We start from the raw sequence: 71630 nt of genomic DNA, 5'->3' as shown, positions 1-71630 counted from the left end.
ACAGTAATACCTTCCTTGAACTGGCTTATTCAAAGCGAGCCTCCAGCATTTTTTTGATTGTAATTTTGGGCGACCTGTGGGTTTCCGTTTTTTCTACGTTATTAGCTACGTGATCTCTATGATAGTTATATGGTATGATACGATGATAAGGAACAACCACTGGCTAAATATCATCGCTCCTGTTCCGTCTTTTGTTCACGTGACCATAAATTTGCATATTTGTATTCATACACCTGATTGTTCTATTTTTTTATTTTTTGTGGCCGAATTTTGATTGAAATGGTTTTATGGTATATCTGGCAGCACTGCATATAATAATTGTTTTTCTGGAAAGACTTGAACTATTTTAAGAGTTGTTGTTAGGATGATCTTAAGAACTAGCAGATTCCTCACACTTAGTGTACATTATGACACTGGTGGCAGCAGCCACCAAAACTAAGACGTGCATTTGAACTTGTCAGATGAAAGTCACCGTTAACACAAAGTAGTAATCAAGCCTTCTGTATTGTTAGGCAGTCCGAAAATAAATTGAATAGCATTTTTTAAAACAATTTTGACAGGAATATTTTCCGTTGTTTGTTCTATCTGTTTCATATGACCTATTGCAATATTCAGAATGTTCTAATGATTAGACTAATATAAACAGTAAAGAATTAAGAAAACACACTTTTGGACAGTTTTTTCAGTTTTGTTAAAATTCAAAAGTATCGATATCATAGTGCCTTTTTGGGGAGACTGCTTAATTATGTCTGAACCTTTACATCAAATGACATGCCATGAATATACTACCACTTTAGATTTCATACTGTTTGCCGGGTTGTAGTGATGAATATAGCCAGTCTATCCCTCTGATCCGTGACATACCGTGCAAAGCATGGTTGCAAATTATCTAGATACATGTACACTGCTGACTAGTGTACAAAATAAACACACTACAACTAATGCGGTCTCAATCAAATCGAGTCTGCAATATTCACTATTAACCTTGTCATCAGTGCTTCCGAAGGATCTACTTTTCAGATTTTGTTAACATATTATGTTATTAAGTATATATCTATTTCAAGAATTTTACAAAAGCAGTTTATAATTTTAAGTTTTATTTATCAATAACATCCTTATATCTTTTAACGATGTTTCAGCAAATAACTTCTTATTTACACTACAGTATGTTCTTTGACTTTTTATGCCTCGAAGGTGGGCATATTAAAATCGCCTTGTCCGTCCGACCGAAATTTTGTAAATTCTTGTCCGGGCTGTAACTCTGCCATCCATTAAGGAATTTTGAAATAGTTTGGCATAAACATTAACCTTAATGAGACGACGTTTCGTATGTAATACTCAGACCCCTAGCTACAAGGTCAATTCACACGTCAAAAAGTCAAACTTTAATAGGGTCTGTTTCGTGTCCGGTTCGTAACTTTGCAATTCATCAAGAGGTTTTGAAATTACTTAGCATAAATGTTAACCTTAATGAGACGGCGTGTCATGGGCAAGACCCAGACCCTCTAGCTCCAAGATCAAGGTCAGACTTAGAGTTCAAATGTTAACAGGATCTGTTTTTGTGTCTGGTCCATATTTCTGCCATCGATGAAGGGATTTTGGAATACCTTAGCATAAATTGTAACCATAATCAGACAATGTGTCATGCGCAAGACCCAGATTCCTTGCTCCAAGGTCAAGGTCATACTTAGAAGTCATAGGTTAAAAGAACATTTTTCGTGTCCGGTATATAGCTCTGTTATCCATGAAGGGATTTTAAAACAACTTGGCATAAATGTTTATCATAATGAGGCAATGTGTTACGCTCAAGACCAAGACCACTAGCTTCATGATCAAATTTACACTTAGAAGTCAAGTCAAAGTTTAATAGGGTTTGTTTCATGTCCGGGTCGTAACTCTGTCATTCATCAAGGAATTTCGAAATTACTTGGCATTAATATTACCTATAACGAAGAAACGTGTCATGCATAACAAAAATACCACTATCTCTAAGGTCAAGATCACATTTAGAGGTTGACAGTTATATGGTGTGTTTCTTGTCCGTTCCATAACTCTTCAATCGATTAAAATTACATGGCATAAACGTTCCCTATATTGAAATGACGTGTCAGACACAAGCCCAAGACCCCTGGCTTCAAGGTAAAAGTCACACTTAGGCTTAACATTGTATCTTTCTTGTGCGGTCAATAACTCTGCCATTCATCAGAAATTACTTGTCACAGTTCTTCCCTATGATGAGCTGGTGTGTCATGCTTAAAACCCAGACCCTAGCTCCAAGGTCAAGTTTACCTTCGGAGAACTTGTTTTATCTGGTCGCAAAATGAGTCATACCTAAACTATTCTGGCATATTTTACGCAGACAACTGTAGCTTTGTGGGCACACTTCGGGGGCGTTTGTCACTAATAGTGCCAGCTCTTATATGAGCTTCAATTCTAAATGCTTAGTATAGTTTTAGAGTTATGTATACTTGTACTTTTTCCTATAAAATGTCAAGGTCAGTAGTGGCTATTGTTAAGTTACCTTAAAGACACACCACAAAATAACTGTAATTTTTTGTATTTCCATGATGGTAATTATACATTTTTTATATGGTGAAATGAGAAATATCAAGTATCTATTTACAATTTGACAGTAACAGATATAGGGCTAAGACAATGTATTTAATGTCTAAATATATTATTTAATTAATGTAGTAATAATGTCTTGAATGCCGATGGATAAAAATAAATGTTATAGCCTATAATTAACGGTTAATGCGAACACGATAATGTAACATACCGATAGCCACACGAGAACTACATGCAGATATAGACATGCCACAGTTCGCTACTGCGAAAATATAAAGTGGTAATGTTTGACTGGGAATTCTTGGCATGACAATCACTTTATTATAATTTTAGCGGTCGACATCACACCATCGGATCCACGATGGATTGGTGCCTGGTGGTTGGGATTTTTAGTGTTTGGCGCATGCGCAATATTCTTTAGTATACCAATCATGTGCTTTCCGCGGAAACTGAAATCTAAAAGTAGAATGAAAGACCTGGAACTGACAGAGAAAAAAGTCAAGTCAACTGAAAAGAAAACAGTGACGCAGACATTGAAGCATGAGTTAAGAGGTATACGTGCATATTATATAGAATATATGCGATCTTAGATTTACTTTATGGCTTCATACATGTGTAGTTTATAAAGGCATTCAAGCGTATCGCAAGCCGTTTTGCTATTTGTTCGATGACTACAGGAAATACTTAAAGCTATCAGTTAAGGGCAAAGAGAAGTCTTTTTAATGCCAAGACATAGTATTATATGAGACAACACTACAATTTTAAGATCTGTTCAAGGCTGTTTAGCAGATGTCTCTTTGTGTAAAAGGGATTTGTCTTTATGTTTGAAAGCTAGGATTTACACATAAAGGGAACACACTCTTTTGTTGTGACGAACAAGACCCAGCAGTGTTGCTCTGTACTTAAAAGTTTTATCAGATAGCTTTAAAACGTAAAATGCAAGCAGTAAAAAGCAGAAAAAGTAGCATAACAAAACGAAAAAAAAAATTTTGGTCCCATTACACTCAACTTCTGGACCGATCAGAAACGCTGAAGGTAATTTGCAACTTGCGGTTGTTACTTTTTGGCCAGTTGAATTAAAAATCGAAATCTGACAGCATTCGAGGACTATGTGATTTCCCATTCCATTAAGATGGTAGCTCAATACAAATAGTTTTGAGCAGATATCTCTTTTGGTTTAATAAGAGCTATAGCACTTTCGCCAAACAACATATCTGACAAATGTTTTAAAGATATTCAAAGTCTGGCTGATCTCTCATTATCATTTACAGTAACTGCTAACTCTATTACAAAGAGCGATCAGTCACAGAACAGATATATCTTTCAGACTATAACTAAGAGATATCGCTATAAATAAACAGTTCTTGTAGTCGCTGAATCAATAGTAATACGCATACGTCAAATGCATTAATGTTTCTTCAAACTCCATGAAAACGTTTTATTCTATTTTTTGCATTTTTATTTTGTCTTTCTTAAAATTTCCACTAATTGAAGGGATAGTATTATTCTGAAATATTCTTTTAAATAACTGGATCGTCCTTGAAAATGCAATCGTTCAAAATGTCAAAATATAGACTCAGGTAGAAACGAATTTTAATTTAAATTCGAGCTAATTTTTTACACTTTTTCCTTCAGATTTCGGGCAGACCATTGAACGTTTATTGCGTAATCCTGTTTACGTAACTCTAGTTTTATCATCGGTTATCAATCTAGTGGGCGTGGCAGGGGTGTTATCGTTTATGCCGAAGTATCTAGCTGCCCAGTACACAGTACCGTTGTGGCAGGCAAATATCATCCTTGGTAAGGTACTTCTGAAATTTTCCGCTTTTTTAAGAACAACGACAACGATCAAAGAGGACTAGCGAAGTTCCAAAAAGGCAACCTCCAGACAAAAAAAAAACACTTAACAATGAACGGATGTGCAAATGATAAATATTTACACAAAAATATGTAAACAAAGTAAAACAATGATAAAACAAACAAATAAGGAACACAGTGCGGCACCGCCTTGGAACGGTCAGTGGCAAAACGAGAATGGGGAGTTTGATCGCACCAAACTTCACTCTTAACCCATGTCATTTTCTAAAGTTTAACGACAGTGTGAATAAATGCACCCTTCCTTTTGAATCTTAAAACGAAAGCAAAATCCTAAATTGAATATTGAGTAAACCGTTATACCTCTGTACCATGTTAAATTCATATTTATGCTGAAGTACCTGTCAGTGCCTTGATTTAAAATATTGCTGTCAGCTTGCAAATATGATTTTATTGTCGTATTTCTATGTTCTACATTTGTTGCAGCGATGACGAAACGATTTCATTTGACGACTTCGATTAGGCACGATTTTGGCATTTATTTTTAGACTTTCGTAGTGAAAAAGATTGGTTTCGTCATACTGTCTGCAGTATTAGAGAATCTCTCTCGTTTTAATATGCCTATTCTTTCCTTCCATTTTTCAGCTTTTAGTTATATTGCTGCTGTGGCGTTGGGTTCTTTTCTTGGTGGCGTAATGTCTCGTAGAATTGAAATGACTCCCCAGAAAACAGTAAAGTTGCTGCTCATATTCTACGCCATTAATTTCATTTGCGTGTGTAGTGGATTTGTACTCGGATGTGATCAACCAGCGTTAGTAGGAGACAATGGGAAAAGGTATGATAAAAGTTTGCAAATGAAAACTATTGAATGAAATACATAATACACGTATTAGCAAAGAAAGTCGGCTCTAGAATGACTCAAGTGGCCTCAATCCATACAATATACATATTCAGTCACATCATAGTTTTTGTACAAGATTTGCAATGAGAATATTATAGAAAAATTAGGCTCTTCTTTTTATGTGTGAAATTATTTTTCTAAACTTCCAACTTGTTTTACAACATTTCTTTTCACTGACTTAAACATGTCACGTGAAATACTGTAGTGCAAAGAAAGAGATATTTACTTAACTAGCATAAAAATTGCAGAAAAAGATATAAATTGTTCATACTTTAAATACATATTTGTTTAGCTAAACAAAAAAGACATTTAATCTTAGAAAACAGAGTCTCTAAATTAAATTAAATAATGTTTTAATACCATAGCATATGCCACCAACATAAAAATTTCTGCCATCCGGTTATATAATTACTAACACTTTAAGAGCGACTGTTTGGTTTTTTTTTCTAATCCAATTTACTGAATTACATAAAACGACGCAAAACAGTTTTGAAATCAAAGTATTGTATAGTTTTAAGTAATGCTAAAAATAGATATTCTTTATTTCTCGTAGTGAGACGTCCTCATTGTACAAATCCGTGGAACAGTCCTGTATACAAGGATGTACCTGTGATGACGAGAAATATTTTCCGGTGTGTGGTGATGACGGACGTTCTTACTTTAGTCCCTGCCATGCTGGTTGTACAGAGAAAAGCGCAAAGGTTAAACATTTTACTAATATACATTGTAATATAATTCAGTGCAATAACATGAAATATTACCGTTATTAACACCGTGCTGTTTGAAAGAATAACATCAACTTACTCTTCGAATTTTGTACAGAATTCCGATAAGCATCCTTAAGCCATATACATGTATGTGGCCTCGTGCCATAAGTTTCTCCCAAATCGAATGTACACATGCATTGAATGTACACTATTAAACCTTGATCAAATCAAATCCTAACCTTTGGTCAGTATATTTAAGAAATAATAAGTTCCCAAGAGTGGTTTATTGTAGAATAACCCGTATTTTGAGTTCTTATGTGTACAATATATCACGAAGGCCTTCGTGATATATTGTTTCGCATAAGAACGAAAAACTAGGGTTTTCTACGATAAATCACACTTGGGAACATGTTATTTCGATTCTAACACGACATACTGGTATCAACAGTGATAGAAAAAATGGTAACTATTTTTTACGACCGTGCTACGCACCTGGATCGGATGACGTCATTGCACGCGACTGGTTTATTGCAGAATAACCGGAGATAGATTTTGATCTACATGTATGTAGGTTACTCGCTGGTCGTGTTAGAATATGCACTCAATACGTGCGTACATCTAATAGGTGCGTATTAATGTTTGCGGCCTTCATATATGAAGCTATTGATGGAAGAGGTGAATGATAAAGAACCTACAGCTTTAAAAACTTCCTTTAGTTAAAACCTATATATTTAATATCGATTGTAGAAAAACTTGTTATCAGTTACAGCGGGCATAGTATTCAAGTCGTAACACTCCTGACTACGAAACCAGGGATTGTAAGTTCGGGACACCGCTCGTCCATTACAAACAAATTGAAATAAGAGTCCCGTGCTGTTTCCTGTATTTCTACATGCGCCTTGGTTTAATAGACTGTAGTGAAGGCGATTCTGTCTGAATTCGAACCCGCGGCACTCCGGATCTGGAGCCTGACGTTATACTCTTGCATCACGGTTTATCTCCTTTACTAATCATTGCATCAGTTTAAAATAATAACTTTTCACAAGTTACATATGGCAGCTCCGGGGTAATCTGAGTATAAATATTTAAACATTTATTTTAAGCAATTAAGTCCACGTATATTATAATGCATTTTTCTGTGATCTCTTTACAGTCATTCACGAACTGCACGTGCATTCCTTCTGGCCACGCTGTGCCAGGGCTATGTGATCAAGGGTGCTCTGCTAAACTGTACCTGTACGCTGGTTTCACATTCATAGGAAAGCTTTTCGATGCCTTCAAAATTATACCGACGTTTCTTGCAAAAATAAGGTAATGGTTTAAAGATGAAGGTATATTTGCATTCTCAGATTTCATAAGATTAACTTCTTCTTTCCATTGAAAGGGGCTGCCAGAAAGCAACAAGTAAAACCCAAAAGCATTTTGGCAGTGTTTGGCCAAAAGCCTAATGCATACTATGGATTTAGTCTAGTAAACAGCAACGAGTCTGTAAAAACTGTTGACTGGCCAACCATTTTATATGTGTTTCATGACTTGACATCAGACAGAAATTTCAACATTTTTTCCCATTTATTTACTTAAGCCCAGCATACCTTTTCTGAACTATTGCCCAAGCTATGGAACGGCATAACAACAGGTGATATATAGAAATTTTTAACCACTAACACCATTTCTTTGACAAACAGTTTTACGATTTTCATATCTTAATACGTTCAGATTCAGCAAATATATTGACGTTGAAAAAAGAAAACTGTTGCTTTTGCACAAAGTATTAACTCTCCAACTTGATTATGACCTCAATAAGCCAGGGCAGACTGAATCTCAAAAACACGTGGCCGAATTTCAATGAAATTTTACAGTTGCGCATACTCTACGTGTTTTTCGATTGAATGGCTTTTCACTGAGTCATGCATCTGATTTTTTGTGCCCCCCCCCCCACCCCCCACCCCCCCCCCGCCCCCAAATTAATTTAAAGTTGCCTTTGCCCGTCCGTCTGTCCGTCCGAACTTGTATCATTCATATCTCAAAAGATATTTGACCTAGACTCATCAAACCTCACAGGATTGTTGTTCAGCACGAGAAGCAAGCACCAGGGGTCTTAATTTGGATCTCACACAGTCAGACCAGAGTTATGGCCCTTGTCTTAGTCTAAAATAGGCATAAAAAGGGCCTAATGTTGTGTTGCATGTATCTCAAAAAGTATTTGACCCAGTATTAATAAACATTACAGGAATATCATTTAGCATGTGAAGTTGTGCATCTGGGGTTTTATTAGAGATATCACTCAGTCAGACCAGAGTTATTGCCTTTGACTTACTAACAAAATATGCTTTAAAAGGCATAAAAGTTGTGTCGCACATAAAAAGTATATTATATAGGGTCATGAAACATCATAGGAATATTATTCCGCATGTGAAGTGTGCACATGGATTTTTATCAGTCAGACAAGAGGTATGGCCCTTGATTGACAAAAATATGCATAAATGGGATACAAGTTTGTGTCATTTGTATTTCAAAAAGTATTTGACTTAGAGTCATAAAACATTGGGTATTGTTATATAGCAAGTGAAACTGCGCACGTGGTGTTCTGTTTGGGATTTCACTCAGCCAGATTGGAGTTATGGACTTTGACTTAGTGAAAATTACATCTTTCACATGTGAAACCCGTTCTGTATTGCAGGTGTGTTGAAGAAAGAGATCGAGCTGCAGCATCGGCATTTTCCGGATTCTTAACTTCCGCACTAGGTACTGTTATCTTTTCCTTTAGTCTGTATTTAACATGCGGTCTTAAGATCTAATCTAAGGTTATATGTTACATGGAGTTTAAAAAGCATTGCTATGAAAATAAAATTTTGTCCCGACAAAAAAACCCACAAAAAAACAACATTTTAATCAACAGCAACACCTGGACCATTTGCACAAATAAGCTTGGACAGAGCACCCTTTACAGTTGATCTGTAATAAGAAAATGTACTGCGAATATTGAACATGGATTTTTATCGTAATTAAATAATGTTACATTGATTTCAATTTCTGTGCCATAGTCTAACTGCTTGTTTATTTCTTTTTATTCTTCTACTTTTCTTCACTTTATTTACTCTACTTAACTTTCTAACTTACTAAACAAATAACTAACTCAGTTTATTTCACTTAGTACTCACTGACTCAAAACCTCGTTTACTCGCTCACTACATCTCACATTAACTCACTCACTTGCTCATTAAAAATCAGTCATTCACTCACATAATTTGTAATTGTAAATTAGCTCAGATTTATTCATGTTATCAGATGTATACAGGTCCATATCATTACAGGTTGGATGCCTGGTCCAGTTATCTTTGGTGCTGTAATTGACGGAACGTGCACTTTATGGAAGTACACGTGCGGAGAACGACAATCATGTTTTCTGTACGACATCGTATTTTTCCGTAACGCTATTCATGGTTACGCAACGGTAGCGACGGCAATTGCGACGCTAATTGTTGCTATGTTGTACATCTACTTCCGGCTCAAAGGAATTACAGAATGGCGGGAGGGAGAAAAGATACACGAGTTGGACAAAACTGTGACCGTGGAAAACGGAAAGGATGGACATGTAAGGAAATAGATTACGTTTTAGCGACACCGATTATTGGCTACAAAACATACACATTTCATGAGTATATTAATCTTACATTTATTTCTTAAATTTATTTATTTTATTAGACTTAAAGAGATAAATATATCCAAATAATCATGAATGTCATCATTAATATCAATTTCATTTACCGGGTATTGATTGGTAAGGTGCTTTAATAAGGCGTTTTTGTTTCCAGATTTACAAACCAATGGAGACCACTAATGACTGAGGAGAAAAAAAGAGAGGGACACTTTTCAAACGTGTGGTTCTTTATATGGATGCCACATTAATATTTTAACCTTTAGCCTGCTAAATTTCTAAAATGGACTGGTCTATCTTTCGATTTTGGCAGTAACACTTATCATTCAAAGGGGTGTTCACGGAAAATTTACCGATTGAATGGCTAAATGTTAATCAAGCAAAGAATAAGCACAGGGTACTAAATGTTGGGCAGTTCTGTTAGTGCTGATTATAGACTTAGTACAGTGTAAACATTTAATTGCACCGACCGAAAATTGTGTGGTTTTGGCAAAAATGCATACTTCCGTGCGGACATGGAATCGTCGATTTATGAATATTATTTCTATGGATTTTTATGTCTGCAGGTATTTACTATTGTGGATTGACGCAACTATTAATTCTACGAAAATTAGTACCAAAGAATTACAATGAGTTCTCAGTATATGAAAAATTTTAATTCAACATACACAGACCGTCAAAAGCAGGTAGTTCAGTAGTTATTAGATATCAAAATATGTTGTTTAATGTAATTTGACAATGCCGTAAGTTTGAATAACGATATTTCTTGATGCTACTCGATTTCTTACAAAGAGTTGTGGAATTTTTTTTATATATATCTTGGATGCGTTTATATTCGGTCTTTATAAGTAATGTTTATGATTTTCACATACCATGTTAAATCGGTCAAAGCATATATTGATAGATTGCATGTTCTTCGAACATTTTCCAAAGAAATAAACATGAGGGCCAAGATGGCCCTAGGTCGCTCACCTGAGAAGCACACTGTTACACACCATAACAGTGTAAACATGTTTGACCTAATGATTTCATGGAAAAAATATTCTGACCAATTATCATTAAAATTAGAGCAAAAAATCTTGAGTATAAACAAGTATTTTCTTTGATCTGACCTAGTGACCTAGTTTTTGACCCCAGATGACCCATATTCAAACTTAACCTAGAGTTCATCAAGGCTATCATTCTGACCAAATATCATGAAGATCAATTGAAAAATACAGCCTCTATCGCATACAGAAAGTTTTTCTTTGATTTGACCTAGTGACCTAGTTTTTGACCCCAGACTACCCATATTCGAACTTGACCTAGATTTCATCAAGGCAACCATTCTGAACAAATATTATGAAATCCAGTGTAAAATGCAGTCCCTATTGCATACACAAGTTTTTTCCATTATTTAACTTAGTGACCTAGTTTTTAAACCCAGCTTATCCATATTCAAACTTGACCCAAATTTCATCAAGGCTATCATTCTGACAAAATTTCATGAAGATCAGTTGAAAAATACAGCCTCTATCACATACACAAGGTGTTTCTTTGATTTGACCTGGTGACCTACTTTCTGAACCCATATGACCCATAATCGAACTCAATGTAGATTTTATCAAGGCAATCATTTTGACTAAATTTCTTGAAGATCAGTTGAAAAATACAGCCTCTATAGCGTATACAAGTTTTTTCTTTGATTTGACCTGGTGACCTCCTTTTTTATCCAAGATGACCCATATTCAAACTTGACCTAGATTTCATCAAGGCTATTATTCAGACTTAATTTCATGAAGATTTATTGAAAAATACAGCTTCTATTGCATACACAAAGTTTTTCTTTGATTTGACCTAGTGACCTAATTTTTGACCCCAGATGACCTTTATTCAAACTTGACTAAAATTTTATCAATGCAATCATTCTGACCAAATTTCATGAAGATCAATTGAAAAATACAGCATCTATCGCATACACAAGGTTTTTCTTTGATTTGACCTAGTGACTTAGTTTTTAACCTCAGATGACCCATTTTCGAACTCGACTTAGATTTTATCAAGGTTATCATTCTGACTAAAATTCATGAAGATTAATTGAAAAATACAGCCTCTATCGCATACACAATGTTTTTCTTTCATTTGACCTAGTGACCTAGATTTTGACCCCAGATGACCCATTTTCAAACTCGACCTAGATTTTATCAAGATTATTATTCTGACCAAAATTCATGAAGATTAATTGAAAAATGCAGTCTCTATCGCATACACAAGGTTTTTCTTTGATTTGACCTAGTGACCTAGTTTTTGAGCCCAGATGACCCATTTTCAAACTCGGCCTAGATTTAATCAAGGTTATCATTCTGACCAAATATCATGAAGATCAGTTGAAAAATTCAGCCTCTATCGCATACACAAGCCAAATGTTGACAGACGACAGACGACAGACAGACAGACAGACAGACGACAGACGCAGGACATCGAGCGATCAGGAAAACTCACCTGAGCATTGCTCAGGTGAGCTAAAAATCGAAAATTTGACCGTCAGTATACTAACAAGTAAAGCTACTCGCCCACAATTTGGATGAAAATTTCCAACATGTTCTTTTCCACCAGAATGTGTATATGACACTGAAAAATGATAAAGTGGGTAAAAATAAAAGTAAAATATTGGTAAAATGCAAGAAGAATGTAAAGTTTCTACATTATTTCAAAAGCGTTGCAACGGTATACTACTTTCTACATAAATATTGGTTATTTATAAGAATATCTTGCAAAAAAGCATTTGTCATTAAGATTTTACCACTAGTCACTATGAGAGTACTCAATTTTTATGTATTTTGATAGGAATTGTTTTCACCTAAAATGTTTGGGTTAGTCTCTTTAATATTCTTGTACTGTAATCGTTGTCATATTTGTATACTTGGAATGTAAGACAAGTGAAATGAGAATAATTATGTTCTGTCTCCGCCTCTTATTTTTCCATTAAAACAGCCTGCTTCAGAAAAAAAAATGTGAGAAAAAAAATCAGAAAATGAAATCTACTACAGTATCAATGTTTAATTTATTTAAAATACTTGTTTTAGACACTAAAGTATTTTAATTCTCGACGATCGTGGAATAATTTAACACTATAGGAGGTACATAGTCTTATGATCCGTTGTTAGTGGGTAATACGTTGATCTAGATAGGTTATAGGAGTTAAATAATAAATAAAGGTTACAAAATACTTTCTTTTGATATATATCAATGTTATCAGGCTCGGCAGATATAGCCTTAAAGGGTTCGGTAAACCTCACCCCTTCTAGCCTACGTATCGGCAGCGGCTTAGCCTTTAGGAAAGCAATAGCAAACCACTGAAGAACTAATACATATCTAATTCTTTTATTTCATATGCATCTAATACACTGAACAAGTGACATAAATTTGTTTTTAAGCCAGAATCCTCGTTATTGAACTTTTAAACGCGATGAACCACATAAGCTGATTTTTCTGTTAAAAAGAGTTAATATTTTGGTATCCTGAAAGGATGCCCTATTAAGAAAGTACAGTTTCTTTTTGTATTTGACCTTTAGTATTGGGTTTATGTTGATAAGACATTGTCCCAGATTTCTTATCAGCAGTAAGGTAAGTAAGAGCTGTGAAGCTATTTAATTTTATTAGTTATTAGACAAAGAAAACAATGAAGAGTACAGTAGGGCTGCTAATTTTGTTTGTTTCTGTAACGAGCGGGATTCTGTTAGAAAGCGGCAACAGAAATGTGACAAAAGTTTTAAAAGTGACAAACGGGGGACAGTATGGGTATTGGTCAGCTGCGGAATATTGTCCACCGGGAACGTTTGCATCAGGTTTCAGTATGAAGGTAAGATCTGGGTTATTTTTACTGTCACCGTTACTGAGCTACTGTTGCTTTTTTTTTTTTTTTTTTTTTTTTTTTTTTTTTTTTTTTCGGTTTTTGAATGTGTTTACAAGTACAAGACTGGTTTTACTTTTATAATTTATGTTAGAATATACATAATTAAAACGAGAATGTAACAGGGTCTTCAGATTTTATATATTTTATAATAGAGGGTATAAAACCCATTCCATGTAATAAAACAACTTCTGTTATTGTAAATTTATGTACCTTTTCTGCTGAAAGTGTAAATCTGATTACTTTTTTAACAGATTTTCAATGTTTTCCGCAATAAATTAATAATTATTATTTTATTAATTAATTATTTTAAAGGCAAAATAATTTTTTATCACAAAATATTTTCCTATTTTAAGAACGAGGCTGACCAGTTTAACGGAGACGACACGGCTCTTAATGCTATCAAGCTAACGTGTACCGATACTTCAGGACATGCGCAGTTAGGTTACCAAGTAACTTCCGGTGAAGGACCGTTTGGTTCCTGGTCGAAGGAAGAAAAGTGCCAGCAGCAATCTGGCATGCATAATTTCCTTGTAGGATTCTCTCTACAAGTTGAGGGACCGGTGAGTGACGGACCTTTACAAAATTAGTTTAATGTAAATTCGCCGTGCCTTCTCTATCTCCTGAAATTATTTACATGAGAATATTCTCCAGAAATAATCAGGGGTAAATTCAGACTGAAGCATACATTAAAATATGTACAGTCAGGTGGTCTTATTTAACGCTTACAGTCGCATACATGCGGCATATATAACAATAGAAGTATATAGAGCCAGCTCTGTCAGGGATAGGCATCAACAAAATGTGATAAGATTTGATCTGTCACTGAACTTAAACAGACACTGAGTTTTTGAAATCACAAAACCTATCTAAACAGTATAAACATAGTACTGAAAAGTACTTTTCCTTAAAACGCCGGCTATTCATTATTGTATAGGTGAGCTCCATGTACATTCATTATAGTCATTATATATCGTACCAATGGTTATTGAGTCCGAATTCTAGATACTTGAAAGGATGTCAAAATAGAAGATAAATGGGTTCATGAGTGCAGATTTTATTATTTTGACGCATATATGTATAAGGCAGCTTACGTTTGAGTGAAAGTGAACTATATCCGTGTTGAATTTCTCATTTTGTCCATTTTTTATTTGTTACAGCAAGGCAACGGTGACGATACGTCAGCAAACTACATTAAATTTCGGTGCCGTAACTATGACGATAACAGTTCCGGGTCGGAACTTAATCACCCTCCTGGAAACGGTATCTGGGGAAGTTATGGGGCCTGGAGCGATACGTGTGGTAGAAATTCAGCTATATGTGGGTTGGCCACGAAAGTTGAGTCACAACAAGGAGGCGGTGACGACACTGGATTAAATGACGTCATCTTCTATTGCTGTAGCGACAGTGCCTCTGGTTCCCCTCTCGGATAAAGAGCCGTACGAAAATCAGGAAGTTTCTCATCTTTTTTTTTTGTAATCAAAGTGAATAAAACCTGCATAAACAATTCTCTGTTTTTCATTCATTTCCAACCTCAGACGTAATATTTAACATCCTATAAGCGGTCTTCACTTACGTGAGACGTGTGATTTGTTTTCTCAAATTTATCGTTTAAAATTTAGTTTCAGTGCCATTTAGACTCTATTAAATGATGAATAAAAAAACCTGATATCATTCAAACAGGCTTGTTCATTCGCTTTGAAGTTTTATTGACATTTTTTTTACAAAACTCGTTATTTATCAAGACTTTTACCATACACAAATGAAATGGTCCAGTTTTAGTGGCCCATGATCTTTTTTTGAAATACGGTATGTTCTATTAATAAATGTATAAATAATACTTAATGCTAAAATCTTCTTGACAATTCATTTCAAATTGTGATTCTTTTGGCATGACACTGCGCACCAAATCAGTCATTATTAATAACAAATGTGTTACTTTTACTGTCTTGGTCTGTGTCTTCAAAAGAAGGGCTTGCAATTACTAATGATCACTTTTATCTAAACTGAAGTCTTAAAATATATTGCAAAACTTCCACCAAAATGTCTGTATTAAAAGGAGCATTGTAACAAAATCAAAGCTAGTGTCATGTAACTTGTTCTGTAAGGTCATCTTATGATACTGAAGACATGTTTGAAGTTTGAAAGCTTTTGGCCAGATAGATTCTGAGTAACCAGCTTAAACACAAAACCTTTGTTATAAAGGGGTAAAGTTTTAACAAATAAAGGCTATATTGTCTTATGAGATCAACTTATGACGCCAAAGAAATATGTGAAGTTTAAAAATATTTGACACAGTAGTTGTTTAGAAACATGTTTACATGCATTTCTTTTGTAATGAAGACGCCGACGTCGATGAAAGCAGGATAACAAAAGCTAATCGAAGTAAAGAGGTTATAACTTCCATATATGAACTTAACCTCCTCCCCTCACCCTTTTTAAATAGGTTATGTATTCACGGGTAAATTTATATAATTACCTAAAATCTAAAATCGGGCCAGTAGATCCATAGTTATATGCACTTTTATATGATATTGTCACCACGCTAAATGTGTATGCTTGCGCTCGATACATTAATTTCTTTCTCGATCCAAACAATATACAGAAAAATCCTATCAGGTCCAGAGTAAAGTACCCTTGACTTATCTAATAGTGTCATACTTCACCTTCATTTCATCGATAAAAATCTTAATAATATCTAGCAAATTCTATTCATGCATATTTCCTAAACTTTGTCTGAACATGTTGTGCATAGGCCTTTCTTCAGCTACTAGCGTCAGAATGTTTTTTCAAAGGCATATACCTATAAACCGCTTGAAATGTGTTCACTATAGAAACAAGATGACAAATTGAATGTAAAATGATTCACTAATATGTAAAAGGACCTCGCAAGAGCGTAATACAATGAAATTTTCTACATATGTAAATACAAATCGTTTTGATAGATTCTATCTCATAACTTTAGGCTCATCACTGCTGTTAATTTTTGGCGATTTGATAGTTCTCTTTCGTACACTTTGTTTTTTGTACATGAAATCATATAATGAGATTTATACAACAATCGAAATGGTTTTCCATAATGAATGAACTGAAGCTGACAGTTTTGAAAGTGTATCATAATAAGCAATGATTACAATGAATCTTACAATATGATTTGATTCTTGTAGAGCGCCATAGTTTTAATTCATAACCAATTCCATGTGTACTGACGTATTTGACGAACAAGTAGATCCAATCCTAAGAAAATACCACAAACCGAAAAACTATACATTTTAATTAGAGAACTTTCGCGTAAAGCTATGTGGTCTTAAAATTTAATATGACAGATCCAGTGTTATATGGAATTTGCAAATTCTTTTGCAGTATAGACTGGATCGCAGCCTGGCTAGCATAAGCCAATTGTCTAATGGTCTTAACATTTACAAATGCAAGATCCCACCGCAGGTGCGGCAATTATCGTCACAATAACTGAAATATGTGAAAACGCGTTATTAAACCATGAACAAAAATGTTCTCTCTATTATTTTGAAACAATACATTTTAATCATTGATGCTGTGTCGTCGCCTCGCTTGTGGATTCTTCTACAAAAGCGCAAATGGCTAATTAGGTCGACTTATCTGGTCCAGTCCTACCTTGACAATCAGCGTACTGTTTTCAAAAGAGATTTAATAAAATCACCTTAGTCTACGACCTAGAGAAGTAAAAGATTGAATGCAATTTCCTAATACCAATATATATTTAATACCTTATAAGCAAGTTGTGTACATTATGCTATACGGTACCTTGCGATTCAAGTGGTGTACATATACGCTCTTCACTTTCTCTTTCCTATTTTCTCATTCAGTAGATTTGTATGTATGCAAATTGTACAGTATTTTAAATATTTAATTCATATTTGGAGGTCCTATATTTATTAAATGTATTTAAAAGCAACTAAATACCCTACATGATCCATGTAGAACATATGTGCGTCAAGTTAAAACAAAACTCATCATGTATAAAATTGTGTTAAAACTTTCCGCATAAGCGTACATGACTTTTGAAATTTCGACTTCTTTAGCATGCGAATGTAGATAGAAATTACAGTATAATTTGGAAAATCTCAATTCCTATATCGTTTTAGCACGCTCGACTGGCTATTTTAAATTATACAATAGGCCGAATTGTAATCAAATGCACCGGAATCCAGTTCTTTTACAGTTCCAACCGTTCCATGAAATTAGATTTTTTAACTTGAACAGTCATATTCATGAGCAGTTTATACTAAGCCACATCCGAAATGGCAGTTAACCATGCAATGAAAAAGAACCGAAGCTTGGTTAACAGTTTTGAAAGAGAAAAATATATGTATATAGAGCATGATGATTCGACGAATGAATGTTTACAATCACGTGATTTTGTTATTCGTTCGTGTAGTAGCGTTCAGTTTTTATTAATTTCAATAAGTCCAAGTTCCCTGTGATGTAACTCGCTCAACAAGTGATATTTGACGGAAAAGTTAGAATCCAATTCCGTATAGTAGAAAAATACCACCAAACACGAGAAACTATTACAATTTTAATATACCGACGTTTCGCCGAAAAGGCTTCATCGGAGTCTTAATAATTTTATATTATTGACAGAATCCCATTGTTTATTATCCTGTTTGAATTATTTCATGCAGAGATTTCCTTTTATTGCCACGTAAATCAGAATACTTCCCTTGCTAATTACGGCAGCCCTATGAGCTCAGCAGGTAGAGCAGAAAACTACGAATCTATAGGGCACGAGTTCAGTTCCCAGGCCGGACGCATGCTTTTCTTAACAATTTACAAATGATAGGAATCACCCCATCCGTCAGATGCGGCAAATTATTCTGGTTCAGCTAACTAACTGGAATACTGTCGGAAAACTGCGTTTATCTAATCATATACCATGTAAACAAAGAAGTAGTATGTGTTCATCTAGTACATATTTACTTTCGTAAGACTGTCTTTTTATGTACAACAATACATTTTAATATCATTGAGTGCTGTGTCGTCGCCTCCGCCTTGTGGATCCTCTATTCTGGACATAAAGCCGCAAATGGCTGAATTAGGGTCACAGCTTTGACTGGCTGGTCCCCAGCTGCCCCACACACCATGACCAGGCGATAAAGTCAGATCGTATTCAGGTGTTTTGGCAGCAAAGTCACGGCATTTGAAATTGACAAAATCCACCTCTGAGTCGTCACCCGCACCCTAGAAGATGTACAAAAATAGTGAATGACAAGTAAGAAATTTATACCGCTGGACAGTAGGACTCAGAACTGATATATTTAATACCTTATGAAGCAGCAAGTTGTGTACACACATACTATGCTATACGGTATCACTTTCGATTCATAGTTGGCTTACATTTTATACGGCTCTCTTCAACTTTCTCTTTCCTGATTTGTCTCTATAAGCCAGCCTAGATTTATGTATAATGTAACTGGTAAAATATGTACATGTATATTTAGGTTTAACTTATTTTAATTTCATAATTTATAGGGAGGTCCAGTCATCATACTTGTATTGTAACATATCAAATATTTTAGAAAAGCAACTGTGAAGTATACCCTACCATCACCGAGTCCTGTAGTCGCACATTATCGTGCTGGTCAAGGTATTTTTCCCAGACCAAACAACTACACTGTACATGTTTATGAAACAATTGTTGTTAAAACTTTCACGCTAACTAAAGTCTTGTAATGAGCCTTTTGTAAATGTTTCGAACAATTCTTTAGCAGGCGCTAATGATTATGTATAGAGATTTGTACACGTACGCGTACATCTTACACGGAACTCAATACAATTACCATTATTCCTAGATATCTATTCTCACCTGATCTCCTTCCACATACAAAGAGAACCCAGTCATAAAGTGATGGACGCCCTCACGACTGTCGCAGTATTTTGGATCCTGTGCAACCCAATTACCCCAGGCCCCTTCACCAGAGTGTACTGTTCCAGCATACAGTCCTTCTATAGTCGCACATCTAAGTACCAAAGCATTTACACCAGTATCGTCACCGCCTCCTTGCGGTGGTTCTATCTGAAAAATATTTAAAATTATGACACTTATCTTAATAAAAACGAGTTAAACGGAAGAGCTGTATTTTTGTTTGAGCAAACAAACATTATCAAGCTGGAAGATAAATAGACTAGCTACTGGAATGATAAAACAGATATTTTCATTTTTTTCGAACTTTTTCTTTTTTGTTAAATTCGATTTCAAAAGCCAGTCTATTCTAGAATTTTCCTTAGGGAAACGACGTTAAAATTATCATGATCATGCTGCTATTGGAAACAGGATATAGACTGGCTTACTTTACTGCGTTGAATAAAATAGTTAAAATGATATATCATAGTCCATGACCTAGTCTAGAAGATGAACTGAATATAAGCTTTAAGTATATGGGAAAACAGAAAATTAATTATTCATTAAACTGAACAACGTTAATCATTTTGATGATCATTACATAAAACGGAAAGACGTAAATCATTTTAAAGGTCCAATACTAAGGAAAGTGAACATTTTAATTTCTTTTAAAAAGCACAGAAACTATTTCATTTTATTGGAAAATGAAAGTTGGTATGTAGAAATTCGAAATAAATCGCAGTATATGTACAATTATTTTTCTATGAAGTATGAAGAAAGTTAAAAAGACCTGGGGGGTCATTCTGTCGATTCATTGAAATTTCAACATAATACACATACATTTCTTTGAGTTCCAAAGACCTTCTGTAAATTTTGACCTGCCAATCTTCATTATTTAGTGTCTTGCAGAAGTCTATGCACTGGCTATGAAAAAAAATTGCCAACTCACTTTCTCTTAGTAATGGACCTTTAATGATAGAATATACATATGCATTTAAAAGAACTGTACATCGTAGATCATTATAATGCTGGAATATACTAATGCATTACATAGAAAACATAAATAGTAAAACAGAAAAATACTTTCAAAGACAAAAGAAAGCAAAAAAAAAAAAAAATACGTTACGTCTGAAAAAGATCTCATGCACACAAGGACATATCAGTATCGCCATTTCTTGTTGTTACAAGTGACTAAGGTTAGTTAGTAATCTTTCAGTTATGACACTACCTTCAGATTATATCCAACAGCATACGATCCTGCAGCACAGAACTCTTTCGTTCTCCACGTTCCCCAAGGTCCGCCGTTTGGAACAGTCAAGATTTTAGTCACGTTCCGCTGTATGTTCTCGTGGACCAGAAGGAAACAGTTAACATTGGCAATGCAAAACAAAACAAAGACGTTCAAAATAAATATGCCAGACATTTTAGTAAGTTCGCTTCTTGCTGAATAACTAAAGCCTGATAAATGAATTAAGATAAAACATGTGTGTCATATTTCTAAATATAAGGCTAGACTAATAAGATAAGGTTACTCATGTGCGCCGTATAAAAGGTTTATGTACACCTCCGACTGCAATCTCCATTTATATAAAAATGTATTGATTCTTAATGTCTGAACGCTCAAGATCTCATCAGTCTTGTTTTGATTACATACTTACAAGATGAGATATTACTGTGCGAATGTGCGAATTTAGAAGCACAAGATCACTTCGCGAAAGAATGAATGCGTGTTCGTTGCTCATTACATACGCCTTTACATTATAAAGCATGTCCAGAAATGAGATCATGTTTTATAGAGTATTGTTCCTTAATTATTAAGCCAATTTGTTTTTTTTTTTTTTTTTTTTTTGGTTTCCCTTTATACCACCATATTTCGCCTCGCGAGTATCGATTCTTGTTAATCTCTCTTATCTTGATAATCTTGATGACTTTACACTGGTATTTAATCTTTTGATTATATCTTTTAAGAGCAAAAAGATATGCGAGATATGAATTTGTTCTAATATCTGAGAAAAATTGAAAATATGTTAACTTTTAGTGCGACGAAGACAAATCAAAATGACTTCGTATAGCCAATATGAAAGAGGCAAGTAAATACAGAGAAAAAAATATTAAAGGACTTTAAAAACACTCGTATGTACCTATCTCGAACGTTGAAAGGAGCACGAATCTTGAACATTTTCGGCATGTGATCTAGGCCTGGCAAAATGCACTTGAGCCGAATGAAACGTCCGAGATAACACCGATATTATGAAAAGTATTTCATTATATACCTCCACCTATATTGTATTTGATGTTGAATGTTAGGCAGTATTACTAAAACACTCCGAACCTTGGACTGATTATTTACGGGATCATAAATTGTAATGAAATCAGTTTGTGCACATGCAATATATATGAAATTAGGCTGGTCAGCAATATGTACAGGTATATAGTCCATTCTATGTTATTAGACAAAAACTTAGATGTAACTTGTTTAGTAATATAACAGATATTACTAGTAAATCACTTCTTCCATCCACGGTGTTGACGATAATGCAACCAAAATGTATCTTTGCAAGGTAATTGTAAAAATATGAAGATCTATGGTATTCGACAGTGAATTGTGGGAACCGAAGCCATTTTCACTAACACTTTAATGCAAATGAAGGTATTTTGTGAGGACATAATTGTTGTGAAAAGGTGTTTATATGAGGCTGTGTCTGTGCACCTATCACAATTTTATTTATGTTTAATTTTTTCCATTTGACTGATCTTTCTTTACTGCATTTTTGTTCCGAGTTATAAATTAATTGATAGATTTCCATTGTTAAGTTTTGACAGTGATTTTAAGAATCTCTCACTTTTTGACGGTGCGGATGGAAATATCTGGCCAAATGGTAACTGTTTAGACGGTACCGTGCTGTAAATTGAAATATAATCTTTCTGTTAGTCACATAGAACGTATAGGTCTGCTTATTTTTTAGATGTTTGTCCATGATTAATGTGACCCGCTAAATTTTATATTTATTTTATGACCCAATTTGCATTTTCTTTACGTATGAGAAATTTTGGTGATATCAGATAGAAGCGTTGACGATTATATCAATTACTACAAACTTTGACATATACCACAATTTAGCTTTTCTCTGTTCGAGTTATTTGCACTACGGTAACCTTAAATTTTGAAGAATAAAAATCCAATTTATTCTAAACTATACGCGAAATTATCTATCAAATTAAAGTAAAATAAAAACAAAAATTAAACATTCCACAAAGATGTAGTTCTAAGAGATGGCATTGTTGCAATCATTATTCGTCGAAGTTCATTATTTTAAGTTTTCATGGGGAAACTAAAATGTGAAACTTAATACTGACACGTCACATTATGCATGTAACGGCATGAAATGCACTGAGATATTCAATATGTTTGTTAAACTGGACGATCGGTAAAAACTGTTTCCATGCACTTTCCTACGAAATATTTATTTAGAACAAGTGGACTGCCTCTTTATACAAACACTTGACGACAGGTTTTGGCCATGTAACAATTCAGCCTGTTGAGCAAATCTTATATGAAATTAATTCGACTTCTACTTTTAAAATTAAGGCCAGGCATAGCAGAACTTAAACAGAACACCTTTTCTGTTGGGCCTAAATCATAAGAGAATAATATCTAAAAACCTTACATTGAAATATATTTTCTAGTTTACATAGTTTACATGTTTGCAAACGTAACCTAGTACGAAAACGTAATATTAAAGACCCGTCACAGAATAACTGTATTCTTTTGTGTTTCCATTACCAAAGTTATATATGTTGTCCTATGTCGTTTGGTGGTAAAGCTGTATTATACCTGCATTATCAGAATGATTTTCATGAAGTCCATGTTACTAGATTGTGATGGGTCTTTAAATGTAAGCCTTAACACCTACTTTCAACTGTCTAATACTATAAATCATGACTTATTTATGCCCTGCAAAGATAAACTTTGATGCATTGGGACAAGAATGAAAATGATTGCACTTGCGTTAGCTATTTTGTGGCTGAAGAATTTTACAGGTACGGTTTTTGTCTATAGCAAATGATTTTCTGTACCGCAATAGTTGCCTTAATTTCATGTATATCTATAATTTAGATGTATTTATCTAATTTAGAAGTGACTAAATCTTGTAAAATACTCGTATTACTAAAACATTAGACAAGTAGAACAGCCCGAATAGCCATCTTTAATACATAATACATGCGTCTTTGAAATATATTAGTGCATTTCAATTACTTTCTTATTATTTCTAAAACACTTACAGGTGTAGCAGGTGTATGTTTATGCACGTTAAACTCGTGCACCTTCGCTAGTTGGGGGCTGTGGATGCCATGGAGCTCATGCAGTCTAACATGCAGCGGTGGTGTTCAGAGAAGGTCCAGAATTTGCATCAACCATCTGGAAACATACACCAATATTCACACAACTACCAGTGAAATTGAATCGCAAGCATGTTATGTATTCTGTGTAAATGGACCAATTTTACCGATTAAAAGTGTGAATGCAAGCCGCCAGAAGTTTGTCGCTGTTGTGGTAAGTCTAAAGGCTATTGTTGAAATAAATATCTGCTTTATTAGAAAAATTAAAATTGTTTACATATTTTTTTTCACTGTTAGTGTAAATTTAGTAATACTAAGTAGTGTAGAAGTTGTCTTTCGAAATGGAAAAGGCATGTTTTTCAGACGTTTGAAATGACGAAGTATTTTATACACTATGATACAACCGTTTGCCTATATGGTCGTAAAAAGTTTCCCCTTTACTTTGGTTCTATAATTTGATATTTGTTCTGGTCCAATAGTGTAATGCAGCTCATCTAAAGTGTACATATTATAGAATTCTGCTTAAAACAGTGTTGGCGGAAATGACAGGTATTGCACGTTTCACTGTCTCTCACAAACGGGTCAAATCTAACCGTGTCTGCCCTTATTTTCTTTGGTTGCCCTCTGTCCTTCAAAAGAATCTTTATACAGGATTTATTTCGATTTAATATATAATGGAGTGTAATAATTGGCGTGGAAGGTGCTAAAAAGTTTATAACAACTGATGAACTGACTCACAGCTATTCAGCTGTGGCAGCTATTCATTGGCTTATTCGCTTTCTATGCTTCCAAAGAACTTTCTGATAGATTTTATTAGGTAATACAGTCAATCGCTTAATTTACAGAAATATCAACTTGTAGTCCTGCGTGTGAAAATAATGGGATCTGTATTGCTTACAACACATGTCGATGTCCTGAAAGCTTTTACGGACAAACCTGCGAAATAGGTAAGGTTATATTAAGAGTAAATTGTGTATTCGTCAAAAATTGGGTATCCTCTATGTATGTTGGACATAAATCCATAGTTCGGAGCATAACGTTACTATCTTGTCAAACAAAATGTAGTATTGTGATATATCACTAAGACATTGGTGTGGATGTTTACTTCTTTTTTTTTTCGTCTGTCGTAGTGTTATATTACTGTACGTTCAAGTATTCACAGCATTCAAGAATTTAAAATTAGATCTAGACTTGAAACGTCTTGATATCTTATCCACAGAGTTGGCATGTCGTCTTCTTTATATTTAAATTATGCGAGGGATTTGCTAAGTCTTTACAGAGAACAATTCCTTACATTTCACTTTATTTTCGGACACTTTATGATTTGAAAAAAATATAGCTTATAACTGTTTCCTATTTTCTTGCTTCAAAGTTATTGAGATATAACAAGAACTACAGCCACACTTCTATCCTGCTTCTATCCTCAAGTTTGTATAACACGCTTTCATGGTATGATGCCCCTAAAATGTCAAGGGACAACAAGATTTGCTACATCAAAATACAGGTGCAGGTATGTATTTTATGTATTAACGCACTGTCGGAAGAAATATGAGATGTATACCTTCCTGTAAGTATTCAAATAAAAAACTACACTATACGTTTTGATACTTAAATGCACGCAATTTAAAATCTTCCTCAAAATTCTAGTCAGAGTTGATCATTTGGGTCTTTTCGAAAGCAAGTTAAGATATTGCTAGAGTCGACATGTCTGTTTTTGGTAATGAGAAGTTATGACATGTGACGATACTCTTTCACTGTTTGTATGTATGATAGAATTATCAGGCTCGAGGGTAAGTATTTAGGCGGCAATGAGGCTCTAATGCAGATAAAAGAAGAAATAAAATAACCGTTTGTTCTCAAAGGCGCGTATTTAAAGAAAGCTAAGGAAAGGTAAGTTGTAAATAGAAGGAAATCTCTGGGAACTCTAGGTATATCTAAGAAAAATAAATCATACCAGGTTCTAATGACAATATGAAACACGTATTGCGAAATGTTACCTTCATTTTGTTTCAGAATGCCTCTTTTGACACCTTTTTGACAGCCATAAGCAAGGATGCTATTGAAATTTCACATGTGTTTGGACATTTTCCAATGGCTCCAATAGGTACAAAGTCTGAACTACATCAAGCTAAGCTACCAGAGTTGCTTGTTTAAAAGTAAGATGCCCAGGAGTTAGGTACATTCGATCCAACCGGCAAGAAATGTCCTCGCAATGTTTGAATGCAGTTGAATGTAAAGTAATGGCAATAATACGTACATTTTTTCATGATATAATGAATGATAGCAAATGAAAGTAATTGTAGATATGCTAATTCATATAAATAATATACATTAGAAACTAAATACCGACTTGCTGGGTGGCTTCTAGCTCTAGCTCTTTTTACATTTTACTTCTTCGTCTGGAAACTCTAATTGAAACAGTGTGTATTGTTAATTTGTTTGGTTGCCTTCTATGCTTTCACGAGATTTTCAAATTTATAAAATATCAGCAGTAGAAATTAATGTATTGACATAGGATCATATGATTATTTGATCAATACAATATCTGTGCTTTTGAATATTTGCATTGTAATGTAATCCAAACTTTCATTTACATTGAAAAACAAGTTAAGATATCGCAACGGAAAATGCCACGTTCCAAATACAGAAGTGTGTGTATTGATCATAGATGTATACAAAATATAGATAAAAAAGTAAAACATGTATAAAACGAGAACACAGTTGGTATTGCCTTGGAGAGGTCAGTGGGAAAACACCACTGGGGACATAAATTTAGTAAGTTAACTGTGCCCAATCTCTTTCTTTACCCGTATCATGTTCCAAAAATACAGGACAGTGCAAAGTCAACAATTTAAAAGGTTTGACATACAATCTTTGCATCCCATTCAATGACAACGAAATAAACAACATGTAAAACATAAAAAAACTGTTTGCGTAAATTAACAAAACATAAAATAGAAAAAGTGGACACTCCAAATGTCGCTCAACACGACAAAAACGAAAATGTTGCAAGCTCGGTTTGATTGAGCCTGTTCATGGACGGTAGTGGAAATGCATGCTACCGTCTACGCCCTCTAGCCCCTAAAGACGAATGCAGAGCAACAAGGGTAACAGTATAAAAGTCCCTACGGAAATAGTCTTAGTGAGTTCTAGAACTTTATTTGATGAATCTTCGACCTGATCTCAGACCGCTAAACACGGTCGAAGAGGATTACGTAGCGTTCAACATGAAACCCAAGCCAAAACCTTTTTTAATGAAAAGTTTATAATTTTACTAAAACCATCTAAACCAATATCTTATAGATATTATCAAATGACAGTGCATAGAATTTTATTATGCCTTCTTTGATAATGCCCGGGTAACAAAGGGTAAACAAGAACTGTATGGTTTCTACGACGAAACGAATGAACGTTGATCAAAGACAACGTTCTGATTATTATAATAGATACTTTTAACATTTTTTTATGAATTGACAGATATATAGTTTGTAACTTTAGTACTATAACGACTGAAATCCTATCAAAGCTTTTAAATTCATTCCTGAAATTTTGATATCTCTTGCTGTTTTTGTCGTTATGCTGATGATGAAAATAAAGATATATAAATTGAAGTGCTAGATATATTTCATTAGCAATATCAATACTCTAATAAAGTTGCACATGTCAGAGAAGTCTTTACAAACTTGACTGATGAAAATTATTAGAAAAAAAAAGAGTTGTTTTGTTTATCAGAAATTTTACGCCAAATCAATGTCGTCCCAGCATACTCAGAGTATGTTCCTGTCACAATCGTGCATAAAATCATTTATGCATAATAGGAGAGTGCATTAAATTATATATTTTCAAGAAAATGGATTATCAATTTTTTGAAATTTCATCCGGGTAGTGTGAAGTTCTAATGAATGCAGTGATAGCGTGCGAATGTTTGTCTTCGCTTTCAGGAAGATACAGAAAATATCTGCAACACGAGATTCCAATGGGAAAAAGCAATTAAACTTTGTCAAAGATCAACACAGTGTTAACTGCTTTATTGAAATTACATGCAAGAAATATAGCATTCGTCCTAGTGAAATGTTTTTTAATTTAAGCTGCTAATGTGTCATTTATCAAAATATGTGGTAAACTCGTACATAGATCCACTAGAAATAGTAACAGTCCATTAATACAACCGCGCCGAAAAGCTATAGTAGTCTATGTATATTTATGTGTAAACGAACGATATATACACACCAAACAAAGAAAAAGTAAACAAAATAAGCATACTAAGGATCAAATTGGGGCATCGCCTTGGACATGTCAGTGGCAAAACCACCACTGGGGAGCTAAAAAGGTTTTGAGAGTCCGTTACATACGTATTGCTAACAAAAGACGCGATATGTTAAACACAAAAGATGCTCGTGTAAAATATGAAAGGAAATCTAAAGAAGCATATACTTATGTATTCAATGACTTTGCAGAAGGCACAGGATCAAAGGAAGCTTGATCCAAGGTCCGTCGCAGTATCTGTTTCTGTTGGATGCAAAACATTATTTTGCCGAAGAATTTTTAGTGGGTAATTGAATGATATGTACTGAAGGATTATTTTTAAAAAGGACCTGTTCGAATGACATGCTTGCCCGCTTCGTCGTCTAGTTCCTATGGCAGACTGAACAGATGGAAATTAGGGGAGAAACAAAGTCTCTGACTGATTTAGAGATAATTAGGTCGAAGGCTTCAACAGCACGCCCGTCTAGCTCAATAAGGAGAGCGTAGATTTGCAGATTTAGAGATTGCAGGGCCATGAGTTCGATCCCTGGGCGAGACTCATCGTGAGGAGGTGATAAAGGGCAATGCGTCTGAAATCATTCGTCCTCAACCTCTGCTTCATATGGGAAAGTTGGCAGTTATTTGTGGAAAAAAGATCTGTACCAGTTCAGGATCCTGTATCCATGGTTCAACGTTAACAACTGTCCACCGTGTATTGAAATGCTGTTGAAAAACGGCGTTAAACGCAAAACAAACAAACATATATCAGTATCTTTTTTATGGAGACATATGTGTGATTGAAGATATGTTTAAACAACAGTACGCAAAATTTGTAGTATAATTAATGTATACATTAAAAGGAAAATATGAGATGATAAATCTGTCCTTGTATCAAGAGCATGTAAATTATTACTGCTAAATCATCATTTTACCATTTTGTCTTTCTGTGAATTCTAAGTGTTAAACTAACTTTGCTACAGAAAACCAAATGGTCATATAAGGGGGATTTTAGAATAGATTACTGCTACACTTTTTAAATAAAGAATGTTCTTTGACTTTAATATGAATTATACCATTAATATTACTACGTGTCCGAAGTAACTGCGCTAAACATTGTTTTTTACTGAAATATATCTTACTATGAGTAATTAAATATTAACAGTGCAACTATGAAATAACAAATCGCAAATCACAGTTGATGAAACAACAAGGATAGCTGTATAAGTAATAGAAAGATCATTGAAACTCGAAGGTAAACGATTTGTACCCGAGAGTTTTAATGTTCTTTCTGTTTTGTATCTTAGTCATCCATATATGGTAGTTGTAGGCGTTCCACAATGCCATATACAGCAGTTCAGTGAGTACTTAAGATCTTTGCTTTACAAATGTGTAAAGCCCAGGTAAAATAAGCCAATGCTAGAGCAGAAAATCAATAAAATACACTTCGCTGTCTACTGTTCCAGACACGCTGGCATACTTTCCTATCCAACAGTGCGGTAACTAGCGTGCGGGTGTTAAATACCTGCACACTTGTAGTTACCGCACCCTGTACTCAGAGTATACGAATAACCTGCACCAAATTTGTTAAGAAAAACACCGAGCTATGATACAAGATCAGATATACCAGCTTCTGCAATACATTAATTTCTATTGTTAGTTGTACACATCGAAAGTGTACAAGATATAATCTAAACAAAACGGAACATGTAACAATCAAAGTCTTTAAAAAATATTTGACTGACCAATTACAGGATGCAAATCTCAGGTAACTGAAAATACTCGTACAATAGTACAGCAGTTATTAACGTTACATAATAACAAAAATAATGTTCCCTTGCCATGGCAATAAATTCATTAAAAAATGTTGAACATATTTAACATTTATTTAATATATGCATGCATAATTTCTATTCCAGTGTCTGACTTGGTTGTTGATCAGTTGCATTCAAACTTTGCGAGAACATTTCTTTCCGGTTGGATTGAATGTGCTATGAATCTATTTCCGCTGAAGCAGGATTGTTTTGCAATATATTCTGCTTTGTCTCGGAAACCAGCCCCAACATAAATTCCATACATTTCTCCGTAATTGTTTCCAGCTTCTAGCTCTACACCGATGGCATCATGTCCTCCGTAAAAATCCGTCATAATTCTGATATCGCTCTGTGACTGGTCTTTCCTGCAATGAAATATTATGATTTTAGCCGATACTATACTAGACATTTTTTTTATATTAATAGTATGCCTGTATGTGCTTGTTGTTATTACTAGGCCGTTCGTTTATAGTTTTGTTTAAAGTACAGGACACATAATGACAATCACAAATTTCTGTTTCGTCTTGTTTTAATCTATACTTACAGTCGAAGAACACCTATGTAGGATACGGTGATTACTTAATTGTACGGAAATTGCTGAGCACTATCACATGTCTTTAGTTCAATATTTAATTACTCCCATCGATATACAAGCTTTTTGTCATCACAAGTGAGAATGTACTCGTTCATGACAAAAATATTATTATCCGTATTTAAGGTAGTTTTGCACTTTTGATAAACCGGAAGTGATGGCGTAACGTCATTTATTCGGAAAACGTAGAAGAAAGCCTGGGTTTGGCGGACGGAAATGAAAATAATTTTATGAATAAATGGCAATCCGCGACTTAATTTATCACAATGGCACTGTTACTTTCTTTCTAAAGTTAAAATATGGTATTAAAACATCTGACACGCTAAATTATTCAAAATCATGTCTGAAAAAATAGCTTAAAATTTTTTTAATGTGTGGTTTATTTTAATCATGGTCAAATATCTCAAAAATAAGCACACGGACCTATACATTTTATTTCATCAAATTATAGACCATACATTTATTTACGATTGCTAGAAGTCTCATTAAAATCTATGTTTTGAAAGTTGCGATTTTCCCACAGACTCCCATTATGAAAAATTACGTGAGGTCCATTTTTATTTTCAAATTAGAGTAGCAAAAATCAAGCGCACGACCCTATCATTCTATTTGCTGAATTTTCTAAATATATTCTGAAGTTTTGAAAAATCAGGGTTTTATTCTACATTATAGAACACATTTCGATCCAAACGTGCAGAACTACCTTAAGATTATATTTTGTGAATACCGATGAAGTTGACAAGATATATTTACCTGGTGACTAAAGCAGGACACTTGTCTTTTCTAAATATTTGAACGACTACACGAGTATTTTTATGACAGAAGTATGATGTGCACTAAGTATACCAAGTTTGGTCTTATTTTTATCTTATATCATTAACATATGAAAATGTATAGCATATTTAAAAAAAAAAAAAACATTTGACAAATCTGGAGAAATGCCCTTTCAAAAAAGCCTTTTGACAAGTTTATAGCTGCCTGTACGTTTTTCTTTACTGATTAAATTTTGTGGTCATTTTATCATAGTTTGATTATAAAGGGAGCCTAACTTTGTTTTTCTTTTGCGTTTCTTACATATTCACGGAGAAGTGTTTTGAGGCATTCGCCAAGAAGTGGTTTTGACATATCTGCCAGGATGAGTTGACACAGTCGCCAAAAGTCGATTTTGACTCAATCGCCTGGTAACGTTTTTACGTGTTTTAAACGCATTCACAAATCAGCGTTCTGACACATTCGACATAATCATTTTTAACATATTCATCACCAGGACACGTGTTGATGCATTCGCCAGGAAGCGTTTTATATTTATTCATCAGGAAGCGTTTTTAAAAATATACCAGAAAATCTTTAGACCTTTTCACCAAGAAGCAATTTTGATACATTAACCATGCAGCATTTTTGACACATGCGACAGGAAATTGACACATTCGCCAAGCACGTTCACAAGGAATCGTATAGATACATTCTCGCCTCGAAGTATAATATTATGCATGTAGACCCAAGCTACCTACCTCACAGAACATTTTCTTTGTGGACTTGTTACTGTAACGACCACAGTCACATTCAGCGGTGAACCAGTTGCCATGACACCTGGGCATCTTACTTTCAAGCAAGCAAACCTTGACGTGTGATTAACTTTAGACTCGGAATCTATTGGAGCTGCTGTGAAGTTTCCATATGCAAGAAATAGGTCATCTGCTTTACTACTAGCAGCTGTCAACACCGTGTCAAAATAGGCATTCTACATGTTGAAAAGATATATAATTTGATAATACGCAATTAGATGGCATTTTGGTAGATACTTTTAAACTTCATAATGCTTATAATAGAGTAAACCGTCAAATGAAATAGTTATTGAAAATTTACACATTGCAACGTTTAAGTTGTTTATCTATAACGGATTATGTGATCCGAAAATACTAATTATCTTTTCTGTTGAAGTTACTATTGTGCAGCTTTCAAAGAAGTAGTTTACTCAAAAAAAGTAATTGAGAAACCTGCACAAGTATTTTGATGTAGCAGATCTTGTTGTAACCAGATATGCTTGAAGCATCGTACCAGGATAACACGTCGTACACTTTAGATACTGCTGGATAGAAGTGTGGTTGCAGGTGTTCCTCTAACTCATTACCTGAAAATAAATTTGTCTCGTCTAATTACGCTGTAAACTTGCTATAAACCAGAGGCTTTTCCGGTATCAAAGATAAAATAATTTTAGGTTATCTTCTACATTGCCATAAAACAAATTATTGGAATTGTTTGAGGTATTAGGCCCATAATAGAGTACCTCCTTTTTGTAGAGTATTCAATTTCTACCATAAACCTACTTTGACTGCAACTTTCAGGGGGTCGTAAGTTCAAGCCCCACTGGGACCAAATTATTTTTCCTTATTTTCCTTTTTTCTTGTACGTTTTTACTTCTTTCAAGACTTGTTATTTATTTATTGTACAAACGTGGAAAAAATTCATTTGATAGGCGATTTCTTGCTGTGCAAAGTGAATTTACCTCTGAAACAGAAGGGGTAGAGTTAGATATCTTTAAAAATACTGAGTTAGATGCGGTGAAAGTTCTCTATTTTGCCTTCATTCTTTAGACTACATATTGTGGAAGAAACGTAGGTAGGTTTTACTTCTGCCCCAAGGTTATTTTTGAATGAAGTGAGCAAAATTCAAAACAGATCTGCAGGATTCGACCTTAATTTTTCGATGTTGCAGTTAGAATTCTGTCTCATTAAATCCTTTTACTCGAGGCACCCTAGAAATAATGATACTGACAGTTTTTACTTTAAGTTTAATAATTGTTTACCAATAGTTTGATGTTTCTTTCATAAAAAATAATGTAATAATGAATTATCTGCAAACGTTTTGGATAAAGGCCACCGCTTTGAAATTGTCTCTACTTGAGCATTAGGAAATACCATAAATTACACAAAATTTATAAAAAACGGCACGGTAAAAGTTTTTAAAAATTTACAATTAAGTGCGAAGCACGGTCAACTGTAAGAATATATCCAGCAAATGACCTTTTTAACATTACTATTAGGGGCCTAATACCTTAAAGTAATTGACTGTATAAGGTAATGAGTAGATCACTAAACAAACAGCTTTCATGATAGATATGAAAATTAAAGTTTGTTCTGTTGAATCGTTTTCAACGGTTGTCAAAAGGACAATATACCAATTTCACAAAATTGTCCGTAGAAATTCGAGGGGCATCTGCAAATATCATCCGCAATACAAACACCTCTATTCTTGCATGTTGGATCGCACTTCGGAAGTTCTGAAAAACATAATAATTTCATGATAATGGTAGTGACTTCTTACTTTTCTTTAGTTTCCCGTTTTAACCAAATAATCGTGCATAAACACATAAAACACTATCACATTCAACGCAGATAATGATGCAATCCATAATTTTAAGTCATGTTTAAGGTTGTGGTTTTGAAATACTTCTTTGATGAAAAAAAAAAAGAAGAATATCAACGAATCATTTCAAAAACTTTTTCAAGCGTGACGTCGCGTTGCTTTTCATTTTAACTAGGCTGTTTGAATTTTTCAAATAGAAGAGCTTTAAGTGTCATCATTTCGTCGGGGTCTGCGTCCGCGTGAAAAGTTGTTGCATGTGAACAGGTTTACTGTTCGGCCAGTTGCTATCAAACTTCACACAAAAGGTCGGTATCATATTATGACACAACCCTACCAGGTTTCATAACTCGTGATTATACCCCATTTTGTATAAGCACGTTTCACAGGAGCTACTTGACGACTGAATGTTTTCAAACTCGTCAACAAATATTTGGCAACATAACCCTTGCACACATTTTGTTAACTTATATAATTATCTGGGTTTTTTATCATGAACATGTTGTGCAACACCACACAGATGGTTTATGCCTTAAAATAGTAAGTAAAATGACTCCGACTTGTATTTTGGCAGCATTATGCCTATTTTACATTTTGTAAAATTTAAAATATCTTGTGAAACTTTACATGTAATATATTATACTAAATGATTTCAAGAACTATGACTTCTTGGTTATCTATAACGCCGATATATAGTTTACAAAACTATGCCACTTTTTCAACTTTTAAAACATTTTTGGTAACACTCTTGACTTTTGTATGTTAGCAAGTATTACAACGGAGAAATTTTAATAGTCCAGTGTTATATTTGAGTTGTTGGTCCTTATCATTTTATCATTAAAAGTTCCGCATAACTGTGACAGTTGCCTGTTATAAAATGTACAACATAAAGGTAAGTAAGTAAGTTTTATTTACGTCGCTTGTTGAAACGTTTAACAAGCTCTATAGCTTTCTGTGACCTATATTAAGAACAGTTAAAACCAATTATACTTACCCAGCAATTTGCTTGTACCATTACAGCTGGTCGACGAAGCAATCTGATAAAGTGCCTTGCCCAAGGACACACCGCAATGGGAGTAGCCAGGATTCGAACCAGGGGCCTTCACCTCCGTAGGTGAAGCGTCTTAGCCCTCTCGACTAATGATGTCAATATCAGTAAAATCACTTATATTAAACTTTGTTTACTTAAGAAAATTAAGAAATAAAGCATTTTAATGAACTCCTATTATTCTGTAAAAAAATAATAATAATACATGATTTCAAAGATATACCTTCACAACAATATCCTGTTGAAAGTGGCGGACAGCTGCATGCTCCGTCCATAAATCTGCCACTATTAAAACAAGTCATCCCACATGAGCCTTTTTCGGTTTTAGTTACACTTGTATCGACAACACTGTTTGACCAAACCAAAATATGATTTCTACATCTCGCGGACCTTTGTCTAACACCACCGCCACAGGTGTGACTGCACGAACTCCATGATGACCATGGTCCCCAGAATGTTTTGTAACATCCACCACTATAAATACACGGACATGAAGCCGCAACGACTGAAATATTTACAGCATTGGATTTACAAATGGAAAACAACAGGGGGTATTTGAAATCTTTTTCTTTACGACTGTACTTTTCAAAATACAATAAAACCAAAAACGGTGAATATCATAGTCACGTCCGATAATTTCACCCAACGTACTTCGTGTTTTACTGTACATTTAAAACACCACAACTCTAACAGTGATGTAACCTTTGAAAACTGTTCCACAGCTACTTTAACTTAAATAAGCATCTTAGAATGTTTTGCTTTCATTGTTTTATCTGTGAAGAGAAAGCATATAAAGATGTTTTATTTCGGCATATGTATAGGAAGATATACAGAATGTCTTACCTGTGGAAAGAAATACAACTGTTAAACCAAATAGCACCAAAAGCGCGCCGTTCATATTCAAGTCTATACAGATATTATACAGTTATTGTTTCCGTTATCGTTTGGCAAAGAAGATTTATTATGTAGCTTGAACATACTTTAGATTTATTTGATTTCCTGTCGTTCCATTGGTCAGAATAAATTTGTTTGCTGGCTTTGAAATTATGCCTATACACCTTAGGTCATGTAGTGCTTTTAACAGCTAAATGGTCTACTGTGTTAAAATATTATTATAATACCATTTTGGTCGAAGGTAGGAGCCAGTGAGTGTCATGTCACAATTTAAAACTTTGTCAATAGTTCCGCCCGCAATCATTTTCAGGGTTATGATAGTAGAACTTTAGGTAATAGTGTTTGGATTTAACATTGACAGATATTTTAAAGATCATGTTTATGTACACGTGAAACGCCCGCATTTCATTTTTCCCTGTTTTAGTTTTTTTTTTCCTTTTGAGGTCCTGACGAAAGACAAATGTGTTCTTCAATAAATTATCTCAGAAATAAAAATTATTTCTATTTTATTATTATTATTATTATTAGTGGTAGTAGTAATAGTATTTTAACGTCTTTTAAGTGAAATAAGAGACACATAGAATTTTCGTACATACTGAAACTTAAGTTTTATTGGTTTGCACGCGAAACCAATCGGACTGGATTTCTGTTGTAAATCTGCTCTTTCAAGTAATGATAAACTAAAACCTTCCAATTGCCTTTATATATACTGGTCGTTAAATTGATTGCCGGACATCTTTAGTATTAATCATTGATTTATATTTGTCGAGATGTTTAAGAGAGAAATGTTTTTACTATCATACAGGTTTGAAAAGTCGGTTTCCAATATGTAGCTCCCTTGGCACAAAGCTCAGTTTCACATGCGTATGATACGTGACCTCAGATTAGGAACAGAATGAGCAAAGAGATCGGTCGTCAAACTCACGGCCCCGGATACCTTTCTAAAGTTTTACAGATTGAAACAATGACATATTTCCTAACAAATCGGAATAAATAAATTACATGTGTCACTGTATCAGCGTCATGTAAAGGCGTCATAGTCTATCGGTTTGATCCAAATGTCAAATAGTGAGCAAAATATGAAGCCAGCAAGGTATTCGAAGTATGTGTAAGATAAAAATATTAGTCGTGTCGACATTTCGTACCAGCTATATCATTTCAACAGAAATTAAAAACACCGTTTTAAAGCACAAAAATACCAGATACCCCGGATATTCAACGGTACGTTTTTAAAGTTTTATTGTAGCGCAATAAAAGAATGACTTATCGAAGCACCATAAAACGACAGAATAATGTTAAACCATTTGTATATAAAGACCTGACACCAGAATATATGGGACTGTGTCGATATGTTAAAGTGTAAATATTTAACATATACTTGAGTTGTAGAGTGAGCTTTAAATAGTATATCGCTTTATACTAAGGTGTACTTTTGTTCAAAAAGGAAGTGCTTACTTCTTACAAAGAATTCTAATGCCATTGGATTTAAATGGTCAACAAGGTTTAAGTTCTTGAAAGCACACCCGCTTCGGCGTCACGTGTGATATATGACAGGGTGAATTCCCATCATATATTAGAAACGACGGGTTTATTTTGCATGATTTATGGCTGCTACTCAGCCAAATGAAATGATTCAGCAAATAAGCAGAACGGCTGTATAAAAGAGGCACTGGTGATCTTTACTTTAACTCTGAAGACAATGGCGTTGTATTTCGCTTTTGTCATAGCATTTTCTTCGTTTGCATATGGTGCTGCAGTAACAGGTACGTCAATTTAAGATAAAATATTATTATTTAAAACCCCTCTTTATCAAATATTAGACCACCTGGCTTTTATCAAAACATGACTAACTAGTATTGTAGAATGGATTTTGCATAGATATGTTAATGACTTTTCATGATTTGATAAAGACCAGGTGACCGATCATTTAATAAAGAATATTTGTAACAATTATTCTTATATCTGATATCCCGAACTAACAAGGTAAAATTTTTAAGATTTTACCTCTTTTTACCATAGAATTTGAAAATGCAAGTACTGTGTTTCCATGGTTTCAGGTCCAGCTGATGTTGTTCTGCTGTTGGATTCTTCAGATGGTTTCAGATCAAGCTATTTCGAAAAAGAAAAGGAGTTTGCTATAAACTTCATCGAACAAATTTACAACAGTGAAAACAGAATCGGTCTGTATACGTTCGGGAGGCGCTCTCATGTTCAGTTTGATTTGAATCTGTATAGCAGTATCGACCAAATGCGGCTTGCCATTAACCACATGTGGTACAGCACAGGGAATGGCAATTTGGAAGATGCAATACACTTTACAGTCGACAATGCATTTACTGATTCGGTAGGCGACAGAGAATGTGTTCCAAATATGCTTCTCATCTTGACTCACAAAACGGTGACGGACCCTTTAACGATATCGGCAATTGAGAGCAAGCTTACCGGAAAGATTATTCGTACTATTATATTAAACATGGCAAACGGTGATGCGACAGCTGATTTTGTGCAGATGACTGGCAATTCTACACGTATAGTTGACATACCGAATTTGGAATCCCTACTTTCGGCATCAACGACGATCGCGAACAAAATGGACTCAGGTTTTATTAATTATTCAGTGTCCTACCTTGTCTTAACTATTCATTAATTTTAGATAAAAAATTGAATCAAATAGCAATATCCATGTATACTACAGAGAGATTGTCATTTTGAAGTTGCTCTATATTCCTGCAATATCATTACCGATAGGGGTCACAAAAGTCAGCGGTTTAGGTAGCTTACTTGTATTTTGAATTATTGCCTCTGAGTTGAAATCCCGTCAAGTAATCAAAGGTATGGCTTTTACTGATCTACTGAAATATTTGATTTTCTATCCATGGTACTATGTTGTCTTGAAGTTGTAACTGAAGCGTAAATTCGCGATATGACATAGACGGTGTCGATATGATAAAGTATCAAATAGTCATCCCAACTTCCTGACTTATTAAGTGAATAATATTTCAACATAAATCAAATTTACTTCTCTAAGATTTACCTAGATCTGGTTGCGGAAAATTAACATCTTGGGGTGAATGGTCATCTTGTAGTCTAACATGTAACTTTGGACAGAGGTTTCGTTTACGGGAATGTGTGAAGGAACACGACAGTGATAAGGACTGTGAAGATATGTTGACTGATGATGAAGTTTGCATGGATGCAACCTGTCCAGGTAATGCTATTTTTCAAGATAATTGAACAAGAAAATTATCAAAATATAGCATGCGTCGACTGTCAAATACACGTATATTCTTATCTTTTTCTCATATTTTATCGATTGTTTTTCTTTAGAACTTTTGATAAGTGTGTTGTTTCTATATATTTATTCTAGTATATATTTTCATGAACATAAATTTGTATCAATGTGTTAGAGGCAAGCAAACATATGTACTACCTGAAGAAAAAAACGCATCGTTCTATATGTACTGGTATTCAGATTCGTTACCTAAAGGAAAAGTTTAAAAAAGTGTTTATAAGAATAAATATAAACAAACAAATACGTTTTGCATTTTGTTCTAATCATTTTATCTAGCATATTGTCTTCCCTTACCTCTTCAACACGGAAAAGAATATACAGAATTGAGACGACGTAACGTCGCCGTCAACCTTGTGCAGCGTTGCAAACCAGTGTTACAAACACGTGACGCATGTGTAGTAATAGTGTGCGTCTAAACTTACAGATATTTTTCTGATCATTTTTCAGTCGATGGTGGTTGGAGTTATTGGGGAAGCTGGGGAGGATGTTCCAAGTCATGTGGAAAAGGTACTCAAAACCGTTATAGGACATGTACTCGACCAGAACCATTCGGTGGAGGAAACTATTGTGTTGGCACATCAACAGACACGAGGAACTGCAATGACTGGTCTTGTCCTGGTATCTTGTCAGTTTTCTGTCCATTTAGATATATGCTACAAAAATGATTTCTGCTTATTTTGTGTACATGTTTAATCATCGCTGTCAAATTGAGTACAGTTTTATGTTGCATGAATCTTGAGTGTATATGATCCGATACTATATGTCATCACATGATAGACTGGAAAAGGTATATTTTTCTTATCTCTAGTGCCATGCCTACTTTTAATATTTTGTCTTAGAGGCAAACCTTTCAGTGAATATAAAAAGTAATTGTATTAGTTCCCAGTCTGGAGAGAAATATTGTCAACATCACAGATGAACGGAAAAAGATAAGTTTTGGTATAAGTTCCCAATTTGTAGGATATTATTGTCGAATCACAGATGAACGGGAAAGCGGTAAATCCATAAATCAGCGCTGATATATAGTATTACACTTCAGATTGTGGTAAAACCTGCCCTCCTGGTGGACAGCTCTCCTCAGACTGTCAGCTGTGTAATTGTGCTAGCATAACTCTCTATGGATGTGTAATGGATGACACAGACCAAATAGTTGAAGCAGCAGAGATTTACCTTGCATCAAGACGTAATGATCCTGTTGGAAAAACTGATATATTTGGCAAGTTTCGGGTTGATGGAATTTGTATTATGAATGAGAAGATAGTTGTGCAAGCACTTGGCCATAAAAGCTTAGAAGCTGTACCCTCTGAAGTGAACCTTACACACTGGACACTAAATGCAACCATCGAAACTTACGGTGAGCCAATTAATAACGTTTTATAAAAATGTGACATTTTTCGACAATTAGTTTTGTCTGCCCACGTCGGTCTGGTGATAGAAATAAATCAATAAACTCAATTTACTTATAGATTACAATACGCCCTCCAGCTTTATGCTTATGCAGGGATAATATACATATTCGTGTATTAACGCTTGCTGAAGCGTCGGGAAATTATGCCTACCAAGACCGAAACAAACGTATAATGAAGCTTTTCTTGCGTAAGAACATCTCACAGACACTACATGTATCGTTTGTTATATGTTTTGTCATTAAGGATACTGTTCAGTTTCATTTACCATTCCGATTGATTTATATTTAGATAGGTATATGTATAACCATAACATACAAATCAACGAAACTACCAGTGATTTTTATTTCTTTTTATTTCAAACATGACAACAATGACAACAATATTTTTGCAACATTTTTAAACTGGGACATATTTCAAAAATAATGTTTGTTTGATTTATTTTTAGTACGGCTTGCCCGCTTAGCTCAGTAGGAAGAGCTTTTGTCTACGGATCGCGGGGTCTTGGGTTCGATCCTCGGGCGGACCGTATGTTCTCCGTGACTATTTGTTAAACGACACTTTGTCTGAAATCATTAGTCCTCCACTACTGATTCATGTTGGGAAGTTCGCAGTTGTATTGCGGAGAACAGGTTTGTACTGGTACAGAATCCAGGAACACTGGTTAGGTTAACTGCCGGCCGTTACATGACTGAAATACTGTTGAAAAACAGCGTTAAAACTAAAACAAATTTTTAGTACAATATCGAATTGAACAACTCAAGAGAACGTTCTCCTTTATCTTATCTAACTACATTGTATTATAAAAGCAAGCTACTTATTATCAGTCTTTACCAAAGTAGACGTTTTTATTTCAGTGGCGCCTGTGTTTAATGTAAATCCTGAAAATAAGATACGACTGGTTGGTCAGGATTTTACCCTCTGTTGCTCAGCGGTGGGTCATCCTTCTCCGTTAGCGTACAAATGGTATGAACCAATGAATTTCTAGTTTCATTTAACATTATGGCTCATTAATTTACTGGAATGTAAACAGCACTGTATATGCAAACTTGATTGAAGGAAGCAGCTGTGACCTTATTCAGTTGTACTGTTTGATACGCAACATTTTAAACTGTTAATTTAAAACAGGTTACGATTCGATATTTTTTTTCTCAGTACAATATGTTATCTAGTGGTATTTTAATACTTATATACAACATTAAGAATATACTACAAACTTGACAAAGAATTTTATCATAATCATTTTTTTTTATTTTGCTATTTAAATAGATATAAAATGACAAATACTTAAAATCTTATACATTTCAATGAGTCGTTGTGCAAAAGTTAACACCTTTATCTTTTGTGATGAGGTACAAAAATGGCAAAGAGCTCGAGAATCAAGGAGTTGATGGCACGTTAACAGTTTTGTCTTCTACAAAAGATGATGCCGCAGTTTATAAGTGCACAACAGAATCAGAAGCAGGGATATCGCAGTCATCAGAAGCCATAGTTTCTATTAAAGGTAATACCGGGGTATATTCACTCCGCTTATATTCCCCACATCTTTTAAATTGTGTCATCACGTGGCTGGTGTCATTGAAATGAAAATTAAACAATTAAGAACTTTTGCGATTATTTTAGCGTTAAACATTTGACGTTGACAGTACAGATGATGTTGATGAATTGACTCAGGCTATAATAAGTATATAAAGAGGCAGAAAAAAATGACAACATTATAAAATGAATCTTATTTCCGTCTCTTTCCGTACTGAATTTATTAAACTCGTTGAATACAATTGATACCAATGCTTCAAAAAAACTTGCATTTTATTATTTTATTGCATTCGCTAAATAAACTCTATATTAATTCAAAGACATTCTTTCAAATATATTGAATCTTCTTTATGTCATATGTATCAATTATGATAATAACATCAGCAATATATCTGATAAGTTCATAAATAACAAATACATGTGTAATTTACAAATTCATATAAATAAAACCTGTTTTGACAATACACGTATGTATATCATTTATAATAATCATTCATCATCCTTACTGCATTCTGAGATATATTTCTTGGTCTAGATGATTCTGTTGACTCATGTGGTCCACCACTGCCGAAAGTACAACCATTACCGGCAGGTTGTTTTGAAACCAGCGATGAAGACCAATCCCCATTCATTGATGTTGGCACCTGTGGAAAGTCTGCGTGCATGTCAGCTTCACTCCAAGACAATGGAACGTGTTCAGACTGGTGGCCACATTATTGTTGTGATGTGCATGACACTGAAATGGTTGACATTACTTGCGAAGGATTTACATACAAAACTGCACGGGTAACATCTTGCACATGCAGACTCTGTATATATAAGACAACAGTGTCAGGAAGAGTGACTGGTAAGGAAAATGGTACAATAGTTCCGATGCAGCTGGGGGCGATTTACATAGATAATGAGGAAGTTGCAAAAACAAACATGGCCGGATTTTTCAAATTCGAAGTAGCAAAGGGGAAGACAAGATTAGTTGCAACTTTTCATGACGGTTTTCGCAATATATTCCTTGACGTCACAAAGATTATCCAAGTAGTTGAGGGTATAGATAATCATGTTACCATAGTTGTTCCTCTGAAACCCGAACCTATCTCTTTCAATCCCCATATCGGGACTGAATTTCAGTTGGGGGCGAACAAAAATGGCGATTCGCCTCTTGGTAGTTTACAGATTCAAGAAGATTCTATCGTCACGCTAGACGGGGAGCCATTTGATGGTACTGCTAAAGCAACAATGCATTTTGTCGATCCCAGAGACAGAGACAGTATTGATTCAGCTAATGGTGACTTTGTTAGCGAATCACCTGATGGTTCCTCTGTTCCTCTTGAAACATTTGGAATGTTTCAATTTGCAGTCAATGACGAATCGGGAAATCCTCTGAAAATAAACAAGCCTATGGCGTTCTCCTTTGATGCAGAAATCTTCAAAGTAACACTTGATGAAAATGGAGAACCTGAGCTTGCTCTGTGGGATTACGACGTAAACAAAGGCGTTTGGGTTGAAAATACTAGACTACATTTCGACCAAGATCCTACCGGTAGAAAACTTCTCACAAAAACACTTCGTGCAAATTTCATTCCAAAAGATGTTCCCCCAATTGACCATTATGGAACAACAATAAAACGAGTATGGACTGGAAGATATACAAATTGTGATAAAAGCACTAAGATTTATGAGAATGTGCCCGTGAAGAACAGTGATGCTAAAAGAGGAGCTTGTTTCGTCAACGTTGCAGTGTATGAAGATTTTTCTTTAACACAGCCGTACTCTAAAGGTGATGCAACCATTACAGTTTATACAAGGGATAGAAACAAGGACAAATACATAGGAGTAGCTTCAGCACCTGCTATAAATGGACAGGCATGCATAGCGACATTTTGCGACAACTGGGTCACTATCAGTGTTCACAATGGTGACAGAGAACTCCTTCGGCCAGCTCAGCATTCTTTACCGTTTGGTTACGGCGAAAGAGAAATCAATAGAGAAGTAGAGTTTTGGGCAGTGGATAGAGGACAGTCATATAAATGTCCCGAAGGTCAAACCTGTGTCGGTCCAATGTATCAGCACAGAGACAGTTCAGATTGCAGAAAAGTGACACCAATGGATTCGACTTTCAAATTCAAATTTGCCCCGTTTACACGTCCACCACATGCCGATTATGCGGTTGGTTCAAATAATGTCTTTGACAAACTGTTGTCATGGTATCCTGTCTCTCCAGATAAGGTGACATTCCGGTCATGCTTCATGAAGGTTCTTCTAAAGGTAATTTTGCTCAAAATGTTGTTGTTGTTTTTTTTTATTTACAACCATATGCTTAAATAAGTCTATTGTAAAGATTATTTTAATAAGTAACACATAAAACGTATACAATAGAATAGATAACATTTATATATTTTTGTTTATTTGTTCAGACTCATTTTTAATTTATACAGACACGGAAATATTATAGCTTTTTGTTCTTGTCGAAGATCCAAGATGATCTTCCGGTCATTATGCTTACTTGGTAAAGCCATCGATCTAAGGTTATAAAGATAGAACGGTTATATCACACGGAAGAATTCTAAATTCTTTTAAGGTTAGAAAACTCAGTGATGACGGTCACATAACTCAGTCAATCGACTTAAACATTTGGGCACAGAGCCTTCATTGATATAATGTGTAAAACACTGTGTTTTGTATTATGTTTGACACGTCGCAAGTTTTTTAATATTATGTTTCTGTTAAACCTCCATTTACTAGTCGGTAATATATTTTACAGATTGACGACGCGTATGATATACGACTCGTGGCTAAAAGTTTACTAGACACGTCAAATGGACAAGAATTTGGAACCTACAATGTCGGACCAATTCCTGCCCCTGGCTCGTCAGATGATTCCGTTAGAGGAGCTTGTCTTGAATTTAGATGCCCTGGATACGTCAGAAATGGAACACATGAATATTTTGACCTAGCTACACTAGTTGAAGCCCATCTGACAACCAGCGATAAATCAAAAGCATGTAAACTTAGGTATGATCATCCACTTTTATAAAATTAAACGTATGTGGCTTGAAAATAATCACTTATTTTCTGTATATGAAAATAAATAATTTGCAGTTAGAACATATGCCAACTCTTATATGCCTTATATAGAGAGTACGATCTATAAAGATTAGTTTAAAGAAAATGGGTCTATGATAAGAATCGTTGATTTCTGTTTAGTAACGTATTCTCAGTACATGACTCGGCATATTCAGATTCGGCATATCTTAGATGGCCATGTTTGCTACTAACTCATAAGTTACATTAATGACCAAAATTCTCTTAAGATTATATGTATTTAGAGAATAAGTTAACGCTAGTATTGCTCATCCTTGCATCAATTCAGAACCCTAACCCAGATCAATGGTGTTACACCAATTACAAATCCAACACGAGGAGATACGGGATTTCGGTTTAGAGCAGTACCAGGCACAAATTATGGTCCGATATTTGGTGTATACATTAGTGATAAGTCAGCGGACGAGGTGGAACAGTTCTGTAAAAGTGGAACAGATGCTGGCGCAGTCCTAGATGGGAAAATGGATCCTACAAAAAACGCGGCTGTAGAGTTTGATTGTTTGTAGAAGTGACATTAAAAACATTTATTTACGGTCGTAGAGTATCACTTGATTTAAATCAAAATTTATGCACGTATAGCTTTATATACACATTTTCTTTCTGATCCTTTACAGACTATTTTGATTTCAATAATATCTAAAAAAAAATTGTTGTTATTAATGCATTCGTAGTTTTCTATATATGTATACATATTGATCCTTAGCAGATTATTTTAAATTCCTTGAGTTACACTCTAATATTTATTTTAATAAACAAAGCATGACGCTGAACGTTTGAAAAAAAACTGCAATTTTAAGTATTTCCTTGTATTATTTTATTTAAAAAAATTTTTTTTTATACATATTTGCATGTCGACAAACATTCTTACTGTTGATTGTTCTTACACTGTCTTTCAAGGGACATATATGCAAGAAAAATGAAGCATGCACAGAACATTTGAAATAAACTAACATTCAACGTAATGTACTTTTTTTCTTTGTTTATCAGTCACTAACATCAAAGGGCATGCTTACTATAGAAGTGACCGGTAGCCCCGTTGAACATGTTCGTGTATTTTCGTTTAAAGTGGTGTTCCCGTAATAAAAACATTAATTTCCGAAGAATGTAATATCACCTGGAAATTACCAATTATCATTACAGGTCCACTACCTTAAATGAAAAAAGATCAGAATTGCTTACACAAATGCGTCAATTTATTTGTTCAGTTATTAGCAGGAGTATTGAGATTTTGCAACGTACAAATAAATTTTTACTATTTATTGTAGAATGTATATATAAATGAAACAATATTTCAGCTCTATAGATTTTATTATCCAATAACAGGAAGTGTTCCACAAACGGCATTCGGTGTACAGTCATATTCAAAAGCAAAACCTTTATTAACATCCATAGCATACTCGGATCCTAGAAAGTCATGCCCGGTGAAGCACCTTGCCCTGGCATTACGGCTATCAAATGACATATAGATACCTTCGTTAGGACCGTAGTTCTGATGTGGGCTGAACGGCGTGACTGATGAAAATCCGTATGGTGTTATGTTTAACATGTTTGTGTTCTTAGACCTTAGAAAAAGAAAATAAAATATAATAAAAAAAAATATAAGAACGAAATAGATAAATAAAATCTTCTACAAAATCCTTTGGCAGTAATGGAATGGAATGGGACCAAACAAAGTGTTCGGTTTAATTATATCTGTTAATAAGAGGTTATAACACGTACAACATCTGCAGGCCTCTAGCACCGGTTTTAAGCGGGATTTTCTTGCACATGAAGATTCAGTTTACGCCCATATCTTAAAGGTCAAGAACATATAACGGCACCATACAAAATACTTTCTACGACCACCGTAAGGCACTTAAATTCTATTATTATCGTGACATTTTAAAGGAGACCATTTTCTAGAGACAGTACCTAACATTTAAAACACATAGATATGAAACTCAGAAAGATTTGAAATGCATGCACATGTCTATTTATCGCTCAAAATAAATATATTTACAATATTTTAACCAAACAGAAAAAAATAAAATCACAGAAACTCTTCTTGGACACGTAAAGCAGAACTATCAAAGGGATTTAATATAATGGGTATTTCCTATTTTTGTGTATTTAATTATAGTTTCAATAGTGATCTTGATTGCTAAGCAATGCTCCAATATCATGGTACATTAGAATATAGAACAGTGGAGCAGTCCGATAGAGTATTTAAGTCCTGAACAGGACTCGAACCAAGGATCTCTCACAACTAAGACGTACACTACCACAGCACTTTAACATCAGATTCCTATATCTAAGCTCTATAAATGTACCCTTATGCTGTACATTACGTGAAATGGAACAAGTTTGTCACGTGATCAGAATACCAAGACTGCCTCACAGCACTTAAATACTGATGTTATGATAATAGATACAATATGTAAGAAGATCCTTTAGAAGCATAGATTGTAGCATAGATTGTAGAAAGTTGCGAGTTCAAAGAAAAGTGACCTGCAAACCTATAACTTTCATTGTTTGTTGGATTCTTCTTTTTAAAGTGTTAGTTTTAAATATGAGCCCCGTCAAGCATGAACACTATACAGAATTCATCAGCTTATTGTCTGCAGTTGAAAAGTAAGAATCAACTGTTTAAATATTCTGCAGCATATACACAAATGATGCTTTTAATCTATAAGTTGCAACTGGAATAAAAATTATTATAATTTTCGTTGCCAAAGCAACGAATAACAAAATTAACAAATTATTATTTTAGGAGATTAATGATAAACAGATAATGTTATTATGATTGTTAGGCTTTCTTGTCAGTTTTGACTTACTTCCGCAGGTAACATACAATTAATTTACTTCAAAATGATGCGTAAATGTTGTGTAACAATATCATGAAAGTGTGTATGTCGGGCTTATACTTTATCACTTTATCCATTTATTCTTGTAAAGCAAAAAGGGAGTTACCTTAAGCAACAGCCTGTCGTTGGACCACCGTTTATTGTCCCGTTAACATATGTATGCATGTCTTCCGCAGCTACATAGTGTACAGCCGGACATCGGAAGAGGATACAAGCGGCCCTGTCGCTCGTTTCAGCTTTACTGATGTCATATTGTGGTCCTGTATAAAATGTTCCAAGACGTTGTCCCGAGGCTGAGTTCAGAAAACTTGTTGTTCCAATACTTAACTGTGGTGAAAGCGTCTGGGAGAAAAATGTACCATAAATAGAAAGAAACAAGTGTTTCATTAATCTGTTATACTATTAAATTCGTTGGTGTATGAATTGTTGATAGCACGGTGTATCTAAGCTTAAACATGTAAACATGAACAGCTAGCTTTGGTCATCATGGCTCGACGACGGATATATCATAACAGAATGAATTCCAAGATTTTTCAATGTCTTGAATGTACCCACATTTTCAAAGCATCAAAAGTAAACATGGAGTAATGGTGAATAAAATCTAAACATTTGTTTATAATATCTACAGGTAATCTAGTATATTTAGGAATAAAACATAACTTTACTCTATTAAAAATTAAACTAGACCAGTACCTTGTGTTGTTGGTCGTCTTTTCGGTTTTATCAGATTTAAACTGTCTAATTAAGATACCTAATTTGTACAGTATCTGGCAATATTTGGTTAGTATGATTAAGATAAATAAAATGTTAGAAAGATCGGTAAAGCTTACCTTTCAAACATTTTTAACATTCGCATACTCACCTAATATAGCCAGCTCCTTTACATGTACTTCTTACATAGATAAAGTACATACCATTAAAGTACATAACATTTCATACATTTAATTTGAAATAAAACTATAAAATATTAACATTAAAAAATCTGCTTAATATACCTTAAAGGATGTCGGAGGCCTTATCGTAGAATCAAATTTTGTCATTTTTTTCTAATATTTTTTTTCAGTACCTTTATCTTTACTTTCATGTAGCATGTCCTTCTGTCGTTTCCTAATCCATAATACCAAACATATCTATCGGTTGGGTCATCGTCAGTAAGTGGTGAAACTGTGCCATTTAATACATCAGGAATAGATATATAAGAGAACACAAAGTGGTAATCGTTCGGATTTGCATTTATACACTGATCTTTCTCCTGTGAATAAAACACAGGTCCATTTCTCCCTCCAACGATGCCCCATGGATATGTATAAAAGAAGATAAATTCATTGTTATACTTCAGGTCAAAATTAAAGAACATTGGAAGGCGTGATATTTGCATAGACTTATTTAGTGCAAACACTCCTATACCATTTTTCTCAACAAAGACAAGACCTTCCGCTCGACAATGAACTAAAATACAAGCCTGTCCATTTGCGTCAGTTAATCCATCCGAGAAACCAGTATAATTTACTTTACCACCTTCGCCCTGCGCACGAGATAATATTGTTACTTTTGCATTTTCAAGTCCGTAGCGAAATGACGAAGAGTTGTGAACTGTTACGTGTACATAGCACTGGTCGAAATCATTAGTTACTGGTACGATCCGTCTCACAGCTACAGCTTCCCCTCCAATTGTAAAATTTTGTAATTCCCGCCTAGTCCTGAGGATAGCCTGATCAGCTGCAGATACACCTTGCAATAAATTGAAATAAAAGTTTTAGAACAAATAGCTACACAATATATCACAATATCAAAATATATGGACTACTCCTGCATCCAAATGCATTTAAGTTGTAAATACTTATGTGCAATGCATATTAAAACTTAAGTCATTAAGAGTAGATATTATTAAGTATCATTACTCAAAAGCTTAAACTTTATCAGTTAAGCAGGAGATGGATTCAGTGATCCTATATGTATTATTAATAGATTGAAACGCCATAGCCTTGGCATTTGCTCGTCTGTGGATTCAAATTGTAAAATCTTTTCCGCACTAAATTTACAAAACGTTTTAGCATGTGATGGCCCTTTCACACTTCCGTACATTCGAATTTATATCACGAGAGTCATTTTAAAAATATGACTACAATTTCCAGGTTAGCATCTCTCAAATGCAAAAACATTTGATACCACAGGCAAATCCGGAAACTTTTAGACAACGTTAAGTTCGCAATCTCTCCATATATACTTGTTTCTTTACAGATCCTTGTTCGTTTTTTTTCCACGCATATTTTTTTCAATGATGAAAAGCTCAACACTAGACATGTTTTAGTCGTTAGAAAAATTAAAAAAGATTCCTCATTAACAAAATGAGACGCCCACGCGCATGCTTGTAGGCAGAGAGACCCATACACGTGAACCCTGAATGTAGATCAATGCTTTTAATTTTCAAGTTTAGCTTGTGCTCTATAAGTTTCGCCACTTCAGTTAAAAGCTGATAACACTTAAGTTGTTGCCAAAAACTCACATTGACTTTACAAGAGTATATAATTATTTAATAAGGATAATGCTTCTCTTCATGCTTGAAATAGTTCTCTTAAGGTATTAGGTCACTAATAGTAATGTTTACAAAATGGCCTTTGCTTGGTATATTCTGAAAGGTAACCGTGTTTTGCACTATTTTGCAAATTTTAAACAACCTTTACCGTGCCGTTTTTAAATTTTTTGAATAACTTATGGTATCTCCTCAAGCTCAAGTAGAGACAAATTTCAAAGTGACAGCCACTATCCAAAACGTTTGCAGAGAACTCATTTTACCATTAATTTCAATGGAAGAAACATCAAACTATTGGTAAACAATTATAAAACACAATATAAAAATGCCAATATCATTTTTTCTATGGTGCCTCAAGTAAACGGATTTAATGAGACAGAATTCATACTTCAACACTGAAAAAATAAGGTCGAGTGATGTGTTTCTGTTTTGAATTTTGCTTACTCCATTTAAAAATAACCTTAGGGAAGACGTAAAACCTACCTAAATTTCTTCCACAATCTATAATCTAAGAGTGAAAGCAAAATAGAGAACTTTCACCGTGGGTAATTCAATATTTTTAAAGATTTTAACTCTACCCCTTCTGTTTAAGTAGTAAATTTTCTTTGAACACAAGAAATTGCTTATAAGATTCATCTTTTTCCATTTTTGTACAAAACATCAATAATAAGTCTTAAAATAAGTAAAAACTTACTAGTAAAAAAGGAAAATAACGAAAAAAAAGTTGGTCCCAGTAGGGCTTGAACCTACGCCCCCCTAAGAATAGCAGTAAAAGTAGGTTTATGGTAGAATTGAATACTCTTCAAAAAGGAGGTTCTCTATTAGTGATCTAATACCTTAACTTATATAATTTGTTTTGCAAAAAAAAGGAATTATTTACATTATCTCACCGAAACAGGACAAGAAAGTCTGAATTTAGTGCCCATATTTTCAGACATTGATAGTGCTACTTTACACATTAATTTTTGATAAGCATCAGATATATGAGTACAAATATTTTATACAGCCAACGTCATTTTGTTGAAACTGTCTTTACCTAAACCTTATATGCAAAATTGAACGGTAAAGAAAACGTGGACAAATCTTCAATAGAAACACACTTATTCGCAGAAATAGAAGTTTAGTTTATACATAATTTATTTTAGGTCGATTGTGAAGGAAGTTCTACAAGTTATATTAATCACTCTCGACACTTCATTCCTGATGGAATCCATCGCCACGAGGGTATGAGAGAAGAGGCCAGTTTCCCTTTTAATGCTGAGCGCCAAGCAAGGGAGCTACTGGTACCATTTTTTCACGTCTTTGGTATGACGCGGCCGGGGATCGAACCCACGAGCTCCCGCACTCGAAGCGGACGCTCTACCACTAGGCTATCGAGGCGGTTAAATAGAAGTCTAATCTACTGTTTGAAAGATTGCTTACCATGAAAGTAAACGACTGCCGTCAAAACATTGAACGTAAGAATAAGCATGACTGCGAAGGTGTTAATGATAGCCCAATACGACTATCAGAGACAGTTTATTCGACATAAGTTCGTCTTATCTTTTATATCGTTTTGGCGTTGTGTAGGTCAAATACATGTGTTCATTGTAGATTTATGTCAATTGTTAGAGTACTGAGTGCACTTACGACTGACCTAAATGAGAATATTTAACAATAGCTGTACAAAAGTGTCTATAGTTATTTTAAGGTATTGGACCCCTAATAGTTATGTTGAAAGAATGGCATTTGTTTGATATATTCTTAAAAATGACTGTGTTTTGTACTGTGTTGCAATTTTTTTTAAACAACTTTTACGGTGCCGTTTTTTGTAAATTACGTATAATTCATGATATTTCCTCAAGCTCAAGTAGAGACAAATTTCAAAGTGATGGCCACTATCGAAAACGTTTGCAGAGAATTCCTTTTACCATTAATTGTGATAAAAGAAACATCAAACTATTGGTAAACAATTATAAAACACAAAATAAAACTGTCAGTATGATTTTTTCTAGGTCGCCTTAAGTAAACGGATTTAATGAGACAGAATTCTTACCTAACATTGAAAAATTATTGTCGAATCCTGCGGGTCTGTGTTGAATTTTGCTCACTTCATTCAAAAATAACCTTGGGACAAAAGTAAAACCTACCTACCTTTCTTCCACAATATGTAATCTAAAGATTGAATGCAAAATATAGAACTTTTACCGCATGTAACTCAGTGTTTTTAAAGATGTCTAACTCAACCCCTTCTGTTTCAGAGGTAAATTCACTTTGAACAGCAAGAAATCGTTTATAAAATGAAAATTACCCAATTTTGTACAATAAATCAATAGATCAATAAATCAAAAACTTACAAGAAAAAAATGAAAATAAGGAAAAAAGTTTTTGGTCCCCGTAGGGCTTGAACCTACGCCCCCCCCCCCCCCCCCCCCCCCTAAAAATTGCAGTCAAAGTAGATTTATGGTACGAATTGAATACTCTTTAAAAAGGAGTACTCTATTACGTGTCTAATACCTTAAAGATATCAGATGACTATCTTTCATTAAATTATCTTATATTTAGTACAAATGTAGAAAGACCTGATCAAATATATCTAACTTTTCTAAATTAATTGTGTATGTAGAGCTAGATTCAAAATTAAATGAGCCGTGCCATGGGAAAACCAACATAGTGGGCTTGCGACCAGCATGGATCCAGACCAGCCTGCGCATCCGCGCAGTCTGGTCAGGATCCATGCTGTTCGCTAACAGTTTCTCCAATTCCAATATATGTTGGTTTTCTCATGGCGCAGCTCAAATGTCATTCAGTAATACACATTTGCACAGTGTTCAGCTATTATACATGTATACAGCGTGATACTATTTTTAACCTAACGCATAGTTCTGTTAATTTACATAAACTGGTTGATTTTATGTATGACTGTACAGTATTTGTTTATGCTGTTTATGCTTTCAAATATGAAATTTGGATCTAGTATACCTTAAAATATTTTTTAATGTAAGACACCATCTGTCATTCACAACTGGTTGCAAACCCTCTGCCATAAGCGGATATAATTCTAAATTATTTTACATGTATGCACATTTTACTTAAGAGCTAAGAGTTAGTACCGATATCACTTGCATCTCAATCTGCCCATCCGCATTATCTGCAGAGAGTTAAGCCTACCAGACATACCGTTAGCGATTGTTCGGGATTTTAGTAGAACTAGAAATCGATTTCTCGTCTAAATTGAATTACAACTGCAAATGGTACTTTGCTTTCTCTTCAAATGAAATATGCCTTTAGTGTTTGGGGGGCATACATTGGCTGAAATTGTACAGGACGCATGAGATAAAAAATGATAGCTCATATTTCGATGCTAGGTTAAACAAATAGGTACAAGTGGATGGTGACATACGGCGCCTTTAATACAAGTCAAGAGAGTTTTATGATTTAAGATATTATCATGTGATTCGTCAAACAAATATATTGGAATAATATATTTAGTTATTGTTGGTGTCATTTTAAAGATGTATGTCTATAAATTTTACCCGATTACGGTCTCCTAGTGCGTTAACATCACTTGAATTTTGACTATTTATGAGTGCTTGTATATCACCTGTGTTGTTTATACAAATACCTTAAGTGTACCTACACAAAATGTGTTCATTAATAAAACAATCACCTTTTTGCAAGTGATAACACTTAATTTTCACGTTTAAGTCACTTGTATTAATACTTTTTTATTTCGAAGTTATTAAGAAATGGATTCGTTTCGAATTTCCTATCTAGTTCTAACAATCATCATCACTCCGATCCTGCTAAATGGTAAGTTAATGCTGCATTACACATTTGATAAAACTTTCTTATACGTAAACTTTGCTAACGTTAAATATTTTTACTTACAGATATTGAAAGACAGTGAAATATTCGCAGTAAGGGTCACTGTAATCTATAGTCAGTTCTCGCAGGGGTTGCTTAGTAGTTAGAGCAAATGATTTTTTAATCGAACAGTCGTGAGTTCGAACCCCGGGTGAGGCGCATGTTCTCTATGACCATGTGTTCAATTACAAGCGGGGAACAAGATAGAACGGGAACTAAATCCGTTAGCATTGGTTTATTAATTAATACCTGTTAAAACCCAATATATTTTCAGCTGGGAAAAGTGCGTACTTAAAAATATATCATTTTAGATTACTAGATCTTTAAAAAAATACCGTTATTTGTTTATAGATAGCGTAATGGGACAACAAGACCCGTGCTATTTCCATCAAGAAATCAACGATACTACGATGACACTTGGATTTGTACTTGCACCATCCGATAGCGTCGTATGTGACACCATCAGCCCAGGATGGACTAGATTTAGTGGATCGGATGAAGGGTTAATGGCAACGGAATGTCCATTAGGAAGAGAGTGCGGAACTGACCAGCAAGTCTGGATGCAAGGTAAGCCATCAGGAAGAAAAAACAGATGTACAAGTCCGGACGCAAGAAAAGTGGACACAAGTAGGGATAAAATGATTATACAGTCATTAATAACAATTGCAGAAAACTATAGTAACAATCTTTATTCTAATTCAAATACAATACAATACAAATGTAATCATGTGTTCGCTTTGGGAACTCAAAGGATGAAAACTGGCATTTTCACATCCAGAAAAATCTAGAATCTAGATTTAATAAAGTCACAGGTGCAATATTAAGTTCAGATATTTTACAATTCTTCTGGCCGGCAAATAACATATAATGTAAAGGACAGTCTTTTGCTTCCTTTTCCGTTGTTAAGTGAGATTATTAATAGCGGTATTAAACATGAAATATTGTTTCATATGCGATGTCCCCTCTTCTTGGCGGGACGTCACTTGTATTGTCTGATTATGTTGAGGTCACTTAATGATTTCATGTATAGAAATTAATTTTATGTATTTGTTAGCCAGAAGAATTTTAAAAAAGGTTTTGGTGAGTTTTTGGGAGACGGGGGCGGTATGAGGGTGTTGATTAATGTCACTCCGACATAGCTTAGGTCATGTTGGGCATTGCAGGAGCTATTATGATGGAGGAAGACCCATTGCGTCAGAAAGAACCATAAACCTTCCGTAAACCAGATGTTGGCTTCCTCACATGAGGATTGTTTCAAACTAAGCGAGGTTAGAACGCAATCCGGGGACAGCAAGCGATCTTTACCACTGGGTCAGGGGAAAACGTTAACCGGCAAGTGATTAAGGCTGATCATGGTCTGCACTGTTCACTATTCAGTCAGTAAGTTTTAAGTGAACACCCCTTTGATAAACAAGTGGTACTGCCAAATAGAATGACTGACCAGTCCATTTTTGAAATTCATGAAGGTAAAGGTTAATATGACTTATATCTGATTCTTACAAAATTATAGAATTCACGAAAGCCTTGCTACAAGTTAGGTGAATTCAGCAACAAACCGATTATTGAAAGCCTATTGAGCACATCAAACCGTTTATCACCGTAGAAATTACTGGCTTGTTTTGTAATCAATCTCAAAACTTGAGAATTGCACAAACTGTTCTTTAAATCAGTTGGACACAACGTTGAATATTGTAAGTACGCAGGTTCTATGTTGCGTACACTTAATTACTCCCATGAACATTTTACGTAAAAAACAAATCTGTTATCATTTTGCTTTGCGGTAATCTATGCATTCAAATGAACGTTTTAGAGCTTAATTTCTTTATTATGTTACCTCATGCAAAGCCTTACAGATATCTTTCATGATTTTTGCTAGGTTCTATTCCGAGCTATTACGACGGATTAACAGAGGTTGACATTTGTATACGAGGAAACGGCGATTGCTGTGATAGACAAAATAGAATGCAAGTGAAGAATTGCAACAACTTTCTTGTTTACAACATATTCGCTGTACCTGCTTGCTCACGATATTGTTTTAGTAAGTGTATTTCTTTTTCATTTATGATTCATGTTTCTTCTGAAATACGACTTGATTATTTCGTGAAAGTAATGTAAATGTTCCCTAGTTCCAGACGAGTTATCCGAAAAAATGTGATTTTATTACTGTTACATTTCAGAAGTATACAATTTTCCAAGCTTTCTCCTGACTATAGAAGTCACCTTTGCAAAGTATGAAGTCAAACATATGAAATCGAAGTCGGCCTTTAGATGGTCTCAGCATACATTATATATTACTAGTCCGCGCTATATAACTGTTCTTTGCCATGACTTGTTTCTGTATGTTTATTTTTTGTTGTTCTGGATTCAATTCTAACTTTCCGGATAACATGTATTAAAATGTTTCTCTGTTTGCATTACGTAAATTATAATGAAATGTTTATGGCATACATCCGTATTACAGATTTTATTTCGCTAAATCTTCAAAACTAGATAGCTTTAGTATTCTAGTATTTTTAATTTATTTATTTTGTTGGGTTTAACGTCGCACCGACACAATTATAGGTCATATGGCGACTTTCCAGTTTTGATGGTATAGGAAGACCCCAGGTGCCCCTCCGTGCATTATTTCTTCACGAGCGGGCACCTGGGTAGAACCACCGACCTTCCGTAAGCCAGCCGGATGGCTTCCTCACATGAAGAACTCAACGCCCCGAATGAGGCTCGAACCCACATCGATGAGGGGCAAGTGATTTGAAATCAGCGACCTTAACCACTCGGCCACGAAGGCTCCCTCTAGTATTTTTAAAGTGGTCCATTACAATAAAGCAACACCTTGTTTTTGAAAAACCCATAATCATGTTTTTGTACACTTTGCTCTCAGTAAACAAAGAGATATACATTTTTTAAAATTCTTTTCTTTATTTTTCTTATTAGACGAGTCTTCGGAAATGCTGATAACCGTTTCAACATCGTCTTCGACCTCTACCACATCGTCTACACCCACTATACCATCGTCCACATCCATTAAAACAACGTCTCAACCAACTTCAGTACTGTCAACATCCATTAAAACAACAACTTCTACAGCTACCAGAGTACCAACTACATACCGTACATCTACCTTAAAAAGTTCTGGAAAAGGTTGCATTAGTGGTAGTGCAGTAGCGGGAATGTTTAGTGTTACATCCGCATTAATTGTAACAATCTTCAAATAGTTTCGGTGACATTCGAAGTGAATCGTTTTAACCTGTCACCATTTCTGTACATCTAAGTTCACGCTGCACAAACTAAAGTAGGTTTGAGTGATGATCTGCAATAAATTAAGGGAAATCAAATAATATTGACCCCAATGATTTACTGGCTATCAGCAGAGTCGAACATGTTTCCGTGATATATGACACTGATAAGATTGTTTGCAATAACCTCGCTTAATCTTTCAAAACTATATGAATTATTACACTTTTTGTTTACTCTTTAGGCAATTGGTTACAATTCTTTCTTTGGCTCATGGATCTCTTCCCGATATTGGTCATTATGTTTTAATATGAATAATCTACATTATAACACATCTTGTTTTGTTTACGTCTTATTTATTTTATTTTGTCGAGTTTGGGATTGTAATTGTATTAAAAGATATAGTAATGAATGGCTAATGAGAGCTAATTTGACTTACAAAGAGGCGGAAATTCTTGCGGTAAGAAATGGATTTGATCTGCAACAACAGGTATGTTATTTCTTATACATCTTGGCCTTTCCGCTCCACTCCTCGGGTACACCTCATTGAATCTGCAAATCAATCATCAGGTTACGTGTAATATATATAGTCGATGTATTTAAAATTGAAACCAGTAATTACACGGCGGTCCTGGGTATTTTTTCATCGGGATTATTAATTTTACTGCATTTATTTAGACCTTTAAGAGCATTTTCGTCCGATTATGATAGTTTTTGTTTATATTTCATGCATATGCAGTTTTACTCATTTGAAATCATTTCCATAATATTAAAGTGACCCCATATCATCTTTCTGTTATGTTTTAGTGGGTATTAGGAACCGTATATAATTTACTGACTCAATTATGATCTCCATATGCTTTTAAAAATACACGTAATTTACTATAGTTATAGTCTGAATTAAGCAACCCCCTGCCTTACGCGACAAGCAACTGTGAAATCAGGCTCCCGAATCGATTATTAGACCGTTTACAGCGGCTTTGAGACGCCCCCTCGTAAGTTTTTACACTACAGAGTTACCATTTGTTTACAAAATAATGGCCAATGAAAAACGCAAAAAAGAACTGTTTTGACCTAGCATTGCTCGATCGGGAATAAACAGCGTATAAATTCGCTGAAGACTTCTGAATTGGGGCATAAATTAACAATTTCCCAGTGAAACAAAAAGAAGGCGGTATTTAACAGGAAACAAGGAAGTAAACATGATCAATGAACGAATAAATATCACAGGACCATTAATACACAAAGAAAGAAATTAAAATAAATCTTTGTGTGCAAATAGCTCATCTATATCTAATGGAACAGATATATTTCAACCCCCCAGTTACTGTTCGCCTTCATTCTCTTGCCATTAGATCATGAAGTTAAATTTTAATGTTTTATCAACTATTTAAATGTTTTATTTTATCAAAATGTAATTAAAGTAATATAGTATACACGTTTCACTATTACCTTAAAAGAGGCATATATATAAGTATCCGATATACATGTACTTAACTGAAAAAATCAAACCGATATATGTATATATATGAAATCAACGTCAGCCAGTTGAGTGAGACTGTTTTAAGAGACTCCCTGTCATATGTGGCCTTTTTTGCTGCTTCCCAAAGTCGGTCTCTTAAAACAGTCTCAACTGTAATGATTTCTTGGCTAATTAAGTGGCATTTCTAATTCTCCGATCAGCCTCAGCAAATTTGTTATCAAATGCAACAGCGCCAAAACAACAGTTTAAGTAACTGCTAACATCCCTACATAAATCAGAGGTGAAGAACGAATGATTTCAAGCAATATGTCACGGAGAAACAGACGCCTCGCCCGCGAATCGACCTCAGAATCCTGCGATCCGTAGATCTGCGATCTCTCCATTGAGCTAAGCGGGCGGACACCACATTCATAAAGAAAATATTTTCTTGTTATGTAATTTATGAACATTGTTATACAACAATTACTATTTATAAAGTATTATCTGTAATATTCAGATTACTGATGAGTTATTTCTGCTCACACGGAAGGATACCCCAAAGTCTTCTTCAAAGAAAATGCCGCATACATTAAAAAATGTTGGTTTTAGTGATCGGGTAAGACTTTGATCCTCTTGTTATAATAACATTAATCAATTGTAATTTACAACACACATAAATACGCTAGTCTAACTGACCTCTCTGGTTGTTATGATGAAATGATAGTTTGCAGGATCCAAATTTTTACCTGAATTTTATTATCCGCCTTGACGCTAAATAAAAGAAGAAAATAAAACATTTTTGACATTTTTTTTTCTACCATTTATTTTCAGTGGAAAACTCTTACAAATGTTTTAGAATATATTTGATAACTTTTGTCTTCAGGTTTATTTCATGGAGCAACAAACTTGGAAAAATGTGAGTCTTAGACAATTCACAGTTACGGATCCACTATGGAACCAAATGTGGTATATAGTAAGTAAGATGATTTTCTAGTAAGATTCAATTTGAAAATGAAGTTTGGTCGATTTTAATTACGATATAATATTGCAAATATACGTCTTATGAATCAAACATGTTCGTTTATCTTTTGTTACTTTAGAGTCAATTTAAATTATTAAACTAAATTATTTTTATTAAAAACTAAATTTAATTAAATTCACCTATGAATTGATTGACGATAAAATTATACATTGTACTTTAAAATGAAACAAAATGCATCTTTTTACAACTGATTTTTTCTCGTATTTAGCAAGTGCACTTTTCTTGTATTGCTACATTATACATAATTAATTTTTATTGTATTTTAAATATAAAAATAGATTGTTAAGATGTGTGCGTTTTGTGTGTTTATGCTTTTTGTAGAACAGAAATTCAAACATTTCGTTAAGAATACTGGAAGCATGGGAGTCCAATTTTACTGGAAAAGGTGTTAATATAGCAGTTGTGGATAACGGCGTTGAATATACACACAACGACTTTAAACATAGATATGTAAGATACTTATGTATATATGTATGATACCGATTGTTCTCTGACATTAACACAGCATTTACTACTAACAAATTCTTGACCTTAAGAACAAAAAGAAAATATTATTCAAATGAAAGTTTGACTCTGACGTCAGTCTTTCTAAGTAAAGGTCTCAGAAAGGAAAGCAGGATTTTCTTTTGAATTGAGAAACAATGTCTTAAAAGTATAATAAGAACATTTAAAACGAAAATAGCATGTGCACTTTTAACGCAGTGATGTTAAGCTGTAATAACAACAACAACAACAACAAATGTTAATGTTTGATAATAGGAAATAATGTTATATCCTACCTTTTTTCCTACAAAACTTAAAGATAAATCGTGTTTGCAGATGAACATAATACAGCATGCATTATTTTTATTACATGTTTGACGTCGTGGAAGTAATATAGAGCCACAACAGTAAATTAATTATTTTGGTATTACACTTGTGTAATAACGTGTATATAGATGACGTTGGTCGAAAATAGTTTGTCTAAAACAGGGAGAGGAAAACGAAATTTAGAAGTTTTAGCAGAAAAACTAACGTGTTATAAAAAATCTTATATTTGTGCTTTTCAACATCGAATTTATTTTTTTTAAATGAAATGCTTGACAAAGACTCGCATTTGTAATTAATATCCCAATGTTTTCAATAATTTATAACTATTCATAGTACATACTGTATCTTGAGTCAAAATTGTAGATTTTGAAAGTTGTGGCATCGCATTGTCATTCTATCAATATGTATTTAGAATGATCATTTTAAAACTTAAATTTCTTCAGAATTCTGAGTATAGCAGAGATGTTTATGATCAGGATAATGATCCCAGCCCTGTATCTGGAGATACGTATGTGTTTATCATTGTGTACTTTCATTTAATTATTATTTTAATATATGATGGAAATGACCTTTAAACGACCTTTATGTATTTATTTCTATTTTATCAGTATTATAAACTGTGTGAAAATTATTATTATTATAAACAGAGCAGAAACAGCAGTAGCAACATCATCACTTCCTCTAATAAATTCAACACAACACTTTAAATTAATGAAGGGATAAGAACGACACCGCCATCCCAATATATTACATTCAAGCATCCGTTATAAAAATGTTAACTACGTCCACAGTAATACAACAGAGAGATCACAGATATAGGGCTCATGAGTTTGATCCGTTGGCGACGCGTATGCTCTCCGTGGCGACATTATAGAAGACAATGTGTCTGAAATCATTCGAGCTCCATCCCTTATTCATAAAGAGATGCTGGCAGTTTCGTGCAGGTAACAGGTTAAGATTGATAAGGAAACCATGAGCAACGTTGAGTGTAAGTGTAAGTACATACCTATAACGCTGGTATATATCATATTCCAGACATGGGACAAACTGTGCCGGCATTGCAGTTGCTACAAGAAATACAGTATGTGTGATTGGCATCGCATATCAAGCACAGCTTGTTGGTAATTTTTAAATACATTTAAAGTTTTGTTTAAAGAAATAACGATAGAACATGCACACGGAAAAATATATGACATTGTGTTTTGTTTGGTTTAAATAATGAGCCGTGCCATGAGAAAACCAACACTAACGGTTTCTTTAATTACAATAGACTTTGAAAGCGAACAGCATGGATCCTGACCAGACTGCGCGGATGCGCAGGCTGGTCTGGATCCATGCTGGTCGCAAACCCACTATGTTGATTTTCTCATGGCACGGCTCAGTTATATTGATAAGATAAGCAACTGTCGACAAAGTACGCATTCAAAATAATTACTGACTTATCTTTGGAAATCTAACAGGAAGACCTAGATGTTAAAATTACTCCGCTAGATATCAAACTGTCTGCTGGGTAGATTTGAAAATTTAGACAATATGTTTCTTTGCTTCAGAAATATGGCAGCATATCAATCAAGTCATAATACACAATATTTCAATTACAAGTTTAAAGCAGTTGCAGCAAAAAAAAAAAAAATGAAGCAGAGACAATGAGCTAAGTTGTTGACAGGTTATTTAGTGGATTGAGCAATTCAGTATTCATTTTCATTCTATTTTTATATATGGGTAGCTGTACGAATGATCGGTCCATTTGGAGTAACAGACGCTGGCAAAGCTGGTGCTCTTGCAAATAAAGGTGCGCATGTGTCTTCAAATAGTTGGGGAGGTATAGAAAATACATTTGATGGTCCTTCAACAAATGTCGAATCTGCTTTGAAGCATGGAGCAACGAAGGTACAATGTTACGAATGTATAACTATAAAATATTTTGTAGAAACTGTTTCATATCTAATACTGTCAATAGTATATATCTAAAACATCTCAAAGAAATGTCTGCCCAACAAATTATAATGATTTAGTAAAGTATTTATCATACAGTTCTGTTTCGTACTGAGACATTTAATGTTCGCATAGGGTAAGGAATGTAAAACTTCAGGGACAATCGTATTAAATGTTTTGTTTAATAATGTGACATTTATGAAAGTACTTTAAAACAACGCTTTATAAGTTATTATTAAACCAACATCTCTGTTTCTTACAGTATGTAGTTAAGCGTATTCCTGTTTGATCTGTTTATATATGACAGTCACAGTCTTGTAGGACATATTATCTGAAATCCGAATATATAAGGAAATACAACAGAAATATGTAAAATTGATTGGATTTTCTAGCTTCGCAATGGGAAGGGTGTTATTTATGTATTTTCTGCTGGAAATGGTGGATTTGATGATAACTGCAATATGGATGGTTACATAAACAATATTTATACTATTGGTATCAATGCTGTTTCAAGAGACCTCAAACCACCAGGGTATGCTGAGCCATGCACAGCTGTGCTTGCCAGTACTTTCAGTGGACCCGGAGCTGGCACAGCGGATAACGCGGTAATTTCTTTATTAATCTGTATATCTGGAAAACTGTGAAAGATCTTTGAAGTAGTCAAAGACGTTCCCGCGGGATATGTTTCATTTAAGTGACTTTGCTATTTTACTTGAGATCATAGCATACCCTAACTATAATTACAGAAACACATACAGCCTACGATGTGTAAGGTCAACCATGTAACAAAGCAAAGTAAAAGCAAATTTAGTTTGGTTTAACCTGTTCATAAGACTTAACAAAATGCACATCATCGCCAACTCCTTCCTGGACAAATGTAATCGAAATTCGGTTATACAGATTACATTGAAAGGATCTCATTACCAGAAAAGACCAGGAAATATATTAACCCTATCGAGATGTTTATAGTCTCCGCACGGCACTGCAATAAATACCTTAAAACATTGAAAACTACCGATAAAAATTATCATCTATACAATGTATTCGGTTTGATGGGAAGTAATTGTGTAATTGTATAATTTGATTATATTTGCACGTTATGGGCCATGAATATAGGGTCTTTGTGGCGTCCTGTATGAGACAGTCTTTGAAATGCCGTCTTATAACGTTTTCCTAGTTCTCACCAAAGAGCAACAGACGGACTGCCAATCGTCCCAACATATCATAGTATTTAACTATGTACGAAGAGCTTATAATTGAAAAATAAAATAGATTTGTATAAATTTTCACTCATCCAACGTATGAAACACTGCAAAATTGAATGCTTGTAAAATCATGAAAGCTGACACGATTCTAGTGTAATAATTGGGTGGGGGCGGGCAGTACAATCAATATCACTAGTGTTTAATGTGTTAAATACACAAATGTATTATAGAATATAATTAAATACATTTAAATATTGGTTCGCGCCAATTTAAGCCATAGGGCTTAAAGCTGAAATTTCGTTTATTTTAAAATTATCAAAAGAAACATGTTGTGAAAATCCATATCAAAATTCGGTATATTTTTGTAAAAGATACTCCTTTATATCATTATCTATAGTGTTCGACTGATGTTGGAGGAGCATGTACAACAACATTTTCCGGGACGTCAGCAGCAACTGCAGTGGCTGCTGGGATACTGGCTTTGGTACTTGAGGCAAAGTGTGTTGTTTTTTTCTTATAACATTTTTTTTTCATTTAGTTTAGGTTTCTATTTGGTTGAATGTACTGTTAATTGATATTATTAAATACTCCTTTTTATTTCCCGTTAATTTACAATGGAACCGGAAACGTCAATATTTTCCATATACTGACATCGGATGTGTGACGTAATTTAATGTGTGTCGTTGCATTCATTCTTCGATATAGTTTTTATAGGTTATTGAACAAATTCATGATATTTACATTTATTTACATTTATACGTGTAGATATACGTATGTAATAAAAAGATTATTATCTTTGCATCGGGAAATATGCACTCGTTTATAGCAGAAGAATATTGCGCTCCTTAAGTCGCGCAATAATTCCGCTGCAGAACTCGTGCATAATTCCAGATACAAAGCTAATAACCTATAATTATTGAGGCAGTGGTCAAACAGTGGTAGAGCGTCGGTCTACGGACCGCGGGGTCGTGAGTTCGATCCTCGGGCGGGGCGTATGTTCTCCGTGACTATTTGATAAACGACATTGTGTCTGAAATCATTAGTCCTCCACCTCCGATTCATGTGGGGAAGTTGGCAGTTACTTGCGGAGAACAGGTTTGTACTGGTACAGAATCCAGGAACACTGGTTAGGTTAACTGCCCGCCGTTACATGACTGAAATACTGTTAAAAAACGGCGTTAAACCCAAAACAAACAAACAAACAAATCAAAACGTAGATTATATGAGAAAGTGGAATTAGAATGAATTTATTAAATGAATTATGAACAGAAAATGAATAAAGTTGATTGAATGAAAAAATGCATAGCCATTCTGAAAGATAAAATAAATTTTGTGAAATACGTTGTTCACTTAAGAACCGCATTTTAAAGACAACGAAATATTTTTTATATACAAAATTATACGTATTATTGTTTTTATTTGTTTAGCCCAGATTTGTCGTGGAGAGATGTGCAAGAGCTTATAATTGTTACCTCAAAGAGCAAAGGATTGTTGAATGGAAATTTTAAAACAAATGGGATAGGAAGACAAGGTGTTGAACATTTTCTTTGGTATCTAAATATAGTTTTAGTGGTTATTTTTGCAAATAAGGTTGTGTTTGGTAATCGTAATAAATAAAGTGAATTAGTAAATTCTAGTTAGATTTTAGTTAGTATATTTTACGAAAAGCTTGTGTAGTCTGAAAGACGTTTACAAAAGCACCTTGTGTTGTTATATTTTCTGGTCCTATGTAATCACAGGGTCAATTCAATGTCTGTGTAAAAAGAATCCTCTTAAGCCAGTCCTAAGGGGCGCGAAGTGTTCTACTTTTCATAACCTCTCATGAACAGATTCGGTCAAATCGAGTATGCTATTATTGTGGTCGTTAGTACTATATGCTTTATATGTGTTTACTTTTGCATTTCACGCTATGGTTTTTCTGCACATTTGATAAAGCAGAAACCATTACGTCTTTTATCTAGTCCGGATAACATAAAACAAAGCCTGGACACGACATACGGAATGGAAAATCTTCCTGCGTGAGAATGTCATCCAATGTGTACATTTATAAATACAGCAAAATTACTTTCTTTCTATATATGATTTCTTTCAGATCCACATGAAATGTGCGGATCTTTTAAATAATTAAAAATATCTCAAAAATAAGCACACGGACCGATACAACACATTTTTCTTTGATCATATAATAGACAATACGTTGATTTACAACTGCGAAAAGTGCCATAAAATCTAAATTGTAAATATCTCCACGTGCAAATATGTTGTCAAACTTGTGAAATTTTCCATAGTCTCTAGTTGTGGAAACTTGAGTGAAAGCCATTTTTAAAATCAGTTTAAAAACAAACAAAAATATTTAAAAAATGATCATGACCCAGCCTCTTTTATCTCCAGAGTTTTCTAAGTATCGTCTAATGTTTGGAAAAGTCAAGGTAAATAAAATTCTACATTGTAGAAAAAAGTCTGAAAGAAATAAACAACCACAATTTGATTTCTTTTCCCAATTACATACATTGTGTTCCTTTCTATTTTATTAAGTGAGCGACTGGTTCGGTTATGGTTTGCTGGACACACAGGCTTTGATTGAAGCAGCTCAAAACTGGACGTGTCTTCAGGCGCAGCATACATGTAGGACTGGTGACATTAATGTCAATGGGTAAATCCTGTTCCCGTAACGCAAATGATGTACATATGCAAGGATATACATGATTGTTGATGCATTACTTATTGTTAAAATGTTTCTCTTAAATTTTGACCAAACTAACGCTAGTTAAAATTAACCAGTTATATAACTTACAAAATTGATTGATGGAAAATAGATACAATGTGTTTGCATACATGTATCTCCGACGATAATTTTTCCACAGATACATGGTAGATTTTAAACAAAATTTTAAGTTTTCCGATCAAAAATATAAATGTTTGATAAATGAATTTATTTTCACTGTTTACATGCATATATAGTATATTTTAAAGCTTCACTGGCATGAAAAGTGTCTTTCTTACAGTGGTATTAAATAAGTTCTAGAATTTTATTAACCTCTCTGTTACAAGTTTTTGGTACAATTCAGACAGATATTAGCACAGACTAACCCACGACAAGTCGATAGCACTGTAACAATAGACGGTTGTAATAATACAGTCGACTGTGTGAGCCGGATAGAACACGTTCAAGTCACTGTCACGTATGATTATTCACTGAGAGGCGCTGTGATGTTGTATCTTGACTCACCAATGGGAACGCGGAGTGAATTGCTCACAAGACGGAATTCTGATTCTGCAAAGAATTCAAGGCATGTATGGACTTTGATGTCGGTGCAACACTGGGGAGAGGACCCGGTAGGAACATGGAAACTCACAATGTCACTGCAATATGATTGGATAGAACATGGTATAATGTTTATGTTTAAAAGTAAAAACCATTTTCATAATATCTGTTACTAGAAAGCTAAACAATGTGAAGTGTTATACAAAACCCTATAAAAGCTTTATTGAGATAGAATTGTTTCAAATGGTTGGTTTTACTTTTATGTCCATTTACTTTAGTGTTTGATTACATATCATGCATTAACATTCTTATATTTGACAGCAAAGCTCTTTTTTTAATATTTATTGCTTGGCACTGGTTAAAGTCCGCATAATGTCTTATCAGAATACTTCTATTATTTTCCCGAATTGAAAGTATGTTACTAAAGAACAATCGCCAAGTCGCCATTTGTTCAGTCACTTGCTTTGTTTTAAAGGTCCGGAGCATAAAAAAATTGTATGCTATTTTGAAACATAATATGCCATATCAAACATAGATAATGTCGTTCAAATCTTCAATACCTTAATAATATTTTTATTCAGCTTTCAATTTTTCTGAATTTAAAGGCTGCCCTAATCCCAACAAACTCAAATATATCATTTCTTTGAAATTAATTTAAAAGTGTAAGAAAGTCAGGCAATTGGATTATCCCCATATGATGCAAACCTGATCCAGCAGTGATAAACTTTAAAGAAAGTGGAAATAATAATGTACATGAAGTTGTGGTGGAACTATCCAGAAGGAAAAATGTGTATATTCTGTTTGTCATAACTCCACTTTAAATCAAACCAAGTAGGGCATCCTTACAATACACAAACTTGATCTGATTCTGACAGTTCCTACTAAGTTCAAACGAAGTTGATATACGTGTCTAATATCATATTATGAGTAAGTTGTCTAAGCACATCTGTACATTGAATTCAATCGGAATGTTTGCCCCTTTTTCAAGTTTTTGTTCATTTAGGGTTGATGTCAAATTCTGTAATGTTGCATACTTTTGCACAAAAGGATTTCGGGCAGATAAAATTTTAAGCAGATCAGTGCATGGTATTAATATAAACATAAGCAGCAGTTCAGTGACATTTTCCAGAAATAACTGTTGAAACATCTGTAAATATCTATTGTTTGGACAATGTGACAGTGTTTACTTGTGATCTTTGTGTTTCTTAGGTATCCAGCTATGAAAGACATGCAGAGTTTATCTTTATATATGAGTTTCCCAGTTGGGAAGGGTTTGTTTTTTTAACTTTCCACAACGGAAAATTTGGAAATAAAGAAATTTCAATGTTAAGCAAATTTTATAAGGATATCTGAAAAAAAAATGAACGGTAAAAATTTGAATAAGAATGGTGTTTTTCATTTAATGTGACCATGTGCCTACTTACGTATCGAACCTTTTGAATGATACGTCGAAATATATACTTATTTTACTCCCCGGGCTGGAAGCAGTTGCAATTAGTTTATACCGGTTTCCAGTTCGGGAAGTAAAGAAAGCCCTTCCTACTGTGATACACCACTTAAGAATACATTTTTCTTTTTTGCAGGAACGTTAGTCAGTTGGAATCTAATTATACACGGAACCGGAAATGACTGTAGTCCCGAGGAAACTATCACAGATTGTCCCAGTTTTAATAATATATCCGGTACTTTTTTTTCAATATTTTCTCTCAATGTCTTTACAACAACAAGTTGTTATCACATCCTTGCAAATTGTATCAGGCCAAAGATGTTAATGGAAAAAATGTTCCGTGAGTTTTTAATGTTAAATCTTGTTGTTTGTCTGCCAGTTTAAAAGTCTCATGTACTGCAGTCGAAAATGTATTTTATTAGTGCACTGTTTAATACAAATGTGTACTATTTGGGATATTTATCTCTTTCAGATTCTGAAGTTACAGACAAAACAAACAAGATCGCGCATTGCTGTGTACCCATACCTTGGCCTGCAATAGTCGGAGGAGTAACCGGGGTTGTTGCAATAACAATATTTATTTTACTTATTGTGCTTTATAGGAAGAACATGAATACTAAAATAAATACAGTAAATGATATTGAAAAACCTGTAAATTCTTAAGATAATAATGATTCAAACTCCAGAAGTACTGTCTGTAATGAGAAGTGATAAAGAACAATCCACTTCGGAATTCATGGTTTACTATGATATGGTATGATTATGCGTTGAACAGCTCGGATGAGGAACAGACACTGGTCTAAGCAAACATATATAAAGAGTCATTTAAAACCCTTAAATGTATGGACTCTATCATCAATATCTGTAAATCGTTGCCTCGGTGCATACTTATAAAAAATTATTTACTACTACAATGGTTTGGTAATTAAATAGGAATTTTTTTCTAGCATTAAGCATAATAAAAGTATTAAATAGAAAACGTAACAATTATATTGATGGATAAATACATTGATATGTTGAACTTATTCACCATTAGTGATTTATACAAGTATCGAATGTGCATAGTACTTATGTTTCGGACAAATTGTTAAAATGCTTATTAGATTTACATTTAACCAAAGAGCTATGCCCTGTTATCAGTTTGAAGAAACATATCTTTAATTCAAGAGGGTAACATTTACTTACACTACCCTGTGACTTTAGAAGTACACCGCTAACCGGTATTAACTCTCCAGTGGTGTTTTTGCCTTTTACCATTCGGAGGCGGTACCCCAGTGTTTACGTATATGTGTGTTTTATCATCATTGCTTATACGTTTACTTTGTGTATACATGTTTTTGTGTGTATATTTGAATGATATTTACACCCATACATACCCGTTAAAGTGTTTAAGTTTACTCCATCCTGTAACTTTGGAACATGGTGGGGTAAGAGTAAGGTTATTTGCACTACAAACCGGTTTAAGCTCCCGTGGTGGCGTTCCAAGCCGGTGTCTCACTGTATTCCTATATTTGAAGGTTTTTTTTCTGGAACATGTGAGAACATTATGGAGGGCCCATTGATCGAAATACTGAAAAGTCGGCGCCAAAATCAGCACAAATTATTCCACAGGAATGACAAATTTAATAGCTCCACAGAGCAAAACAAATGAGAACTATTCGATTCCGCCATTATACAATACCATTATATTCGCGCCAGTTTCATATTTAGTGTCTACATGTATACCTAATAAAGAGAAAATGGGTCTGCTATACTGCTTATTCTTTGCATAATGATGTTTCCTATGAAGGCTTGAAGTTCCCATGGCTTTCCTTTGTTCAGAATACTTTAAATGATCTAGGGTTAAGTGTGTACTTTGGTTTTCAACTTTTCACTATAGTGTTAATGGTTTAGAACAGATTATCCGACCAATTTATTCAAATTGGTATAGTATTGTTTCAAATTCACCAAACTGTCAAATATATAAAGCCTACAAAAAAGATTTTGTGTTTGAAAATTATACTGATATACTACGGTAACCTAAGAATCTTTCATTGTATTTGCTTAAATTTAAAATAATGGATCACAAATTCCCTACTGAAGTAGGTCGTAGCCAAAATATTGAAAGATTTCGCCGAACATGTCACTTGTGTAATAGTAATCGTTTAGGTGATGAATTCCATTACTTATTTGAATGTCAACATTTTTCAGATGATGGAAAGAAAATATTAAATTGTACTTTTGTCGTAACTCTAATTGTATTAAGTAATATCAATTAATGAAAAGAACTTGTTAAATTGGCTATATTTTGTAAGACTCTTTGATCTAATGTCAAATAGTCAATCTCCTTTAAAATAAAACAGCCTTTTTGTCTCAGTAATTTCTATTATATTAAACTGTAAATTTGTTTGCTTATATACATGTCTATAGTTACTTGTTTGTTATTTTGTTATTGTTCTGATCACATGGTTGTAATAACCCATGATCTAAATAAATCTTGAAATCTTGAAATCTTATATATCGGCTCATCACTACCAAGTCAAATGTAAGTCGAAGTACGTCTAGTCACAAGTATTCCATATATTATAGTCAAACCTGTCTATAAAGACCACCCTTGGGAGAGCCAAATTGTGGTCTTTATAGGGAGGTGGTCTTTATTCACAGGTTAAAATACACTGTATATGTTAAAAAGGGAAACAAAACATGCGTTCTTTACAGCCAGGTGGTCTCTGTTCAGAGGTGGTCTTTAACACAGGTTTGACTGTAATAATCCTAATCTTTCTGCCAATCCTCGTGTCCTTTCAAAGTGATTTTTTATCCGGTTTAAATAATAATTTAAAAACTGCACGAAATTATTTTGTAGAAGTAGTCCGTTATACGTAATTTACAGCACTATCTAGAGTCATTTTACGCCTCCGGGGGTAAAATGGAGTTTTCTTGCATACCGATCTGGGACTTCCTGTTACGGGCTTAAAGTATG

The 71630-nt window shown here is 34.3% G+C and overlaps 8 protein-coding genes across 8 annotated transcripts in view; 5 read left to right on the top strand and 3 right to left on the bottom strand.

The window, feature by feature from the left end:
• Window positions 1-12586, top strand: part of LOC123541557 (solute carrier organic anion transporter family member 2A1-like) — a 21113-nt gene extending 8527 nt beyond the window's left edge. The window contains exons 7-14 of the mRNA XM_045327113.2: window positions 2902-3120; window positions 4204-4368; window positions 5029-5218; window positions 5838-5985; window positions 7145-7302; window positions 8672-8736; window positions 9306-9586; window positions 9807-12586. Coding sequence (XP_045183048.2) covers window positions 2902-3120; window positions 4204-4368; window positions 5029-5218; window positions 5838-5985; window positions 7145-7302; window positions 8672-8736; window positions 9306-9586; window positions 9807-9839 — 1259 coding nt within the window. The 3' untranslated portion in view covers window positions 9840-12586. The remainder of the gene's footprint in view (window positions 1-2901; window positions 3121-4203; window positions 4369-5028; window positions 5219-5837; window positions 5986-7144; window positions 7303-8671; window positions 8737-9305; window positions 9587-9806) is intronic.
• A 685-nt stretch (window positions 12587-13271) lies between these two features.
• LOC123541129 (vitelline membrane outer layer protein 1-like) lies at window positions 13272-15049 on the top strand. The gene is made up of 3 exons (XM_045326535.2): window positions 13272-13490; window positions 13898-14104; window positions 14702-15049. Exons 1-3 carry the CDS (start codon window positions 13311-13313, stop codon window positions 14972-14974), a joined length of 660 nt encoding a protein of 219 aa, XP_045182470.2. The 5' UTR covers window positions 13272-13310; the 3' UTR covers window positions 14975-15049.
• A 3425-nt stretch (window positions 15050-18474) lies between these two features.
• On the bottom strand, window positions 18475-20893 carry LOC123541354 (vitelline membrane outer layer protein 1-like). The gene is made up of 3 exons (XM_045326783.2): window positions 20651-20893; window positions 19387-19596; window positions 18475-18761 (listed from the first exon to the last, which is right to left on the bottom strand). The coding sequence occupies exons 1-3, from the start codon at window positions 20843-20845 to the stop codon at window positions 18519-18521; spliced, it is 648 nt and encodes a 215-aa protein (XP_045182718.2). The 5' UTR covers window positions 20846-20893; the 3' UTR covers window positions 18475-18518.
• A 7878-nt stretch (window positions 20894-28771) lies between these two features.
• On the bottom strand, window positions 28772-35817 carry LOC123541494 (uncharacterized). The gene is made up of 6 exons (XM_045327027.2): window positions 35666-35817; window positions 35046-35327; window positions 33590-33691; window positions 32409-32542; window positions 31923-32152; window positions 28772-30184 (listed from the first exon to the last, which is right to left on the bottom strand). The coding sequence occupies exons 1-6, from the start codon at window positions 35718-35720 to the stop codon at window positions 29944-29946; spliced, it is 1044 nt and encodes a 347-aa protein (XP_045182962.2). The 5' UTR covers window positions 35721-35817; the 3' UTR covers window positions 28772-29943.
• A 1483-nt stretch (window positions 35818-37300) lies between these two features.
• On the top strand, window positions 37301-46165 carry LOC123540790 (cartilage intermediate layer protein 1-like). The gene is made up of 10 exons (XM_045326074.2): window positions 37301-37479; window positions 37774-38316; window positions 38745-38924; window positions 39456-39626; window positions 40048-40362; window positions 41272-41380; window positions 41767-41918; window positions 42486-44212; window positions 44709-44959; window positions 45318-46165. Exons 1-10 carry the CDS (start codon window positions 37416-37418, stop codon window positions 45553-45555), a joined length of 3750 nt encoding a protein of 1249 aa, XP_045182009.2. The 5' UTR covers window positions 37301-37415; the 3' UTR covers window positions 45556-46165.
• A 174-nt stretch (window positions 46166-46339) lies between these two features.
• Window positions 46340-51970, bottom strand: LOC123541023 (uncharacterized). The gene is made up of 4 exons (XM_045326368.2): window positions 51848-51970; window positions 48959-49623; window positions 47999-48234; window positions 46340-46611 (listed from the first exon to the last, which is right to left on the bottom strand). The coding sequence occupies exons 1-4, from the start codon at window positions 51894-51896 to the stop codon at window positions 46359-46361; spliced, it is 1203 nt and encodes a 400-aa protein (XP_045182303.2). The 5' UTR covers window positions 51897-51970; the 3' UTR covers window positions 46340-46358.
• Window positions 51971-54049: 2079 nt separating this feature from the next.
• LOC123541536 (furin-like protease kpc-1) lies at window positions 54050-71155 on the top strand. Its single transcript, XM_053526910.1, has 17 exons — window positions 54050-54217; window positions 54623-54838; window positions 56148-56309; window positions 57206-57995; window positions 59485-59583; window positions 59851-59940; window positions 60331-60459; window positions 61263-61327; window positions 61855-61940; window positions 62546-62709; window positions 63147-63359; window positions 64357-64457; window positions 65387-65490; window positions 66495-66612; window positions 67028-67347; window positions 68808-68906; window positions 69144-71155. Exons 4-17 carry the CDS (start codon window positions 57816-57818, stop codon window positions 69332-69334), a joined length of 1959 nt encoding a protein of 652 aa, XP_053382885.1. The 5' UTR covers window positions 54050-54217; window positions 54623-54838; window positions 56148-56309; window positions 57206-57815; the 3' UTR covers window positions 69335-71155.
• LOC128549326 (uncharacterized) lies at window positions 54631-57486 on the top strand. The gene is made up of 2 exons (XM_053525917.1): window positions 54631-54838; window positions 57206-57486. Exons 1-2 carry the CDS (start codon window positions 54631-54633, stop codon window positions 57484-57486), a joined length of 489 nt encoding a protein of 162 aa, XP_053381892.1.
• Window positions 71156-71630: the final 475 nt, after the last annotated feature.

Source organism: Mercenaria mercenaria, chromosome 16 (genome assembly GCF_021730395.1).
Source record: "Mercenaria mercenaria strain notata chromosome 16, MADL_Memer_1, whole genome shotgun sequence".
NCBI lineage: Eukaryota > Metazoa > Mollusca > Bivalvia > Venerida > Veneridae > Mercenaria > Mercenaria mercenaria.
Note: the sequence above shows the minus strand (reverse complement) of the source record. Positions and strands in the feature narration are given on the sequence as shown.

Bases quoted from the DNA above. Each gene is read 5' to 3' on its own strand.
- LOC123541023 (XM_045326368.2), bottom strand. From the start codon at position 51,896: ATGCTTATTCTTACGTTCAATGTTTTGACGGCAGTCGTTTACTTTCAT. The intron at 49,624-51,847 runs GTAAGCAATCTT...ATTTATTGCAAG, and splicing joins GGCAGTCGTTTACTTTCATG to GTGTATCTGCAGCTGATCAG. The intron at 46,612-47,998 runs GTAACTCCCTTT...TCTTTTTCTAAG, and splicing joins ACGACAGGCTGTTGCTTAAG to GTCTAAGAACACAAACATGT.
- LOC123540790 (XM_045326074.2), top strand. From the start codon at position 37,416: ATGGCGTTGTATTTCGCTTTTGTCATAGCATTTTCTTCGTTTGCATAT. The intron at 38,317-38,744 runs GTTTTATTAATT...TACTTCTCTAAG, and splicing joins CGCGAACAAAATGGACTCAG to ATTTACCTAGATCTGGTTGC. The intron at 38,925-39,455 runs GTAATGCTATTT...ATCATTTTTCAG, and splicing joins CATGGATGCAACCTGTCCAG to TCGATGGTGGTTGGAGTTAT.
- LOC123541129 (XM_045326535.2), top strand. From the start codon at position 13,311: ATGAAGAGTACAGTAGGGCTGCTAATTTTGTTTGTTTCTGTAACGAGC. The intron at 13,491-13,897 runs GTAAGATCTGGG...TCCTATTTTAAG, and splicing joins CATCAGGTTTCAGTATGAAG to AACGAGGCTGACCAGTTTAA. The intron at 14,105-14,701 runs GTGAGTGACGGA...TATTTGTTACAG, and splicing joins CTCTACAAGTTGAGGGACCG to CAAGGCAACGGTGACGATAC.
- LOC123541494 (XM_045327027.2), bottom strand. From the start codon at position 35,720: ATGAACGGCGCGCTTTTGGTGCTATTTGGTTTAACAGTTGTATTTCTT. The intron at 32,543-33,589 runs GTATATTGTCCT...ATTTATTTTCAG, and splicing joins CGGACAATTTTGTGAAATTG to GTAATGAGTTAGAGGAACAC. The intron at 30,185-31,922 runs GTAGGTAGCTTG...ATTTCATTGCAG, and splicing joins CAAAGAAAATGTTCTGTGAG to GAAAGACCAGTCACAGAGCG.
- LOC123541354 (XM_045326783.2), bottom strand. From the start codon at position 20,845: ATGTCTGGCATATTTATTTTGAACGTCTTTGTTTTGTTTTGCATTGCC. The intron at 19,597-20,650 runs GTAGTGTCATAA...AATATTTTTCAG, and splicing joins CTGTTGGATATAATCTGAAG to ATAGAACCACCGCAAGGAGG. The intron at 18,762-19,386 runs GTGAGAATAGAT...TACATCTTCTAG, and splicing joins TGTATGTGGAAGGAGATCAG to GGTGCGGGTGACGACTCAGA.
- LOC123541536 (XM_053526910.1), top strand. From the start codon at position 57,816: ATGAATAATCTACATTATAACACATCTTGTTTTGTTTACGTCTTATTT. The intron at 57,996-59,484 runs GTATGTTATTTC...TGTAATATTCAG, and splicing joins GATTTGATCTGCAACAACAG to ATTACTGATGAGTTATTTCT. The intron at 67,348-68,807 runs GTATAATGTTTA...TCTTTTTTGCAG, and splicing joins ATATGATTGGATAGAACATG to GAACGTTAGTCAGTTGGAAT.
- LOC128549326 (XM_053525917.1), top strand. From the start codon at position 54,631: ATGGGACAACAAGACCCGTGCTATTTCCATCAAGAAATCAACGATACT. The intron at 54,839-57,205 runs GTAAGCCATCAG...TTTTCTTATTAG, and splicing joins CCAGCAAGTCTGGATGCAAG to ACGAGTCTTCGGAAATGCTG.